At 39.5% G+C, this 54,215-nt stretch overlaps 4 protein-coding genes and 1 pseudogene across 8 annotated transcripts; 3 read left to right on the forward strand and 2 right to left on the reverse strand.

Annotated features, from left to right (window-relative positions):
* The first annotated feature begins 33,213 nt into the window (after positions 1-33,213).
* On the forward strand, positions 33,214-38,489 carry LOC104234370 (probable 6-phosphogluconolactonase 1). 5 transcript variants are annotated; one of them, XM_009787926.2, is made up of 5 exons: positions 33,265-33,324; positions 33,741-33,811; positions 34,240-34,447; positions 34,544-34,679; positions 37,721-38,489. In XM_009787926.2, the coding sequence occupies exons 3-5, from the start codon at positions 34,275-34,277 to the stop codon at positions 38,210-38,212; spliced, it is 801 nt and encodes a 266-aa protein (XP_009786228.1). In that variant the 5' UTR covers positions 33,265-33,324; positions 33,741-33,811; positions 34,240-34,274; the 3' UTR covers positions 38,213-38,489. The 5 variants fall into 5 exon arrangements, with proteins under 5 accessions (XP_009786226.1, XP_009786228.1, XP_009786229.1 ...); XM_009787924.2 differs by lacking the exon at positions 33,741-33,811 and having other exon boundaries at positions 33,214-33,324; XM_009787927.2 differs by lacking the exons at positions 33,265-33,324; positions 33,741-33,811 and adding an exon at positions 33,361-33,541.
* A 447-nt stretch (positions 38,490-38,936) lies between these two features.
* Positions 38,937-43,088, reverse strand: LOC104234369 (fructokinase-like 2, chloroplastic). The gene is made up of 5 exons (XM_009787922.2): positions 42,935-43,088; positions 41,240-41,817; positions 40,497-41,125; positions 39,921-40,392; positions 38,937-39,500 (listed from the first exon to the last, which is right to left on the reverse strand). Exons 1-5 carry the CDS (start codon positions 42,973-42,975, stop codon positions 39,274-39,276), a joined length of 1,947 nt encoding a protein of 648 aa, XP_009786224.1. The 5' UTR covers positions 42,976-43,088; the 3' UTR covers positions 38,937-39,273.
* Positions 43,089-43,880: 792 nt separating this feature from the next.
* Positions 43,881-46,504, forward strand: LOC104234368 (folate synthesis bifunctional protein, mitochondrial). The gene is made up of 2 exons (XM_009787921.2): positions 43,881-44,111; positions 44,737-46,504. The coding sequence occupies exons 1-2, from the start codon at positions 44,045-44,047 to the stop codon at positions 46,200-46,202; spliced, it is 1,533 nt and encodes a 510-aa protein (XP_009786223.1). The 5' UTR covers positions 43,881-44,044; the 3' UTR covers positions 46,203-46,504.
* Positions 46,505-46,821: 317 nt separating this feature from the next.
* Positions 46,822-50,230, reverse strand: LOC104234367 (cytochrome b5). Its single transcript, XM_009787920.2, has 3 exons — positions 50,098-50,230; positions 47,600-47,666; positions 46,822-47,465 (listed from the first exon to the last, which is right to left on the reverse strand). The coding sequence occupies exons 1-3, from the start codon at positions 50,182-50,184 to the stop codon at positions 47,218-47,220; spliced, it is 402 nt and encodes a 133-aa protein (XP_009786222.1). The 5' UTR covers positions 50,185-50,230; the 3' UTR covers positions 46,822-47,217.
* Positions 50,201-52,858, forward strand: LOC104234373 (linoleate 9S-lipoxygenase 6-like; annotated as a pseudogene).
* Positions 52,859-54,215: the final 1,357 nt, after the last annotated feature.

Raw genomic sequence — 54,215 nt, forward strand, 5'->3', positions numbered from 1 at the left:
GTTGCCGTCATCAATTCTTTGCTCTCCTGCAAAAGACAAAAGGTTTTAGTCAGTTTTAATCGTGGGGGTAGAGGGTGCCTTTCTGGCGAGCCATTTTTCTCTCTCCCCTTTTCTTGCTCTTTGTCCCCATAATGGGTTGGCAGGCAAAGTTGCCTGTTGGGGATCTCTAGCCTGCTGGGGATATGGTTTTCAATTTATCCCCTTTTCTGCTTTCTTTTAAAACACATGATGTGGGAGTCTGCTTCTAACTCCCGAAACCACTCCCTTTGGAGCTTACTTCTTCCAACATTTCCGAGCACAGTCCCTGCATCGCCTGGGGCCGGCCTTTTAAGACTGTTTGTATTACCCTGCATTGGGTGAATTTCCCTTCGGTTTCTGGTAGTAAGCTTTGAAAAATCCTTTAAAGAACACTTTTTTAGGAAAAGAAAATAAAGATATGGAAAAGAGAAAATCTTTCTGAACCAATCTTTTGTGGGAGGAGACAATCAAAAGAACTTATCTGGATGACACAACTGGTCCCCGTGATCATGACATGCACCATAGATTCCCGACCCAGTCTATTTGTATCAATTGATTTGTCCGACGGGCTGACTTGCTGGGGATGATAAATGGATGTTCATCTTGTTGCGAATGTGGTAGGTTTCGCTGCTCTATCTTGTCGCCTCATAGTGCCCTTCGAGGGGTTTTCACTAATGAGACTCTCTCTTTTCTCTCATCTCCCGGCGCCTTATGGTGCCTGTGAAGGTTTTCACCAATAAGACTCTCTCATTTCATTTCCCTCATCTTACATCGCCTCTCGGTGCCTGTGAAGGTTTTCACCGATGAGACTCTCTCATTTTATTTCTTTTCGAGGAATCGGGGTGTTGTAGATATGATCCTCTCTTCTGGAGATTCTTTTGACTATCAACTCATTCCCAGTCTTACGATCCTTTTCTTTGCTGGGGATCGGTGTATCATTCTCGGCCTTATTTGCCGGATTTGGCATCTCTCGAACATTGATCGGGAGGTCTTTTGGATGTCGATGTTGGTTTTGGTGTGGGATTGAAGGAAGGCTACAACTTTTGGAAACAAAAAAAAAAAAAAAATGAAAACAACTTGGAGGGTGATGTGCTACAACTTTTGGAATCAAACCTTTGTTGGAACTTAAAACATAACTTCTGCCCCAGTTTTCTTGCTTGGGGAATTTATTTATTTTTTACTTTTATGTTGTGCTACGTGCATTACGCACGCTGTGTCTATTATGCATACTATGTACATTATGCATCCTATATTTATTATGATGCATACTATGACCGAGCCGTGAGGCGCCTACGTATCCTCTTTGAGGAATCAGGTCAAACGTAGTTCCCACGGTTTTGTATTTCTTTATGATTTCATCTTCTTTTTCTTCTTCTTTTTCTTTTTTTTTTTTTTTTTTTTTTTTCATGTCCTTTCCATTAGTGATTCCAAAAGAGGGGTATGAAAGGATTACTTAAGGCTCAAAGGGGGAAGCAAGGGTTAAACAGTGTTTGGATAGAAGAAAGAATTGCCTCCGTCATCTCATTATCCATCAAATGCCAAATACAAACAAATAAACCAAAAATTGCCATAATTAAAGAAATTACGCATAATATCTCTTGACTGCATCTGAATTGATAGCCATGTCGACACATCTACCTTCGATATCTGTCAAACACAGAGCGCCGTTGGACAATACTCTGGTCACGATATAAGGCCCTTGCCAATTTGGGGCGAATTTGCCTTTTGCTTCGACCTGATGTGGGAGGATCTTCTTTAACACCTGCTGCCCTACCTCAAACTTCCTGGGGCGCACCTTCTTGTTATATGCTCTTGCCATTCTCTTCTGATACAGTTGACCATGGCACACTGCTGCCAATCTTTTCTCATCTATCAGGCTCAACTGTTCCAATCGAGCTTTTACCCATTCATCATCATCAATCCCGGCTTCAGCGACAATTCGGAGGGATGGAATTTCGACCTCCGTTGGTATCACGGCCTCAGTTCCATACACCAACAAATAAGGAGTTGTGCCTATGGAGGTCCGGACGGTAGTGCGGTACCCCAACAAAGCAAAGGGTAATTTCTCGTGCCATTGTCTGGACCCTTCCACCATTTTTCGTAGTATCTTCTTGATATTCTTATTGGCTGCTTCGACTGCTCCATTCGCCTTGGGACGATATGGGGTGGAATTGCGGTGTGTAATCTTGAATTGTTGGCACACCTCTCTCATCAGGCTGCTATTAAGATTCGCGCCGTTATCCGTAATGATCACTTTTGGGATCCCAAATCTGCAGATGATATGGGAGTGAACAAAGTCCACCACCGCCTTCTTGGTTACCGATTTGAAGGTTTTAGCCTCCACCCATTTGGTGAAGTAATCAATGGTCACTAGAATGAACCTATGACCGTTGGACGCTGCTGGCTCGATGGGCCCAATGACATCCATGCCCCATGCTACAAACGGCCAGGGTGCTGACATCGTATGTAACTCTGTTGGCGGAGAATGAATCAAATCTCCATGTATCTGGCACTTATGGCATTTCCTTACGAAAGTGATACAGTCGTGTTCCATGGTTAGCCAATAACACCCTGTTCGAAGGATCTTTCTTGCCAATACATATCCGCTCATGTGTGGCCCACAAACTCCGGCATGTACTTCCGCCATAACCGTCGTTGCCTGCCCGGCATCTATGCATCTCAACAACCCCAAATCCGGGGTTCTTTTGTACAATACTCCTCCACTGAGGAAGAAACCATTCGACAAACGCCGAAGGGCTCTTTTTTGGTCTCCAGAGGCATGTTCTGGATATATCCCCATTCTGAGATATTCCTTGATATCATGAAACCAGGGTTCGCCATCTGCTTCTTCTTCTATGGTATTGCAGTAGGCGTGCTGATCACGGACTTGGATATGCAGAGGATCAACATACATTTTGTCAGGGTGGTGCAGCATTGATGCTAAGGTGGCTAAAGCATCTGCAACCTCATTGTGAACTCTCGGGATGTGTTTGAACTTCACCGATCGAAATTGCTTGCTCAGATCATGCAAGCATTGTCGGTATGGTATGAGCTTCAGATCTCGTGTTTCCCATTCACCCTGAATTTGATGTACCAAGAGGTCCGAGTCTCCCAAGACCAAGACGTCTTGGACATCCATGTCAGCAGCCAAGCGCAGACCCAGAATGCAAGCCTCATATTCGGCCATATTGTTAGTGCAATAGAAGCGCAGTTGGGCCGTAACAGGATAATGCCGTCCTGTTTCAGAGATGAGTACTGCCCCTATTCCCACCCCTTTTGCATTTGCCGCTCCATCAAAGAAAAGCTTCCAACCCGGTTCCTCGGGTAATTCCAACTCATTTGTATGCATCACCTCTTCGTCAGGAAAATACGTTCTTAAAGGCTCGTATTTTTCGTCAACGGGATTCTCTGCCAAATGGTCTGCTAGTGCCTGGGCTTTCATGGCCGTCCTTGTTACGTAGATGATATCAAACTCTGTGAGCAGAATTTGCCACTTTGCCAACCTTCCCGTGGGCATAGGTTTCTGAAAGATATACTTCAATGGGTCCAAGCGGGATATGAGATAAGTAGTATATGAGGACAGGTAGTGCTTCAACTTCTGAGCTACCCAAGTCAGGGCGCAGCATGTTTTCTCGAGTTGAGTGTACTTGACCTCATGCACTGTGAATTTCTTGCTAAGATAGTAGATGGCCTGCTCCTTCCTTCCTGTGTCATCATGTTGCCCCAGTACACAACCAAATGAATTTTCCAAGACTGTCAGGTAAAGGATTAGGGGTTTCCCGGGCTTAGGCGGGACCAACACGGGTGGATTAGACAGATACCCTTTGATTTGGTCGAAAGCCTCTTGACACTCTGTCGTCCAACCTTCTGCAGCATCCTTTCTCAGTAGCCGAAATATGGGCTCACAAGTTGCTGTGAGTTGAGCGATGAACCTGCTGATGTAATTGAGTCTACCCAGCAAACTCATTACCTCTGTTTTGTTCCTTGGCGGTGGCAAATCTCGGATGGATTCAATTTTGGATGGGTCTAACTCAATCCCCCGTCGACTGACGATGAATCCTAGCAACTTTCCTGATGGAACCCCGAATGCGCATTTGGCCGGGTTAAGCTTGATATCATACCTCCGGAGTCTTTGGAAAAATCTCCTTAGGTCTGCCACATGGTCCTCCTGACGCCAAGATTTGATGATCACATCATCGACGTACACCTCTATTTCTTTGTGTATCATGTCATGAAACACAGCAGTCATTGCTCGCATGTACGTTGCCCCAGCGTTCTTTAAACCGAACGGCATTACCCGATAGCAGTAGGTTCCCCATGGCGTAATAAATGCTGTCTTCTCAGCATCCTCCTCATCCATTAGGATCTGATGATAACCCGCATAGCAATCCACAAAGGATCCGATCTCGCGCCCAGCGCAATTATCGATCAGGATATGAATGTTGGGTAACGGGAAATTGTCCTTGGGACTTGCTTTGTTGAGGTTGCGGTAGTCGACGCACACCCTGATTTTTCCATCCTTCTTTGGGACTGGTACCACATTGGCCAACCATTCGGGATACCGAGTGACCCGAATGACCTTCGATTGTAATTGCTTGATCACTTCTTCTTTGATCTTTACACTCATTTCTGTTTTAAATTTCCTTAGTTTTTGCTTGACCGGAGGGCATGCCGGGTCAGTGGGCAATTTGTGAACCACTAAATTGGTGCTCAATCCAGGCATATCATCATATGACCATGCAAAAACATCTTTGAATTCCCTGAGAGTTTCGATCAATTCTGCTTTGACATTTGGCTCAATGTGGATGCTAATTTTGGTCTCTTGGATGATATCAGCGTCTCCTAGGTTCACAGCCTCAGTGTCATTTAGGTTAGGCTTGGGTTTCTCTTCAAATTGGCACAGTTCTCGATTTATTTCTTCGAAGGCTTCTCCTTCGTCACATTCGGATTCATTATCACAAACGACCTCTTGCATTGTTGAGTCAGATTCAGATTGATTTATTAGACTAGGTCGAAGATCCGCTGTGCATGCCATGTCATTAGGACCAGTAAAAAGAGAACTGTTCAGAAAGAAAAAGAACAAAACCAGAAATTAAAATGGGACAAAAGAAAAGAACTTTATTAAATTTGCAGGATAAAAAGGGTTCACACTTTTACAAAACGAAAGTAAAATTGGGATTACACCCTTGAATAATCCGATCAAACAAACAAACAAACAAAACATTAATCAAAGCCTACTACCAAGACTCCCCTCGGACAGGAAGAGGAGTAACCGTCCAATTGTTGGTCTTGGCCTCAGGCCCCACAAATTGTATCTCTGCCCTGCTGGAACCCTCTCCAGCTTCCACCACACTGACATCCGCGAATAGTCTCTCAAAACTCTGATTCAGGTCTTCATTTATGCCGATCAAAGGTCCTTGAATCTTTGGGATCGCTGACCCCTTGGCACTAGCTTTAACAAAAGACCTCGAGAGTCGTGGTACTGGTTTAGGCAGAAACCAGACCCTCTTCTTCATTTTTCGCGCTTGCTTCCTGTCTGCTGGGGTTGGTTTGAACCCCAACCCGAAAGTTTCCAGATTTTTAGGAAGGGAGACAGGTTGGACTATCCCTTGAAGTTCAACTCCCAGGCCTTTTCCCGGCACAAACCCATTACCCAGCATCTCCGATACCATCATGACTGTCGCGGCAGCTACCCTAAGGTGCGGGATGATTTCTCCTTCAGAGATTTTGTTGGCCGACCCTGTATCGAGAATCTGGTAGACCCAAGGACCCTTGTCATCAGTGGTCTCTATGAAAGGCACAATGGTTCCGCCCATGGTGCATGTTGTATCCTCACCGTGCAACACGACCTCTTGTCTTTCCCACTCGAACTTCACTGCCTGATGTAGGGTGGAAGGCACCGCTTTAGCTGCATGAATCCAAGGTCGTCCTAACAGCAAATTGTAAGATACCGTGGCGTCCAATACCTGGAATTCCATGGTAAACAGGACCGGGCCAATGGTTAGTTCAAGTACAACATCCCCCACAGTGGCTGTTCCGTTTCCGTCAAACCCTCGGACACAGATGCTATTCTCCCGGATTCTTCCACGGTCAATCTTTAACTGGTCCAGGGTGGATAATGGACAAATATTGGCGCTTGAGCCGTTATCCACTAATACTCGGGTTACCACCGAGTCTTCACATTTGACAGCTAGGTATAGAGCTTTGTTGTGCTCTGTACCTTCCACCGGCAGGTCATCATCTGAGAATGTCACTCTGTTCACCTCGAAAATCTTGCTGGCAATGGTTTCCAGGTGGTTTACAGAAATCTCACTGGGTACATGGGCCTCGTTCAATATTTTTAACAGGGCTCGGCGATGTTCCTCGGAATGGAGGAGTAATGACAATAGTGAGATCTGGGCAGGTGTTTTTCTCAGCTGCTCAACCACAGAATAGTCTTGCACTTTCATCTTCCTCAGGAAGTCTTCGGCCTCTTCTTCTGACACTGGCTTCTTGGTTGCCACTGGGTTGGTTTTCCTTAACTCCATCGGAGCAAAACATCGACCTGATCGAGTCAGCCCTTGCGCTTCACAACTGACTTCTTCCACCTGTTTTCCTTGGTACGTTACCACTGCTTTTTCATATTTCCAGGGGACAGCCCTGCTGTCAAGCATTGGCAGTTGGACCACCGGCTTTATGGTTACCCGTTCTCTACATACCCCTATCAACACGACCGCCGGTGTGGGCAGGATCCCTGGTATTACCAACTTGCTTGGCTCGGGTTTGCTTGCTATGACGGACGGGTTCTTCCCCCATAATACTACCGGCTTGACACCTTCTCCCTGCGACTGTGCATTTGTTCCTCCCCTGGTTAAGACTTCTTTTGGGGCAGCTTGGATCATCATCACTGTTTGTGAGGGTTTTCTTAATTCACCTCCCTCACATACCAACTCAATCATGTGAGCTTCGTGGTGCGCTGGCAGTGGATTTTGGTTGATGTTAGGAGTCTCCGGTGTCTGGACCTCGATCTTATTGGTGTCAATAAGATCCTGTATGGCATGCCTTAACTTCCAACACTTCTCGGTATCGTGCCCGAGCATCCCTGAACAGTATTCACAACTGATTGAACGATCCAAATTCTGAGGCGGGGGATTTGGTTCCCGAGTATGGACGGGACTAACCAAACCCAATTGCCGCAGCTTGTGGAACACAGCGGTGTAGGTTTCTCCCAGTTCGGTGAAGGTTCTTTGCTTCCGCAACCTGTCATTTCTGGCATCTGGATTTCCCCGGAAACCTGCCCCTGAAGGATTTCTATATGCCCTTGGTGGAGGGTAAGTGTTTTGTGGTGGTGCACCTCCCGTGCCGCTTTGAATAGCCTGGGTCGTGGCCTTAAGTGCCGAATAGTTTAAGATCTTGTCCGACCTCAAACCTTCTTCTATCATGACCCCTATTTTGACTACCTCGTTGAAAGATTTTCCAACCGTTGTCACCAAGTGACCAAAGTAGGTTGGATCCAATGTCTGCAAAAAGTAGTCTACCATTTCTCCCTCTCTCATGGGAGGATCGACCCTAGCTGCTTGTTCTCTCCAACGGAACCCGAACTCGCGAAAACTTTCCCCGGGTTTCTTCCCAGTCCTCAATAACGTGAGACGGTCAGGGACTATCTCTAGATTGTACTGGAAATGACCTGCAAAAGCCTGTGCCAGATCATCCCACGTGTACCACCTGCTGAAATCCTGCCTGGTATACCATTCCAGCGCAGATCCGCTCAGACTTTGGCCGAAGTAAGCTATCAAAAGCTCATCCTTGCCTCCTGCCCCTCTCATTTTGCTACAGAACCCCCGCAAATGTGCCATGGGATCACCGTGCCCTTCATATAAATCAAACTTGGGCATCTTGAACCCAGCCGGGAGTTGGACATCTGGGAAAGGGCACAGATCTTTGTATGCCACGCTGACTTGATTGCCCAGCCCGTGCAAGTTTCTGAAGGATTGCTCCAGGCTTTTGAACTTTCTTAACACTTCATCCTGTTCTGGGGCCTTAACAGGCTTCTCAACCTCTGCCGGTACTTCCAAATGGGGATTGTAAACCTGTGGTTCCGGTGCGTGGAATGTAGGCTCAGGGGGATAGTACTGTGTATCGTGAGCCTGAAACAATGGCTCACTGGTCGTTCGCTGCAAAGGGGCTGATGCAGGTCCCACAAAAATGGGAATATTGGATGTTGGGAGAGGTTGGTGGGGTGGTGGAGCTTGGGAATCATGAGGGCTTCTCTCTTGATGATAGAGGGGGTTTGGGCGGCTTGTGGAAGGGCCAGAGTGAGGGTACTCCGGTACGTGTCCCAGTGTCTCAGGGCTCTTTTGCGTTTTGGCCAGGGCTAGCTGCATGGCATGCATCTCCAGTCCCATCCTCTCAATCTTTTCCATTGCCTCTTTTAGCAACTGGCTCATCGGCCTTTCTTCCTCATTACTATTCTCAGAAGTGGTCATGCTTGTTGCTACCGGTCCTTTGGATCTGGTTTGGTATGAATGTGTTGCCAGAATTCTTTAACAACTAACTGTCTGGTATCAGACAACAACAAACTTTGTTAGTGTTAGAGCTTAACAGATTTGATCATAACACATAGAGGATGCAATGCACCTAGGCAGTTGACCGTTTCTACATGCTTTGCTTCAAACCACATGCGTCATCCCGGTTTGTTCATTCGTCTCTTTTTTAGAGTATTATGCGAAACCCCGCGTTTTTATTTTATTTACATTTTCTTTTCTTTATTTAAAAAGCGGTCGAATCTTATGGGGATTGCCTACGTATCACGTCCCCGCGTGAATCAGACCAGGCGTAGTTCTGCCTTAAAGTAAAGACACATAGAAATTCTTCCGGAGTCACTTAATTTCATTATCAAAATTTGCTATTACACATTGCTTCAAACAACATAGCAACAGTACAGACTCCATGGTTCTTTGACCCTATTTGATTGAAGAAAAAATGGAAAACAACATATGGGAAAACATCAAAGCTTAACTAAAACAAGACTCGGCCAGAGGTTAATTTTCCAACTTAGGGACTCGCGAGGCATCGTTCGGCCTTTTCGCGGTTCTAGGTGCGAGATCCCTTTCGAGCTGCTCCAACTCGTGCATGGTCTGTTTGACATAACCCATCACTACTGGGAGAACGGTAACACAGGTCATGTTTTCACACCGTCGACACCTTCTGATGATGGCATGGGCAATGGCCCTGATCTTGTCTCTGGTTTTTTTCTTCTCTATGAGTAGGTGTCTTATCTGATCACTGCACGTCTTGAATACCTGTGAGTCCTGTATATGCTGATCCCTCAGCTGTCGCACTTCTTCCTTCATTTGGGCCAACAAGTCGTAACAGTATCTACTCTCCGATTGGAAATCCCCGGCCTGCTTAACTGCTTTAAACTCGAGTGTAGCCATCTCCCTCTTTATTTTGGCCACAGTCTTCTCGTGGTCACGTTTCAATTGGTTCAAACACCGGCGATGCTTATCTACTCTTGTTCCCCACCGTGCCTTGAACTCTGTCATGACCTTTTCGGATTCTTCTAACCTGTCTCGCCATTCCGCGATCTCCCTTTTCAAACCCTTTATCAACCGCTGGTCTGATCGACTTCTGGGCTGCTCGTCGAGAGACAATCTCAATTTTTGGATTTGGGCCTTAAGCTCTTCGTTCTCTTGGATCAATCTATTCTTTTCGCTTCGATCCGCCGCGACTTGTACGCTATTATCGAATTTCAGACTATCCATTTGTAGCTTCAAATCGCCAATCTCTGCCCGATAACCCTTCTCTTTTGCTAACCAGTTCCATTGCCCTTGGGATGATTCTACGAAATCTTTGAGATGCGGCCTCTTAGCCGGTCTTTCGTAGGACAGGCTACCTCTAAACCAAGCGTGATATTCTGGGGCGACTTCCCCTTGTGCCGTATTAATCACACAAGTGTTTGCTGTCAGATGTTGGCATTCACTCCATATTTGGCGGACTTCTTCTTCAGGGAAATGACCGTTCGGACTGATTTCAATCACTTGGGTACTCAAATCTTCATCTTTCGGTACCACTTGGTACCTCCCAAGTTGCCTCAAAACCCGATATGGTGCATAGGGTTGGATACTTTTCAGTCCCATTAACAGAAAGTGAGGCCGGGTTGCCGGCATGTATATGATTTCCTCGATAGGTGACCATCCGAGCGTCCACTGGACTTGGCTGGCAGTGAGAGTTCGGAGAAATGCGGTCCATGATGTGACTCCCTTAGGTAAATTGAGCCCTTTGATTCTCGTGTAGAATTCTCCAATACAAGTTTTTTCTGGCGAACCATAACCCAAAAGTGAGGAGCGATGGCATAAATGATCGGTCATCCACATTTGCAACAGTAGGTTACATCCTTCGAAAAAGTCGCCCCTGGCTCGACAAGCAGTGAGAGCCCGGAAAATGTCAGCCATAATCATAGGCGCCAGAGTACTTTTATCTTGGGTAAGCAAAGTATTGACAACCCCGGCTATCCTTAGATCAATGTTTCCATCTTTCCTAGGGAACACTATAAGTCCCAGAAAGGCTGTCATAAAAGCCACTAGCCTGTGTTCGTCCCACTTTTGTCGGTTGCCTCTACTGCATAGCTTGAAATCCGGCTTATTGAACCCGCCCATGTGACCGTATCTAGCATATATGAGGTGGAGACTGCAGAATCCTTTGGCAAGATCTGGATGGTGGAATGTCCGAGGTATTTTTAGGAAATCCAGAAACCTGTGTACCGTGACAGCTCTAGGTGCAATTAAGTATTTGAATCTAAAAGGGGCTTCATCAATCCCGATGTACCCTGCTATTTCTTCCAACGTCGGGGTGAGCTCGAAGTCCGAAAAATGGAACACGTTGTGTGCGGAATCCCAACAAGTGACCAATGATCTGATGATATCACCCCGAGGCTGAATGTTTAGTAGGTCCGGGAGACCTTTCAGATATTTCCTTACTTTGTCTTGCCCTTCTTTGCCTAAGTCGTTCCACCATAACCGCAACTCAAACGGGATCCTGGTCATTATTGAAAAGGGTTCGTTTTGTACCGTGCTCATCCTGCACATTTATTGGGGTGATTATGCCTAAGTGAATAATAAAAAATAATAAATAAAATAAAAAAAAAAAAAAAAAATAATAATAAAACTTTATTTAGACGTCTACTTTTATAAAACTTTATGAAAAACCCTGCACATTTATTACTTTCATGACTTTTGGCAAAACCAGTAATTTTGCCACAAATAAAGGCGTATTTTTATATTTGTATATATATATGTAGAGATATATATATATATCAAAAATAAGACTCTTTTCCATCTTCATTTTTGCGACAGGACAAACCATATATATATATATTTAAAAGTATATAAAAGTAGAACGACGACCCCTTTTTTCTTCTTTTCTATTTTTCCTTTGCAATTAATTAAAATAAAACTAATAAGACATTTTCCTTTCATTTTCTCAAAATTTCAGCAGAGTTTTGACTGTATTTTGGCATTGGCTTTTTTTTTTTTTTTTTCAAAAATAAACAATTAACTCCTTAACCGCTATTCCTTCCCCTTTTTTTCGATTTCCATTATTCAAACACTGGTCAGCATGCGGGCTTGAGACAAATAGATGCACGGAAAACAAATGGGATGCATTAGGATGGTCCTTTCATACCAGGTTGCTAGTCCTAGACGGACCCAACCCCTGTGTTGAGTCCCCTAAGTCATATGCAACATGATGCAAATAAGCGCTCCTACTAGGGATCCGGCATGAAGTCACGTTATTCTATGTTCAAAACCTGGGTCAGTGTTCTAGACAGTGTACCCGAGCAGACAACTCGGGCCGAGGAGGGGCAACTTACCGGGAACCAAAAGGCCGTCCGGCTTCGTAACTTATCCGTCCTCTTTCTTATTTCGGGTATTGACACTAACAGAATAGGGAGTCTCGACCAGCGAGCTTCTCCCCGGAGGTAAGAAGAGAAGGGTTTCGGCACAGTTTATATATACAGTCCAAATAATATCAAAGCAGTAAAAGCAGCATTTAGCACATTAGGCTCAAACACGTAAAAAACCAGATAATAAATAAAGCCAAATAATAACAATTATTTTAAGCTCGAATTCTTAACCCTGAACCAGTGGTTCTGGGTTACATATCCCCAGCAGAGTCGCCAGAGCTGTCACACCTCCTTTTTACGCGCCCGCGGGGGCGCAGGGGAGTTTTTTCCAATTAAAGGACAATCGAAACGGGATTGGTTTAATTATTCAGAGTCGCCACTTGGGAGATTTAGGGTGTCCCAAGTCACCAATTTTAATCCCGAATCGAGGAAAAGAATGACTCTATATTATGGTCTGCGTACCAGAAATCCGGATAAGGAATTCTGTTAACCCGGGAGAAGGTGTTAGGCATTCCCGAGTTCCGTGGTTCTAGCACGGTCGCTCAACTGTTATATTCGGCTTGATTATCTGATTTTATACAAGTGTGAACTTATGTGCAAAATTTAACTTTTAACCGCTTTTATCATTTACTGTTTTTATCAAGAATTGCAACGTTGTGAAAATGTATCTCGAACCGCGTTACAATCAATGTACCCGTGGTCGTCGACACACTTTGACTCCGTTGAGATTTGGATTTGGGTCACATCAATGTGCACCCGAGTTTAAGGAAATTAAATTATTAAAGGCGCGCCTAAAGCGACTAGCGTATTTATTTTGGGTAGGACCGTGGAATTTTACTAAACGGTCCATCCCGAAGCCTAAACAATTTTTAAAGCAATATTTATTGAGGGCCCCGCAATTTGTATTTTTATTTGGCGAGGCTCACCTCGTTCTTTATTTCTAATGAATTTGCAACGTCATGGACATGCATCTCGAACCACGTCACAGTCAATGTACCCGTGATTAGAGAGGCATTTCGAATCCGTCGAGATTTGGATTTGGGTCACATAAATGTGCACCCGAGTTTAAGAAGGTAAAGTTTATTAAAGCGTATCCTAAAGAGACTAACGTGTTGTCATTTTAGGAAGGTTGTGAGATTTGCTAAACAACCCGTCCGGGAAACTAAATGCTTCAATGATTTACATTTAACAAGGGCCCCGCATCTGCGTGTTTTGTTTATTTTCATCGAGGCTCATCTCGTTCTTATTTTAAAAGGATATCCTATAGCAACTACGTTTCTTGTCGTGTTCGTCTCTATCAATTGAAAACGGTAGACAGTCCTAATTAATTACATGATTGCGAGTTTACTTATAACAGGATTTAAAATGCTTTTACAGAATAATAAAATGTGACTGCGATTATGGATAACTAGCCGAAAATTATGGGCCCAAACCTAGCTCATGCGAGATGGCCAGACTTAGGCCCCCTTTTTCGATATGGGCCTAACTGATTTGTTTCGATTTGGGCTCGGCCTTCATGAGATTGAGGCCTAGGACTGATTCTTTGTTCTGTGAAATGAGTTTATCAATTTATATGGGACAATCTGGCAAAAGGAGAAAGAATTTTAACTAAAGTGGATAGTTTTCCTATTTGGCTTACATTAGAGAATATATTACACCCTCAGACTAAGTCTAAAGGTACAACTTATTACACTGGGAATGTTTTTTCACCTAACAGCACACATACATGACTAGCATGCATTAACCTGCATTGATACACTAAGCATGTAGGCTACTTCTATTATCCAAACAAAAATGTAACTACTATATACTACATGACATTTAACACAACAGTCCACGTGTATATAAACAATCTGCAGGTCCTCTCTTTTGCATTTATGTTCAAACTCTCAGTTACATTAGTGGTATCGATTGTGTACCTGGTAAGGAGGACAAAGAAGAAAGGAATGATCAGCTAAGCAATATGCAGTGAATACAGCAACAGCAGATAACACCAACAACACAGCAACAACAACCAGCCACAATGATGAAGCTCACAAGTGGTCGAGCAACAAACAAGCAGTCCCAGAAACAGAATGATGAACCAACAGAAAACCAGAGTATTCAATATAACAGCACCAGCAGTTCAACAATCACAAACAGCTCGGCAAATAACCAACAACAATTAGCAAAGACAGCTTGGCTAACTTGAACTCCTAAGCAGTTTTCAGACAGTGTTTTGTTACAATATTCTGAAATTTTCTTTTTGTTTTTTTTTTCTTTCTCTCCAGACTCAAAAATGTCCAGCCTAAGACCCTTAAAACTTCAGCCCCTGTTTTAGTTATCAAATGGCCTATTTATAGGCCAAATGCACCATTACAGCTGAGCTGCCCTGCCTGCCAATTGGCAGAATGCCCATACTCTTTTAAGCCCATGCTCAGCATGCTTGGTGTCAGCTCCCTTTATTCCCCACGCCTGGTTTTGTTTAATCCAGAATTATGGGCTCATTTGTTTATTCATTTTGAGCCCCCATACCCTTGTGTCTTGTTCCCCCATTGGTATTAGTTTAATCCTAAGTTAGTACCCTTTTTGTCAGCTCACTTAAACTAATTACTTCTGTTCTTTTTAAACACCCCAGAATACCCCCGTTAACCTTGATTATTACTGCCCCTGCCTATTGCAGCATTAGGGCATTTTTGCACTGATGAAAACTCGAACTCAGGACTGCCTAGACTGAACCCTTTTAGTCATTTTTATAATGCCAACAGACCATTTCAAACATTACTAGGTCATCCAGCCAGTGTCCGAGTTTAATTAGTTATGTGAAACTCCTAGCTCCTTCGATCCATTAGTTATAGAAAACTAATCGACGACATTTATCGAGTCGACTATACTAATTATAGCAGGTAATAATCAGTCGCTCATATAAACAACACGTTCGGGGACCTAAAGGGTATCAGACAACTTTTATTAAATTACTGGGCCTATATGAATTAGTTCCTTTGACGATTAATCTAACTGACGATCATGTTTATCACAGAGTGTATTCAGAACAAACAGAAGACAATCGACCAAATAAAGGGTCTTTAACAGAGATGAAAGAAATCTGGAAGAAGTAACAAAATAACAAACAACACAAAGAGATATGCTGACAACTTATTTGGAAATAAAACAAAAGAACGGAAAACTTACCAAAATGTTTAAACCAACAGACCCAAATCAAACTCGACTTCGAACCTTTGAGGCCGAACAAACCTTAATCAGGGTGTTCTCACATGAGAACACCTTGGTTAAGGTCTATTAGACCTCAAACCTATGTCAAAACTGGCCGGGTTCCCCAGGTGCATGTGCTTCAGAAGTCTGGATTTCCAGATCTGGATTTTTGGGAGTTGTGGGTGGATTCGGACCAAACCAAGCTTGGTTTGGTCACGAGGAAGGTCAGGAGAGTGTCTAGCATGAAGATGGGGTGGTTTGGCATAGGTCCAGGTTCGACTCAAATCTTCAAACGAAGATTCGAGACGAACGGAAGTGATTCGAGGCTTGTGGTTAGTGGATTCGTGTTCAGGATGGTCGGGTGCATCGGGGGTGTTATTTTGGTGGTCATCGGAACTGTGGTTGCCAGGCTTATGGTGGGAAACCTAGGCTGCTAGGGTTTGAGAGGAAAGGGAGCCTGGGGAAGATGGTGAATAGTGGCCGAGGGGGGGGTGTGGCTTGGGGCGTGGGGTAAGGGGGTTAGGTTTATATATGTATTGAGGGTTTAGATCCTGGCCATTGGATCAATTGAGATCAAGGGCCAGGATCTAACCATTGAGGAGGGACGACGTCGTTCGGGAGATGATAGTGGGTTATGACCGGGTAGGGGATTGGATCGGGTCATGTTGACGGGTTTAGAGGAAGGCCTGGATCCGTTGGATCAATGGGAATGAACGGCCCAGATTAACTTGCCTGAAACGACGTCGTTTCGACTTAGCAGGGGCTGTATTGGACCGTTTGATTGCCATGAATCAACGGCTCAGATTGAGGCGCTGATACGACGTCGTTTGGGACGTGTCCGGGCAGCCTGTGTTTGGACTGGATCTGTGTCCTGGTCTTGGGCCTATTTTGTTTCATTTCTTGGCCCAAACCGATTTTCCCTACTCTTTTGCTTTTGTTTTCTTTCTTATTATTTTTTCTTTTCTTTTAAACAAAATAAAAATAACAAATAATAAGGTAACGGAATTAAACAACAATGCAACATTTTAACACAATTATCACAAAAATATTTACGTAGGTTAGCTAAGAGCCTAGGGCGAACGGTGCACATATATATTTTTTGAATTTTCTTTTACTGACCGAATTATGGTTTAACCATCCTAATACATATATTTTGTATTTTGTTTGTTAATGATTAAATGCAAAAAAAAGAATGGACAGATCCACAAGTGACTAACAACACATGAAAACTCGAACAATTGTACAACGAAGCCATTTGTCACTATTTTTATTTTCTTTTGGAGCGAATGTCCGTAAAGCAAAAATCACGTGCTTACAGCTGCCCCTCTTTGCACGGAGACACGAAGGGTTTTCGCGCAATACTTTCTTCATTGTAAGCATTTCCTCAGGTACACATTTCGAATCTGTCAGATGTTGCAATAAAAGTTTGAATCGAAAGATCTGAAGGATGTTATAATCATCTGTTGCATTGCTTACAAATTTTTATATAAATGTTGTTAAGATATGTAAGTTTTCTAGTCCGTTAGCCTAATAGAGATACATTAGTAAGGTTGTAATTAATTAAAGTCTATGCCCATCTGAAACTGCGACATTTTATTTGTTTAGTAGCATACAAGATGTAAATACAATTCATGAAATGTGCATCTATTCAATACGGTTTTTAACTTAAACTCGCTCTTTCAGCATGCTTTGAATATGTAAGGGCAAATGGCTGTTTTAAGTCTAGCTAAAGATAATACAGTTTCAGATTCTTGAGTTTCAGTTTTTCATGAAGCAGTTTATAGGATGAGTTTCAAATATCATTAGTCGCATTTTTCTAATAAGTAGTTTTAATTAATCTTTCCTAAATAAGTTAGGGTTAGGGAGCTCTTGCAGCAGTCGTAGCATTTTATCAATCTTGTATATAATTCTTCTATCAAGTTAAAAGCATGTTTCATGAGGTACAACGTCTCTTCATTCTGTAAATAATTAATCAGACGATTAACTAAAATCTTAATTTGGCCAAAGCATATAATTGAATTAGCATGCATCTTTTCTTCTATTTTAGAGACAAACACATTAGAAATGTAGTCTCTTTAGGATATCCTTTTCTAAAATAGAGATAAGCCTCGCCAAATAAAAATGCAAAATTGCGGGGCCCTCAATAAATAACCATGATAATTATTTAGAATTCAGGATATGCCATTTAATAAATTTCATGGCCTTCTACAAAATAATAACGCGTTAGACTCCGTAGGCGCGGCTTAATTAAATCATATTCTTAAATTCGGGTGCACATTGACGTGACCCAAATCCGAATCTCAACGAAGTCCGAATGTGTCGACGATCACGGGTGCATTGATTGTGACGTGGTTCGACATGCATTTTCACGACGTTGCAATTCTATAAAAATAAATGATAATAATAAAAGCGGTATAAATCTAATAAGAAGCATATAAATCACAACATGTATTTAAATCAGTTATCTAGCCATTATAACAATTTAAGCGACCGTGCTAGAACCACGGGATTCGAGGGTGCCTAACACCTTCCCTCGGGTCAACAAAATTCCTTACTTAGAATTTCTGGTTCGCAGACTTCATTCGGAAAAGTCGAAAATTTCCTCGATTTGGGATTCAAGATAAACCGGTGACTTGGGACACCAAAAGCTAAACCTTTCCCAAGTGGCGACTCTGAATTAAATAAATAATCCCATTTTCGAATATTGTCACTTAAATTGGAAAAACTCCACCCGCGCATCTTACCCCTCGGGGCGGGGGCGCGCAAAAAGGAGGTGTGACAGCTCTGGCGACTCTGCTGGGGAATACCCAGAACCACTGGTTCAGGGTTCAAGAATTCGAGCTTAGAATAATTGTTATATTTGGCTTTATTATCTGATCTTTATTACATGTTTTTGCATAATGTGCTAAATGTTGTCTTTTACCGCTTTGATATTATCTGAACTGTATATAAACTGTGCTGAAACTCTTCTCTTCTTACCTCCGGGGAGAAGCTCGCTGGTCGAGACTCCCTATTCTGTTAGTGTCAATACCTGAAATAAGAAAGAGGTCGGACAAGTTACAAAGCCGGACGATCTCGCGGGTCCTCGGTACGTAGCCCCCTCCTCGGCTCGAGTTGTCCGCTCGGGTACACAGTCTAGAACGTATACCCAGGTTATAAACCCAGTATAACAAAACCGCTGCTGGAGAATTAGACCCAGAACCACTGGTTCAGGGTTCAAGAATTCGAGTTTAGAATAATTGTTGTATTTGGCCTCACTATCTGATATATATTACATGTTTTGACATAACATACTAAATGTTGTCTTTTACCGCTTTGATATTATCTGAACTGCATATAAACTGTGCCGAACCCTTCTCTCTTCACCTCCGGGGAGAAGCTCGCTGGTCGAGACTCCTTATTCTGTTAGTGTCGATACCTGGAATAAGAAAGAGGACGGATAAGTTACGAAGCCGGACGGCCTTTTGGTTCCCGGTAAGTTGCCCCTCCTCGACTCGAGTTGTCCGCTCGGGTACACAGTCTAGAACAAATACCAAGGTTTAAACCTAGTATAACTCGACTTCATGCCGGATCCCTAGTAGGAAAGCTTATTTGCATCATGTTGCATTTGACTTAGGGGGCTCAACACAGGGGTTGGGTCCGTCTAGGACTAGCAACCTGAAATGAAAAGACCATCTTGTTGCATCCTATTTGTTTCCGCGCATTTATTTGTCTCGGACATGCATGTTACCTGACTTTGGAGTATTTGGAAATAAAAATAAAAAAAAAATATCGGTGTATAGGACTAATTTTCTGCTTTGAAAAATAGCAATGCCCAATTACCGTCAAAACGCTGTTGAAATTTTGCAATAATAAAAGGTGAAAATGTTTTATTTACTAAGAAAAAAACAACAACAAAAGATAGAAAAATAGTCTTTTTGGAAAGTTGTTTGTTGAAAAGGAAAGAGTTTTGTTCTAAAATAATTCGGTTAATTGGACCGAACTACGCGGGTCTGATTCTCACCGGATGTGAGATACGTAGGCAAACCTCATCGGTTCCGGCCCCAATTTCCAAAGATAAAAAAAAAATAAAAAAAAAAAAAAATTCCCTTTAGTTCTTTCTTTAGAAAATATAAAAAAAAAAGAAAACAAATATAATATAAAGGTTTTCTTAAACTCAAATAAGAACAAAAAGTCTCTTTCTTTCTGAAGTCTTTCATATGAAATAATGTAATAAGAATTAAAAACCAGCAATAAAAATCTAAAAAAAAAATACTCTTTGCTTTAGTCTCGCTTTTGTAAAATGTTTTTTTTAAATAAATAAAAAAAATATAAAAAAAATATATATATATATTTGAAAATTTGAATTTCGAAATATTAGGATTTTTTCTTTAGAAGTGATTTTGTAAATAAATAAAACTCAGAATTTCGCATCATTTTCTTAAAAGTCCCCTTTTCAAAATTTAAGGGGCAACATCATATACATTCTTTCTTCCGTAGAATAGGTAAAACAAAACAAAACAAAAAAAACAAAAAAAAACCAACCAAACATATTTTCTTTTCTTAATAAATTTCCAGAATTCAAGCCAAAAGCAAATAAATTTTAGAAGTCTTTCTTTAAAAAATAAAACAAAAAATCAAAATAAACAAAATTTTCTTTCTTCTTTTAAAGTATTTCTTTCAAAAATTCCAAAAAAAAAAAGAAATTTAAACAAAGAATAGTCAAATCTTTTAAACCCTATGCTAAATGAGCACTTGCTTCTTTATTTTTGTTAGTTTCGAACTACGTAATGATCTGATTCACGTAGGCATCGTGATACGTAGGCAATCCTCATCGGATCCGGTCACATTTCTTTTATTGCAGAATAAAAAAAAACATAAAAAAAAAAAAAGAAAAAAAAACTAATAAAAATGCCGGAATGATGCATGCTCTCGCAGCAGACATATAGTGATCCACTTAACTGAATAGGTGCATCATGCCCAACATGAGATTAACTAGCTGTTATTTGCTGCAAATTAACCGTGCGTTTGTCATTGAGCAATCCAGGGTTTTTTGAAAAGACGGTTGGTTTGGTGAAAGTCTGGCCTCGCACTCATACTTCACGAGGTCAAAGAGAAGTGTTCAACTACCTGTGGTTCGGGCCAGAAGCGGCACTCACACTTACTTCACCAGGTCAAAAGGAAGTGTGGAAATGTCTTCAGAAATTCCATCACAAACAATCCCTGTTTCCGAGGAAAGCTCGATCTCAGCCGTCCTCACATCTGAGTCTGCAACTGCGGAAGAAAATAGAATCCTACGGCTCCGCATGCTGGAAATGCTGGACGATTGGAATAATGGGAAAGAGCCGCCAAGTGTCGTCCCCGGATTCCCTGAATTATTCTCCAGGTCAAGTGGGACTTCAAATGTTCCCATAAATTATCCTGCTACCCCATTCGGGTACCCAGCCACCTCAGCCTTCTCTGCTGGATCGCCTTCTGACCCTCATCCCCGAATGTCAGCCACCGATGCAAGCATGAACATCTTTACTGCATCGCCTTGCCCGATTACGGCACAGCCTGCCACGTACAAGCCAAGCTTTGACTCATCCTCTTTTACATTCCAAGCACCATCGTTCTCAATGGAACCAACTAGATTCGCTACCAGCACTAATCCTCTACCGCCTCAGTGCGAGCTTGCACCCAGGCAGGATCAGAGCCCCAGGATTGCAGAACAAAATGAGATTGCCAAGAGAATGAGAAGCCTTGAACAAAGTTTGAAAAATATGCAAGGATTGAGCGGACAGAAGAGCGTCTCTTACGCCGACCTATGCATGTTCCCTCACGTGCACCTGCCAGCGGGTTTCAAGACCCCAAAGTTCGAGAAATACGATGGGCACGGTGACCCCATTGCACATCTTAAAAAATACTGCAATCAATTGCGGGGAGCCGGCGGAAAAGAAGAGCTGCTAATGGCATATTTTGGAGAAAGTTTGGTGGGAATCGCTTCGGAATGGTATATGGACCAGGACATATCTCGCTGGCATATATGGGATGATCTTGCCAGAGACTTCGTAGGGCAGTTTCAATATAATATCGACATCGCGCCAGACAGAAATGCTTTGTCAAACTTAAAGAAGAAACCCTCGGAAAGTTTCAGAGAATACGCCATCAAATGGCGTGAGCAAGCGTCAAGGGTAAAACCTTCCATGGACGAGATAGAGATGGTCACTACTTTTCTCCAGGCTCAAGAGTCCGACTATTTCCAAAACATGATGTCGGCAATGGGAAAGCCTTTCGCAGAAGCGATTAAGATTGGAGAGATGGTGGAGAACGGTTTGAAAACGGGAAGAATTTTGAGTCAGGCAGCCATAAGGGCAACCTCCCAAGCCGTCCAAAGCGGGTCTGGAGGAATGGAAAGAGGGAAGAAAAAGAGGAAACGTCCATGACAGTGGCAGAGGTGGGAGAATATCATAATCCCGGGCTTTGTTCTTCGGAAAGAACCTCGCAACAGTATTTCCCCCACCAAAATGCGACCTACGCTCCTCAGCCCTACATGGTCATGAGCACCCAGCCTTATATCCAGCGGACACAACCAGTCAATCGGGGGCAGGCCCCACATCCTAGGAATCAGCCTCCTCACCGAAACCACTACAATCCTCGACCTCCTCAAAATAATTTCCGTCCTCGGGAACCACCCAGGAGACCCAACTACACACTAATCGGCGGGGTGTCAGATGTGCATACCATTCAGGGGTAGAAGGGCACGACACCAACGACTGTTGGACATTGAAACAAGCTGTGGAGAATTTGTTAGACCAAGGGAAGATTGTGTTGAGAGATGAGGATATCCCAAATGTGACCAATAATCCGTTGCCCTCCCACAACAACGGGCCTATAGTTGGGATGATTGGTGAAGACGAGGAAGTTGATCCGGCACTTAAAGCCATAATCGCTATTGCTGATACAGAAAAAGGACCCAGGGTAACTCCGGAGCCAGAAAAAGGAATAAGTGATGTATTCAAGCAGGCCTCCATGGTATGGGGGACGATCAAACAACCTCGGCCGAACGAGCCAGTGTTTGTCGGATGCATACCACAGGAACCAAAATGCAACAAAAAAGAAGATGATAAGGTGTCCCCGCTCGACGAGAGCAAGGGAATATGTGAGGCGACAAGGGAAAAGCTATGCGAAATACACATGGTCCAGCCAGGAGAGGGCACTAGCACCGTTGAAGTATCGTACATGGGACCAAGCACCTAGTTCAAAACTAGAAGGCTACGCCATTCTTGATCAAACGGAGGTCCTAATGAACCTGTCTTGCCACTTTCTCTGCATCACGAGTAACTCCAGAGGGTGACTCAGATGTTTTTCTTCAGTTTCATGTTTTTTAATTCCCTGAATGTCAACCTTTTCTTTATCTTCCCCAAAATGCCAAGAAATGAAATCATGCTTGATTACTCACTTTCTTCTTCTATGTTTTCTTTTGTGTTCTCTTCAATTCTGATGAATGCAACTTTAAATAACATGACATGTTTGCGGACTTCATGCCCGGATCACGAGAACTCCGATCAAACTTCAAATAATGAGTCAAAATTTGAGATATGAAGAATTTGAAAAGTAGGAACAACTAAAGAAAATTGGTTCATGGTTTGGAAAATGTCCGTCACTAAAGCAGAGTTTGAGAGCAGTAAAAAGGTTTTAGACCCGTACAGAATGATAACTTAATAACTGCGGTTTGTCACGAGCAATTGTACCAAAAAGAGAGGGATCCATACGTCATTGAAAAACATTACCAAGTGGAACATTTGTATCTGGGCGACGTCGGAAGAAACGACGTCAGCCTTGCTTGGAAAGCAGGTGCGATGATATGTCTAAAACACTCATGGCGATATCTTTGCACAGTTTGAGATGACGAAGGCTTTCATTCTCGCTACCCAAACACTATTAACCCTTTGCAAACCCATTTGAGCTGGTTACTTTTCTCGGATTACCCTCTTTGGAACCTGAAAATATTATTGAAAAAAAAAATGATTGGAAAAATAAGAAGAAAAAAAAATCCAAAAAAAAAGTGTGTATGAACTACGTTTGACTTGATTCCGAAAGGATACGTAGGCAACCTCTCCTTGGGGTTCAGTCACACCAACAATAAAATCCAGGAATTCCCCCGAAAGTAAAACTGGGGCAGAAGTTATAACGATTCAGCAATAATCCCACCCAAAAGGTTCCAAAGTTGTAGTTCAATCCAAATTCTTTTCACCCCAAACCTTTTTCAAGTCCTTCTGATCAATCAACGAAGTATTCCAAAATAGGAAGACGGAATTATTTGGGTTCGATACAACAAATGAGGAGAATAAAGATAAGAGAGTCTTGTCGGTGAAAACCTTTGGGCACCGTGAGGCGATGCGAGAAAAGAAATTGAAAATGAGAGAGCTTGTTTAGTAAAAACTCGCAAAGAGTACTAGCAGGCGACAGTAAGAAGAGAAATAAGAGAGGTCGACTAGCGAAAACCCGCAAAGGGCGTTGTCGGCCAAAAAGATGATTCCACCTCAGGAAGTCCTGGCAAGGTTCCCAGGCTTTGAAAAATATAGATCTGTTTTGATTCATGAGGAAATGCAAGTTCTCGGGGGTCGGACATCCAGTCCAAAAGGCATGTCATGTCAGTTTGAAACTGGCATACACTCCAGATAAGTCCTTCTTTTCTCCCCGAAAGGGGCGTTTCTCTTTAAACTCATATGTTTTCCTTTACATAGTTCTCTTTGAGTTCCTTTTTGATCTAACTTTTAATTCCGTAATAATCGCGAAGAAAGGTGGCAGGACCGGTTTTACAGGGCTCCGTTTGGCAAGAGTTAAATAAATGTACGACCTCAGTGACGCGTTAGTCCCATCCCGATTGGCCATGGTAGTTGATTTGCTTCCAAAACCGACAAATCCCCACAGGGTATCCCTTGTTACAAATCCCCCCATGGAGTCTTCCCTTGTATACAATTCCCCAAAGAAGTCCACCCCAGCACATCCCCAGCAAGTGTATACATATAAAAAAAAAAAAAAAATCCTCACAAGATTTCGCATTGGACAAATCCACACGGAGTTTCCCTTGTACAAATCCCCACAGAGTCTCCCTGATAAAGTCCCCACCAAAATCCCCAAGCAGAACGGGGCGGAAAAACCAAAGCCTTATAAGGCAAACCATCACAAAATCTGGAAACGCAAGTCTGAGTAGTCCAAAGGTTTTCGCATGTGAATCCAATCAATAGCAGAGTTTCTCAACAAGAATTAGGCCAAGACAAAGCAATTGGAACAGTCAAGGCCCCCAAACCAACCGCCGTTTTCAAACTAATAATTTTTCTTTGTTTAGGAAATTAAGACAGGTGCGACACAAAGCAGCTGTGCAAGAAGCAGGTGTAGCCCAAAAGAGATAAAGCGCGCAAGCATTGAAACAGCCTTGCAGCAGAAAACGGCCAAAGGTAAGTTTCCCATAATATTTTCATGCATTTTGATTGAAAACCATGAATCCCCCGGCATAACCCGATGAATCTTCCCGGCATAACCCGATGAATCTTTTCGGCATAATCCGATAAATCCCCCCGGCATAACCCGATGAATTTCCCGGCATAACCCGATGAATCCTCCCGGCATAACCCGATGAATCTTCCCGACATAATCCGATGAATCCTCCCGGCATAATCCGATGAATCCCCCCGGCATAACCCGATGAATCTTCCCGGCATAACCCGATGAATCTTCCCGGCATAACCCGATGAATCTTTTCGGCATAATCCGATGAATCCTCCCGGCATAACCCGATGAATCTTCCCGGCATAACCCGATAAATCTTCCCGGCATAACCCGATGAATCCCCTTGGCATAACCCGATAAATCCTCCCGGCATAACCCGACGAACCTTCCCGGCATAGCCCGATGAATTTCCCCGGCATAACCCGATGAATCTCCCGGCATAACCCGATGAATCTCTTCGGCATAACCCGATGAATCTTTTCGGCATAATCCGATAAATCTTCCCGGCATAACCCGATGAATCTTCTGGCATAACCCGATGAATCTCCCGGCATAACCCGATGAATCTTCCCGGCATAACCCGATGAATCTTTTCGGCATAATCCGATGAATCCTCCCGGATAACCCGATGAATCTTCCCGGCATAACCCGATGAATCTTCCCGGCATAACCCGATAAATCCTCCCGGCATAACCCGACGAACCTTCCCGGCATAGCCCGATGAATTTCCCCGGCATAACCCGATGAATCTCCCGGCATAACCCGATGAATCTCTTCGGCATAACCCGATGAATCTTTTCGGCATAATCCGATAAATCTTCCCGGCATAACCCGATGAAATTTTCGGCATAATCCGATAAATCTTCCCGGCATAACCCGATGAAATTTTCGGCATAATCCGATAAATCTTCCCGGCATAACCCGATGAATTTTCTGGCATAACCCGATGAATCCTCCCAGCATGACTCGATGAATCTTTTCGGCATAACCCGAGAACTCTTTTCCATGTAATCAGCATTAGGGTTTTAAACCCTAAACTGAATTCTTCCTTTGTTTGGCGTTAGGGTTTTAAACCCCAAACCGAACCTTTCCCCAGCTAGCCGGTGTTAGGGCTCCAACCCTGAACTGAGCATGCATATCCTCTTTCATCAATTTTATGAACATTCCTGGTGAATAATTAACGAAATTTTCCTAGTGAAACTGGGGCAAAAAATTTCGTTCGTTTGTTTGTTCTTTCCCGCAGGTCTGACCTCGAGCCACACGGATCGAAATGACCCACGAGATGAGTCTCGACTCAAAATCAAAGAAGAAAAAGAGGTGTCCCAAGATTCGGATTAAATGGAAGGCGGATTGACTCCAGCATTTAATTAAGGTCCTGAACCCTGCCGGTCGCGCCTCACTCAGTATCCCAGAGATTAAACAGGTCACCACAACTCGCAAGCATCAAGATTCAGATCAGCGTCTGCAAGCAGAATCAGCTAAGACCCAAGATCAAGTCGTAAAAGAATCATAGATAGGAATCTTGTAACTAGCAGTTGACATACACAATAAGTAGTTAGCTCGGTTTCCAATTTCCATTTGGTTGTAATAAAGCGGTCAGTAACGTAGCAGTAACAACAGTAGCAGCAAGCATTGCAATCCCATGGTAGTCCCAGCTACCAAAACTTCCCGAACTACATTGACCTGATTCCTGTTTAGCCCAAGATATGTAGGAAATCTTTGAAGCAAGATTCGGTCAGATCTTTCAAAAAAAAAATGCTTCATACGGAGTGGTCTATAGGCAAAAATCGCTCATACACGCTCACTTTGTCTTTGCACGAAAACCCTTCGTGTTTCCGAACAAAGAGGGGCAGCTGTGAGCACGTGATTTTTGTTTCGCACGACAATCGCTCCAAAAAGAAATAAAAAATAATAATTGGCCCTGCTGTACAATTTTGGATTTCTGTGCGGCACCTTGTTGATTTAGTTGTGACTTCGGCCCATTTTTATTTATTTACTTTATTAAAACAAAATTCAAAAATATATGTGTCCTGCATAATTCGAACCGTAATCCGGTCGTTAAATAGAAAATCACGAATAGGCATCTTCGTCCGTGATTTTATTTTGCTTAATTTTACTTGTTTTGAAATATTTTAGTGTGTGTGCAAATAATTGTATTAAATGTGTATTTAGTTTTAATTTGATTTTTGTTTAGTTTTAAAATAAATAAGAAAAAAAAAGAAATAAAAATAAAAAAAAAAGAAAAGAAAGAAATGACCCCTTCTTCTTCCGGATTGGGCCAATTTAATAAAATTGGACCAAACAAACAATGCCCAAAACCCAGGCCTGCCCGGTCCAGACCACTTAGTACCCAGGGTGTCCAAACGACGTCGTTTGGATCGTGCCTGATCTGGGCCGTTGATCTCAAATTGATCAACGGCCAAGATCAATTCCCCATAACCCACCAATAAACCCGACCCGTCTCACCCGGACTGACCCCAACCCTCAACCCTCAAAACGACACCGTTTCATTTAAGCCTTCAGATCCAGACCGTAGATCTAGATTGATCTAACGGTCGAGGTTCACCCACCCACTAACTATATAAACCATTCACCATACCCTGCCCCCTAGCCAACACCCCCGCCTTCGTCTTCACCAAACCCATCCCCTTCAAACCCTAGCCGCCCCTGCACACCTTCACCAGAAACCCGGCGGCCTGAACGCCGGTGACCTCCACCTGAACACCATAGAACCCCCATGCCATCCTGAACCTAAATCTACCAACCACACACTTCGAATCACCCCCCAGGTCCTCGAATCTTCATTCGAAGATTCGAGTCAAAACTCGATCTGACCCAACCAACCCCAGTTTTGTACCAGATACTCCCCAGACCCCCCTCGTGACCGAACCATACTTGGTTTGGTCCGAATCTAACCAGGGAAACATGAATCCCGGATCTGAGTTTTGGAACTTTGTAGTTCCTCGTCACTAGTTCATACCCGTTCGAGCCAAAGAAATTAAGGTCCAAGGGACCTTAATCGAAGTGTTTCTCATCTGAGAAACACTTCGATTAAAGTCCGTTCAGCCTTAAGAAAGTCTGTCCAAGTCCGAGTCAAGGTTTCCGATTTTTCAAGATTTGAGGTGAGTCTGCCTTCTTCCCTTATTTGTTTTGGTCCATGTGAGTGATTAAATGTCTGTTCATGTTTTGTTTCAATTTGTGTCTTTGAATTTTTACCAACTTCCGTTTGTCCACCTTGCCTGAACCACTATGTTTGTTTGAACCCCTCATATTCTGATAAGACATATGTATTGGTTGTATTCCAAATTTGTACTGATTAGTTGACTCCTCGAGGGTATTTCTGTTTAGTCAGTATAATTCAAACCATGTATCGACACTGTTTAAATGTCTGATTTTTGGCTATGATTGTGTATGTTAATGCTAATATAGTCGAGTTGACATGTGTCGTCAATTAGTTTCAACTGTCTGAACAAAGTAAACCGATTTGCTTCTGATGAACATTTGTCTTGAGCCAATTAAGAACCAGTTTTTGCTTACTTATAGCTTGTTTGAATTGATCAGTAATGTAAAAAGGATTGTTTTGTTTAAAGTTCTGAAATGGAGGGCATGTGCACTTGGCACAACATGTGCATTGGTGCACCTCATGTGCCTTGTGCACAGCCTGTTTTTCCTGCATAAAAGGGCTTTCAATTTTAAAAATGGTTTGACAGCATATGCTGTCAGATAGATTCTACTGCCCATACCTTGCTTTAAGTTTAAAAAGTATTAAACCTTTTAAAAGTTAAATCTACCAGGGAATGTTGATGGAGGTTAATACTTAAATAACTAATGGGAATCTGAAAATGTGAATGCACATGGGAGGGTACTGTGATATTCTGAAAACAGGATGTTAAAAGGGCTGAGGTTTAGGCTTATAAAAGGAGAGATAGACATACACACAGGGAGGGAGATAGAGGACATCTGATAGACTGGGAGAGAGAAGAGAAGAGAGGGGAAAGAAAATACACACTCTAGACCTTGAGAGCTGATAGAAAAATAGACACACACAGTGGAGAGATTAGAGAAGGAGAGTTGAAATACATACAGAGAGAGTCTACAGAGATAGAGAGAGACACTGAGAGGGAACACCTGAGAGTTCAAATTCCGAAAACAGAAACTGGAAAAGAATTCTTTTTGATAACCCAAATAGATTTCAAAACTGAGGATTGACATTCGAACTTGAAAAGAAAGGAGATAGGGAAAGGGATATCACAAAGATCAGAAATTGTCTTCTTCCTACTATTTGTTCGATTCTCAGTTTTGTTCAAACTGTCCAAATCAGTTCTGTCTTCTTTCAAGTTTGGCTAAGTCTATTGTTTGGATTTGTATTGTTTGTTTCTTCTGGAATTGGATTGCCTGGATCTCTTATTCCATACTACTGGGAATTTGTTTCATTCTACCCTTCCTCTATTGGCTTTACTGGTCTTTTGCACTGGGATTTTGTTCTATTGGTACCTACTGTTACTGCTGCTGTTTGGTATCACTTCTATTGCTCAACTGACTGCCCTACTTTCTTCATTGTAAGCATTTCCTCAGGTACACATTTCGAATCTGTCAGATGTTGCAATAAAAGTTTGAATCGAAAGATCTGAAGGATGTTATAATCATCTGTTGCATTGCTTACAAATTTTTATATAAATGTTGTTAAGATATGTAAGTTTTCTAGTCCGTTAGCCTAATAGAGATACATTAGTAAGGTTGTAATTAATTAAAGTCTATGCCCATCTGAAACTGCGACATTTTATTTGTTTAGTAGCATACAAGATGTAAATACAATTCATGAAATGTGCATCTATTCAATACGGTTTTTAACTTAAACTCGCTCTTTCAGCATGCTTTGAATATGTAAGGGCAAATGGCTGTTTTAAGTCTAGCTAAAGATAATACAGTTTCAGATTCTTGAGTTTCAGTTTTTCATGAAGCAGTTTATAGGATGAGTTTCAAATATCATTAGTCGCATTTTTCTAATAAGTAGTTTAATTAATCTTGCCTAAATAAGTTAGGGTTAGGGAGCTCTTGCAGCAGTCGTAGCATTTTATCAATCTTGTATATAATTCTTCTATCAAGTTAAAAGCATGTTTCATGAGGTACAACGTCTCTTCATTCTGTAAATAATTAATCAGACGATTAACTAAAATCTTAATTTGGCCAAAGCATATAATTGAATTAGCATGCATCTTTTCTTCTATTTTAGAGACAAACACATTAGAAATGTAGTCTCTTTAGGATATCCTTTTCTAAAATAGAGATAAGCCTCGCCAAATAAAAATGCAAAATTGCGGGGCCCTCAATAAATAACCATGATAATTATTTAGAATTCAGGATAGGCCATTTAATAAATTTCATGGCCTTCTACAAAATAATAACGCGTTAGACTCCGTAGGCGCGGCTTAATTAAATCATATTCTTAAATTCGGGTGCACATTGACGTGACCCAAATCCGAATCTCAACGAAGTCCGAATGTGTCGACGATCACGGGTGCATTGATTGTGACGTGGTTCGACATGCATTTTCACGACGTTGCAATTCTATAAAAATAAATGATAATAATAAAAGCGGTATAAATCTAATAAGAAGCATATAAATCACAACATGTATTTAAATCAGATATTTAGCCATTATAACAATTTAAGCGACCGTGCTAGAACCACGGGATTCGAGGGTGCCTAACACCTTCCCTCGGGTCAACAGAATTCCTTACTTAGAATTTCTGGTTCGCAGACTTCATTTGGAAAAGTCAAAAATTTCCTCGATTTGGGATTCAAGATAAACCGGTGACTTGGGACACCAAAAGCCAAACCTTTCCCAAGTGGCGACTCTGAATTAAATAAATAATCCCATTTTCGAATATTGTCACTTAAATTGGAAAAACTCCACCCGCGCATCTTACCCCTCGGGGCGGGGGCGCGCAAAAAGGAGGTGTGACAATCACAAGCATACACTGATAATACAAAAAGGTAGTCCATACCTAAAAATTTTTTGCGCAAAATGCAAAATTGACCCGTCGACCAAAATTAATTACATTCGTCAGTTCAAAAGTATATAAAATATATATACAATACACACACACATATATATTATCAATTATTATTTTTGGGAGCGATTAAAAATATATATTTCTCAACTACTTTTTAAGGATTTCTAGGGAAAAATAAAAGTGAATTATTGCATATATAATCCTAAAAAGTATCAAAAGATTCAAAACCCTATTATAGAAAATCACCTAGTTATCCAAAAAGGTACATGATTGGCTTAGTATACATTGTTTAATGATTCATTTAATAGTATTTACATTGATTATGACTAAACTAAAGAATGCCTATTACCCACAATGAGCTCATCTTTAAGGACGATTGACTAATAACAACTATTCTTATCAAGTAGTTATAATACCTAATATTATATTACTCGTTTACTCTCTTTTTTTAATTAGATAGCGAGGACAGAAAAAGATAGAATTGGATCCAGAATTTAAATTTAATGGGTTCAATTTTTTTAGGATTTTTAGCATTGCCTTTGTTGTATTGTTAAAATTATGGGTTCAAATCTAATATATGATGAAATTTTAATAGGGGTTTATATATAAACTCATACTTCGGTATCAAAAATTATATATTCAATTGAATCGCAATCGAAAAGCTACGTCCGCCCTGGAAAAAGGGGTAGGGCAGTGAGAATCGAACTCAAGAATACTATGTGAAATATTCCCACATTTTCATAAATAGGCTACAATAGTTGGTAGCTTTCTCACTTAATCTTGGTATGAATATTTACTTAATTTTTTTTCGTAAATTAATAATAATACATAATTAGGTGTTATTAAGTGGTTTGGATAAGATTGAGTGTGTTAAAAATGGTTAAATAAAGTACGAGTCATAACCTTTTTTGTTTAATCATTTGATATTCGGAAATTACTGACTTGAGTAATTCGAATTCGCGCAGCATAGCACATTAAAATAAAAGTGCTTCTAATTTGAATTTTTTTGATTCTTCACACTCGAACCCGAAATCTTTAGTTGTGGAGGGAGAAATCACATTCATCACGCCATATCTTTGGTGGTACGTGTCGTAACTCAGTTAGCCAACTGTTTTTTGGATTAACAATATGATAATCAGTGATTATCATCTAACGTTTTAAATAATCAAGCATTACATGTGAGGTTTACTTTATGAATTTGGGACCACAAATAGTTTATAAACACAATAAATACAGATGGCAAAAAAATAGTGAAAAGAGACAAGTAGCTGGTTTTAGGGAGACAGCCAGTGGAATTGATTTTTAAAAATAAAGATAAAGTTAAAGATGGAGATAAAATTAAAAGAATAAAAAAGGAAGATAAAGTTAAAGATGAGAAATTAAAATAAAATAAGGTAAGGAATCCTACCACCTAAGATTAAAAACTAAAATTTAAATCGTGAAAGTCACTTCTACACTTGTCAAATTACTAATTGAACAAGTGTTTCCTATCAATATCTACTACTAGTATTAAAGATAATCTTCAAAAAAAATTGAAAAGTAAATAGTTAAACAACATTTTTTTTTTTGCTTTCTTTATTAGTTTGAGTATTTTTTTTCCTTCCCTCTTTTCTTTGAAGATTACTCAAATCTCCTTTGTGATATTGATATACATTTTTTTATATTGATAGTGTTTGATTAGTTTACAAGCACTTCAATTATTCAACTTATTCATCTATAAGTACAAGTTATTAAGATAATCCTCATCACTAAAGTTTGAGCGAATAAACTCACATAAAATATTATAATTATAATCTGTTATACAAAGACATATATTAATTTAGTCAACATATATATGACCGTACTAATTACATTTTACTTAATAAATTATTACATATAGTTAAAAAATATTTATGCGTATATATATATATTCCAAATTCATTAACTTAAAAATCATAAATTTACGTCTGTACAAATAATTAAAAACTAAATAAAGATCATGTATAAAAAACAAGCCTCATAAGAATCAAATATTGCACCCAATACAAAACTCATGGCACTCAATTTTTAAATGTGTACTAATTTCAAAATCAAGGGTTCTTATTTTTCCCCATTAAATCCAAGATTAATTAATTAATCAATTAATTACACAAGGATTTATTTACCTACTAGAAAAAGCACAGCAGAAGATCTAGGAAAACAAAAGAAAGAACAAAGACTTTCTTTTGTTTTACATAAATATATTACTTTTTCTGACACAAAGTTTTACATAAATATTTTTTCATTTATCCTATCTGTATTTTTAAGAAGTAGATAAGGAACGTGATTCATCTTTTTCTCTCTCATTTTTATCCACTAAAACAAAAGGAGAGAATTTTCTGTTCACATTTTCTTGTCACCATCATCAGATGCACGTGTTACCTCATAAGGTAAAAATTCCTAATATTTATTATATTAAACTCATGTTCTAGTATTCAGTAAAAAAAATAAATGTTTTTTTTAAGATTAGTTTTTTTTTTTTGCCTGGGCTGTTTATTTATACATTTATTTATGTGTTTGTAAGTTTATACTATTCAGTAAAAAATCCATTTCAAGATTAATTTTTTTTTTGGCCATGGTGTTTATATATACATTTAATTTAAGTGTGTGTGTGCGTTTTGTCCTTATATATGTTATAGAAACTGCCGATACCCATCTTCTCAGCTCCTTCAATTTTTTTCCTTTTTCTTTTTTTGGCCTAACACATCACTTTCCTTCACCTTTGTAAGAACCCCATCTCTCTGTTTCTCTGTTTTTTTCATAGCTCCTATGGTTTATATTGCAGAAATATTATATTGTATTTTAATGATATTTCAAGAATTGATTTTTATTTTGTGTTTCTGTTTTTAGCAGTTGGTGTTTACTTTTGGTGGGGTTTTTTTGCAATTCAAGATTATTAATGGAAGAGGATGATAATTGTTTGTGATCTGGAGTTTTTTCTGTAATGCTGTTTGTTTCATTTTTTTTCTATTCACGTGCATATTCTTGATTCAATGATTTGTGGAGTCATGATCTTCTTGTTGATCAGTCTTTTTGATGTTTGTGAAGTGATCATTCATTGCTACTTATTTTGTTTGATTTCTGTGTTTCAAGAATTTCTGAACCTTGAATTATGAGTTTGAATAATTTCTGAATTTCAGAATTTGATTACTGGTTTTGTTGTGAGCCGAGGGTATACCGGAAACAGCCTCTCTACCTTCGTAAAGTAGGGGTAAGGTCTGGTCTCCATACACACTACCTCTCCAGACCCCATTTGTAGTATTTCATTGGGTTTATTATTGTTGTTGACTGCTGGTTTTGCTGATTCTTGGTTTTTGGTTTGGTGGTTTGTGGGGGGGGGGGGGAGTAGAGGGGGTTTGCAAATGTCAAAGATCAATTTTTTTTGATTATGTAATGTTCAGTGAGTACATGTAGTACAGTTGTTTACTGAATTCTTGTTTTGCTTTAGTGTTTAACCAAAGTCAGAGTTTTGCCCCTTAACTTTTCTTCAGATTGTGTAATTGGAGAATCTGTGTTTTGTTTCATGCTGAATGAGCATTATGGAATTGTTAAGACTTTTTTAAAAAGAAAAAAAATTTATAATTTCAGGTGTCCAAATTGTAGCTGACTTGTTGCTTGCTATGTTATGATTTTGTGCAGTAGTGGCAGTGTTATCTTACATTTTCTAAAGAAGGATGGCTCTTTCTTGGGCTAATAAAGATGGAAGAGAAGTGAGGATTTATGAGTATTTGGATGAACTCAGCACAGATTTGGCAGATTATATTGCAGAATTATCAGAGGCTTCTGTGAAGGAGAGGGGTGTATTTGCTGTTGCTTTATCTGGTGGTTCCCTCATCAGCTTAATGGGGTATGTAAGTGTGTTGTATTTTACTTTTTCAAAATATTTTTGTTTCCCTTTATATATAAGGTATTGAATTGGTTTCCGAAATTCTTGGGAAAGCAGAAAATTATGTGAAGCTCCTTATAGCAAAACTGTTGATTGGGCAAAGTGGTATATATTTTGGGTGGACGAGCGTGTGGTTGCGAAAAATCATGCTGACAGTAATTACAAGCTAGCCAAAGATGGACTTTTGTCGAAGGTAGAAAACTCAAATTTTACTTGATCATCTTTGATCTACTGATTGTGGGATTGTTCATACGAACCTTAGTTGTAACTAGTGGTGGTAAAGTGGATAAAAAAATAGTTATCCATCCATATTATCCACTAAAAAATGGGTTGGATAATGAACTTTTTAAAAATTGGTCAAATATGGAAGAACCATATTATCCACTTAGAAAATGGATAACCAATGTGTTTAATTTTTACATGACTCAAATTAGGGGTTTCTAAGTTTGAAAGTCTAGGTATTCTTCCAAAAGTGATCATATTCAAGAAGCCATGAATAATAATGGATATCCATATTATCCCGCAGCTAATCCGTATTCTATCCATTATTAAATATAGGTCGGGTAGGATAATTAATCCGTTTTTGCACTACCCGTTCTTGACCCGTCCATATCCGATCCAACCAGCTCGTTTACCACCCCTAGTTGTAACAATGGCTCTCTCTATTTTGCATTGCGATCCATGATTACATATACCCTTCTCAAGAAATCTTTAAGACAGACATCAAATGAAGTAGTTCTCTTTTGGGTTGATTCAGTTCATCATAAAGATACAATAATCTTTCAGCTTTAAAACACAGATACGGTGCATCTCAAATATGCAAGGGAAGCTCCAGGCTGTAGTAATTACTACTTTTTGGCTAACTGTCATGCTAAAGACCGGCTATAAACTTATATGTTATTGTTGATATTAGTTTTCATACCATGTCGCTTGTGTTCATCTTATATAGAAGTGAGGATGTTCTTTCTTCTTTCTTCCTTACTTTTTTTTTGGGGGTGGGTGGGGGGTGGGGGCGAGGGTGAGAGGGGGAGCAGCCATTTTTGAGGGTCTGTTCGGAACATTGACAAGCAATCATGCTACAGTCAAGCATGGCTATTGTTGGTATTGTAGCTGCAGCCAGAAATTAAGGTGTGCTGTAACATATTTCTTTGATCAGTGCTTTTCCTTGATCTCCAACAATGTTTTGAGCTTGCAATTTTGCATAGTATGGCATAGTGGGGGTGGGAACGTCAGAGTTTGGATGGCGAGGAGATCTGGCAGAAAGAAAATGGATCAGGATTCTCTAAGCTGCAGTATCTGATCGTTGGGGTTTGGATGTGGTAGATAGCCATGTATAGTAAATTCCCATGAATATGGTTCGTTTTTCATTTTATTCCTGAAGCAAGATGATGTTCAAATTTTTTTGAATCCAGATCTTTGATGTCTCTAGGTATTCCAAGGGCGTATACACCTTGTCCTATGCGGTGTCACGGGACACCGATTCGTTGTTATTTTTTACTAGTTATGTATAAGAGAAATAAAAATATTGAAGATCTCCGGTTACAACTACAATAAGTTATTTGTTTGTTCATTTCTTCAAATTTTGACACGCTTATGAAAAATCCTGCGTATGCCACTGAGGTATTCTACCTATCATCTGTTACTCTCTAGTTAATTTACTTTGAACTATCGTGGTGAACCAGGTATATATGGTATATTTAATGTGTCCATGCTTAGAGGTGGTGACATCTATGGATCTAAGTTTGAAACCTGTAGCTATTTCCTTTGAACTGAATGCACTGGGCCAACTGAGGATGCGTATAAAGCTGAATTGAGGTAGTGCTAATAGATGGATGAGTATTGTATGTGCACATAGTGATCTGTAAAGTCATACAAGAGAATCTTCTTGAAAATGTTCAATTGTAGTCGCTCACTATAAGCTCTTAGGGATCCTGAGGCAGTTGAAATACTAACTTGAGGTCATACTAAGACCATCCACCTGATTGCTGGCATGAAGAGATCGATTTACGGATTGGTGATGCCAAAACGAGTGATGTTCCTTGTTAACAGAGAAGGGAGGGTTTTTAGTTACTTTACTTTTTATTTTTAACTTTTTTCTTGATTGATAAGAAATTTCAAGAAAAACTTCTCTGCATTACAAGCAAACTCTCTCTGCAGATGCTGGGTTTAACCAATGCTGATTGTTTCCCGCGTAAAGATTGACATAATGATATTTGGTAACTTCTATAGTTTTCTTTGCTAGAGTCGCGAACGCAGACTTACACTGGAAACATGGTGGCCTTGGTGTCTCATGTGTCTTGACTCTTCGAGCTTACCGATGTCCAGTAGATCTGTCATGCTGTCGTGTCTAACAATTTTGAACTTTGATGTAACCTGCTCGTTGTGGAAAATTATTTCAGCTTGAAAGCTTACTGCTGTTTTATCACGTTTAACATATATCTTTTAAAGCTCTTGTATTTGTTGATATCTTACACGATAAGTATTTAAGATATCTAATGAGAAAGAAACGAACAGTCTTTGGTTTTTTCTATTTCCTTCAGGGTCAGTATTTTGAAATCATATTTATTCAACAGTATTCTGCAAATCTGCTAAATATCTTCTTTAATCTATGGGTTGACATTAGAACCACCACCTATGTTGCTCGGACTGTGTATATTTGGAGAATCCGATATGGGTGTGTCAGTATTTTGGAGAGTCCATGCAGCATAGACCAGACAAGGTCCATGTTTTAGCAATTGTATTCCATCTCTTCATTTTTTTGTTGTTTTGTTCCTGTGTTTCCCCTAGAATTTGTGAGGGAAATGGATGTTCCTATAGTATGAATTCAATAGGTATAACTTTGAGGTTTGCTTCTCAATGTGGGAGAAGAACTGGTACTTCAGTTCCCAAATTCTTCATCCTAGGAATTCTCTCAATTACCAGAAATACAACTGTACCATCTTAATAGATACAAATGCTAGTTAGCTCTTTTGAAGTTACAGCATCTTCCATATTTTTCATTTATCCTTTCGTCTTCCCCCGGCATTAAAAGGGAAGTGGAAAAAAATAAGGAAAAAGAAAACAGGACGGTTGAGCTGAATGCGTAGATTTGAAATGCTGTTTTGTACCATGTAGCTGAATTTCATTAGTGAAATTTTGTTCCAAGTCTGAAGGGCTTCCGGATTTGATTTTTGGTACTGATCTTACTTTCCAAAGTTTTGCATTTCTCAGCTGGATTGTGCTTTTATCTTTCAGGTGCCTATTGTTCCAAGCCATGTACATTCCATTAACGACACGGTCTCAGCAGAGAAAGCTGCCGAAGACTATGAGTTTGTTATTAGACAGCTCGTGAGGACTCGTGTAATCAGCGTTTCTGACATCAGCGACTGCCCCAAGTTTGACCTCATCCTTCTAGGAATGGGACCGGATGGACATGTCGCGTCTCTTTTCCCTAATCACTCCATACTTGATGAGAAAGAAGAGTGGGTAACTTTTCTCACCGACTCACCCAAGCCCCCTCCAGAGAGGATTACTTTCACTTTACCGGTTATCAACTCTGCATCCAATGTAGCTATAGTTGTAACTGGAAGCAGTAAAGCAGAGGCTGTGCATTCAGCGATTGATGGTGTTGGACCTGACTGCCCGACGTTGCCTGCAAAAATGGTCCAGCCAAGTAAAGGGAATTTGGTTTGGTTTCTAGACAAGGCAGCCGCCTCAAAACTTGACGGCGCAAAATTTTCAGAGTAGTAGGGCCAGGCTTTTAAATGTGTATGATTGTGTATTTAGAAAAGGCATATGCAACTTAGTTCATTCTCATCTTTCATCAAGTCTTATATTTTGATCTTCCCTTTTTTCCCAAAATTTTTGATAGCTTTTCCTGTTTGAGAAGAAATATAGGAACTTTTTCTTCTGTTGGATTAGGTATCTTCCACCTGCAGTCCTCTCTTCTGAGGTGGGTTTTGAGAAGTGTGGTTATCTTTTTGTTGGGGAAGATGGCAATAAAATTGGATCCTTATATAGAAAATCTAAATGTCCTTTTTAAACTTAGCTAGTTTGTTTTTAGCTCTTTCACATCAGTTACCTAGAAATAAAATTTTGATACATAAAGTTAGTGGCATTAAATTCATCATTAACAATTTTAATTAGTGGAGGTCCAATGTAAGTTAATATGACAACCTGGTGATTTCTCATCCGCCTAACCTTGGTAGACAGAATTAACCTATACTTGTGTAACTTGTAAAGTTGCTAATATGTGACCAGGAGGAGGTCACGGCTTCGAGCCGTATAAACAGTCTCTTGTAAAAATGTAGGGTAAGACTGCATACAACAAACCCTTATGGTCCAGCCTTCCCTCGGATTCCACGCATACCGGGAACTTAGAGCACCAGGCTGACCCTTTTGTGTGTGTGTGTGTGTGTGTTTCGATGAGAATCCTTTTTCTTCAGAGAAACTGAGTTTTAAGAGAACAAAATGGTTCATACTCTAACAAGTTCATTCAGAAATAACAAAAAGGAGATGAAATGATATTGGTCTATGATACACAGCAATGCAAAGCCTATTCTGCTAGTAAATAATCTAAATTTCTCCAATATGTCAAAAAAAAAATAGTCAAATGTTACATTAAAGGCATAGCAATCAAGAAAGCCTTGGAAAATGGACTTGGTGATGTTGTCTTTCCCTCTTGTATGATTTCTCTGATACCATGTTGTATCAAAACTCTAAAAATTCGTGTACAAGCAGTTACAAGCGTCGGAAAATGGAAACAGGGCATCTGACATAAGCATAATCGGCTACAAGCGTATACACCATCAACTTACAGGCACGAGTGTTCTGTATTCCCTCTCTGTTACTGACTTTATGCCATGGTCGTCTGGGACCACATCGTCTTCCATACCTTCTTTGGGAGGATACCCTAATCTCCTCGCCTGCAACCATTGATCTACTACCCCACAGCTAATAGCATACTTTAAAGTTCGTTCCAAGTACCCTTTATCGGTCATAAGATGAGGCTGAACTGTCAGCATTCTGATGATACCTGAACCAAAAGTTGCCACAGAAATTAAGTTGTGGAGCACCAAAAACACGAAAATTGGATATTTCAGTTGCAAATATTTTATAAAGGAACATTTCTTTTTGAAACAGGTAATGATACTTTTTTTAGGTAACAGTAGAGTACTAACAATGAGAATTTGATCGAACAGCTAAAGATATCTGTTGGCCTGCAAAACTTGGACGGATAACATCACTGTCCAGATGTGACATGACTCCACTCAATATTTATTGTTCCCTTACTGCTATCTCTTGACCCAAAATTAAGTAAATATCTCCAATTTGGATAGATATTGCAGGGATAAGTGAAAAGGCATAAATGCATCACATAGCAGACTATCGTCTCTAATGAGCAAACTTCTAAAGGAACGACTTATGAATATACAGAAGGTGGTCATTCTTTTACCTGCAATAATGCCATCTCCAGATGCAGACATATCAGAAGTATAAGGGGTCAGCGGCACATCTTCCAGCCCAAGAACAGCACCATGATGCTCCTTGGTGTAGTAATGAATCTTAGAAGTCCCGTTAGTCACGAACAAAACCTTTAGATTTTCATGCCAAAGTGGAGCAATTACTTCCGGTGGATAGTGAGTGAACTTAGACCTGTCATTATCCTTGGTGTCAAACCTCTCGGACGGTTTTATGCCACAGAGAAACTCTAACTCCTGTTTCGTAACTTCTATAATATCTGCAAGATCCCACGCTTGCTGTATGAATGTCTTCGCTTTATCACCCGATTCCCATAGCGGAAACGGGAGGTTGACATCATAAAAGACAACCCCTCCCAGCTTCTTCGAAATCTTTGTTGCTCGTAATGTGGTTAATCTCATATGTGGGTCAAGCAATGAGAATGTATTGAAATAAAACATTTTTGCCTGTGTAACACATTAGAATGAATGGAAACAACTTCAGCATTAACAGAACATACAAAATGAGTTCGAATAAATAAAGTAACATGTAATTTTTTTCAGATTCTTACCTCCTTAAGGACATCTATATTGATCTCAGACTTCAATAGAGAATCCTCAGCCGATGGTTTGGTGGTAGTCATCCTCAAGCCCCCTCTCTTACCTATTTTCATATGTGTAATGGCAGTTGCTTTTTTACTGTCAAGGCGAACTGACCGCGTTTGAACTTTGTTGATATTCATAAAATATACCAAGGACTGACCGAAATCGTCATCGCCAAGTTTCCCCATGAAGGCAACTTTACCGCCCAAGCTCGCAAGAGCCACGGCAACATTACTCGAACATCCCCCGGGAGCCCTGGTAAATTTTTCGGGATCCCAAATTGCATCTTTCATTCTTTCATGCCATTCATGGTCTACAAGCCGATTGGATGGCCTCCCTGAAGGAACAAACGCATGCTGTGCGGCACCAAAGCAACACACCAGAGGTGGCCATCCGTATGAGAAGCTAATATCCTCTCCATCATCGAAGTCCAGTTCTTCCTCACTATCAGCATCAACGTTTGCAACGTGTAGCTCTTCTTCGATATCACTAATTTCTGTCTGGCTACCTTCATCCTCTAAATCGTTAACCTTCTTTCTCCTCCGCCTTGTGACCTTCTGAGTTGGTTCTTTCTCGAGGCTACTAGAGCTAGAAGCAGCTGCAAAATTATGCATAACGAGATTTGCAATTAAACTTCTAAACTTACCAATTTAAACTTCTAAACTTACCAAATGATGAGGAAGTTTGTAAGTTTTTGATATAGAGATTTTACCTTTCTTTGAAGTTCGTTTTCGTACTTCCACAGAACCTTCACTTGATCTTGAAGTTGGTAAGACTTCCTCATCTGTGACATTGCCCTCCACATCTGACGTAGAATCCTCAAATGTGCTCTCCACTGTCTCTTTTTTCTTCCGAGTTCGTCGGGTTTTCTTCGGTTTCGCACTTGATTCTGGTTCTGTTACAGCTTCCGCATCAGTGACATTACCCTCCGTATCAGATATGGAATCACCAAATGAACTCTCCACTATCTCTTTTTTCTTTCGGGTTCGTCTCTGCGTTTTTTTGGGTTCCTCAATTGACTCTGAAGTATTTTCGGCTTCCTCAACATTCATTGGATCATCATTTGAAGTCTCGACTACTTTCTTTCTCCTAGCCATAACCGGAGCTCGTTTTGATATCCGGACGGTCTTTTTTCCAACACCAAACACCTCTGTCTTCGATAACTCCTTGGCTATAGCCTCTGGAGTTCCTTCTTTAGAGACTGCCATAAGAACCCATTTGTTTTTAAGTCCAAGATCTTGAAGGTGCATTACTTTCATATTTGGGTAAAAGTTCCAATGCAGATGCTGCCTGCATGTTAGAGAAACATAGAATCTTACTTTCTTTTTCCTGTTTGAAGCATATTTTAGTTTCAGCAGCAATTATCCTTCAAATTTTCCTCCATGTTTTAGATCAGCAAATCCAAGATGCATAAAGAAAAAGCAAAGAAATTGAATCTCTAATTGATGCTCATATTAGAATCAAGAAAAACACCCTCTCTGCACTTTGATTCGTTTTTTCAATTAAAAGTCCGCAATTGTAAAGACACTGAATTTGTTTTGGTTTTTGGTGAGTGAATGATTTCATTCCGAATGAACACCAACTATGCACTATTAAAAAGCACAAAGTGCACATGTTGTTGGTTGGAGGTAGTAACAAGTCTTGGTAGACAAGGCACAGAGCTACCTATTGCTGGTGAGAGGTAGCAGGTATCTCGTAGAATTATTATTCTAGGTGCACGCAAGCTAGCCCCGACACCATGGTTATCAAAGAAAAAAAAAGCACGAAGTGCACTCGGCTAGTTACCTACAAGTCACCAAAAGAGCATCTCTACGACTGAAGCCACCCTATGTGCACTAATCAAAATCCTATAGAACAACTACTACTACGCCTCAATCCCAAACAAGTTGGAGTCGGCTATATGAATCCTCACTAACCATGTTTTCAGCGGAGCTAGTCTTGAAGATATGGGGTCAGCCGACCCCAATAACTTTTGTCCAAATCTGTTTTTGTCTTCAGAAATTTATTTAATATTTATAAATTATATAATTTAGAACCTAGCAGCTTAAAATGGGCTAGAATACCGAATCCATAAGCTTCAAATTTTGGCTCCGCCTCTACATGTTTTTTATTATATGATGGATCCTCACAATACAGAATCATATAGAAAATGGAAGAAATTCAACTTGCTCTCAAACTAATAGCATACTACAGCAGGGACACAGAAATTCAGCTTTAATTCTAATTTTCACCACAACATAACGTTATCCACATAGAAGACAGTTGCAAAGGTGACAACTTTATAAGTTACATGATAATTGTATGCTTCTGGTATCATTTTCTTCACAGGGTAAAGCAGATGACACAATACAGAAAAATAAAAAAAGGAACATAAATGAGAAAAAGACTAAAGAATTAGGGAAAAAACCTGGGGAGAGTAGAAAACAAGTTGAAGGAGAGAGCAGCCATAGCAAGAAGAACATAAAGTTACAATCTTTACAACCCAACAATGGGGTTTTAGACCTTCAAGTTCAAGGTAGCTGTGAAGCAGTAAAGAGAACTGGATGAGGAGGGGTTTTTGGGATTTGGGTTTTTGAGGGAATTACAGAATTGATTTTTCTTTTCTTTTAATATTATAATTATTTACTTATTTTCTGAAAAAATTATTCATAGTGATTAGTACTCCTTCTATCTAGTTTTTTATGTGGAAGGCAAAAAACACTTTTAAAATTATGATTAAAATAAATCATAAATAGTGGAACACTCATATTCAAGAGGTGTTCATCCAAAAATTATATTGTATAGATAAGTAAAAAAAAATTATTATATACATTATATATTGAATTGCTTCGATTTATTTGTCTGTTTATTTTTTCATATTTGATTCTCCCTAATGAAAAATCTAGTTTTGTCAAAAGAGCAATTTGATGCATAAATCATCTTGTATTCATGCATGTTACATTAAGGGTCGCAACCCAAGGGATATAATATAAACAGTCTACGCTAATGCAATCATAATGGTTTTGTCACTTATTTTAAATTATTTTATTAAAAAAAAGTTTTTTAAAATATAAAAAGTTGACATGGTCAATTAATTTTTTGGCTCTTAACAAACTTACTCTTAGTTTTATGACCTATCTTTTTTTTTCATACATGGAAGATTTATTTTTATACGTAAAAAATTTGCCTTTTATAGATCTAAATATCATTTTCCGCATAAATTGAAACAAAAGAGTACTACGTTAAAATCTCGTCTTTAAACCCATGTTCTAAAGACAAACTTTCTCATGACTAAAATGACCCTAGTGTACTCCACAATTTACCAAATTGCCACTAGGTATGTTTTCTGCGCTGCCTTTGTACTATATTCTGGCAAAGCAGGGAATCTAATCTAATTTCCAAGATCCAATTCCGCTGTATATTTCATGTTCATTCATAGGATGATAGTCCTGGAGATTTCTTGCAATTCTATGAATCTTGAAATATTATTGAGACATCAACATCACTATCTTCAGTGAGTTTTTGTATCGTTATTGAGATGAATATCTTCAGACGCTTACTCCCAACAAAGTTTGGGTTCAAAATATCCAAGAATTCGTGTAATGGTAAGCTCTTTTTACCCCTCTTTATGTGGTTTCCCTATCTTTTTGTGCTCTATTAATCATAAAGTTACAATCTTTGTAAGGTTCTGATGTAATTGGTATGTGTTGTATTTACCCTTGAAGAGGGGTTGTGGATTGAAATGTTTAATTAGATTAGTATTAGTGCAATTAATGACATTAATGGAACCTCTACTATAGTTTTTCCAAATAAATTATAAAGTCATATCTATCTTTTTAAATAGTAATAAGCCTTGGTGGGCAGAGTTATACGGTTACTGTGGTAGTGGAAGATAGCAAGTAACCAATAAGATAGTCGAGGTGCATGTAAGCTGGCCCGGAGATCACTGTCATAAAAAATGGTTTATTTTGAGCTTTCTTGGGCTGTTTTGATGGGTTTAAGCTTCTTTTCAGCATTTTAATGGGGGGTTTTATTGAATGATGATGGAGATAGAGGCTGTTTTTTTCTAAAATGTTCGTTTTGAATCTTTAAAGATTGAGATTAAATGGACCATAATAGCGCAGAATGGATACAAAGGATTCATATAACCGACCCTCAACTAGTTTTAGGATTAAGGCGTAGACTCATAGTGATTGATTGATTGATGTTCTTTTACAATCTTGTTTGCAGCATGGGGCATTTATAGTATCCATTCGTCCCCGGATTGTGTGGTGGAAGTACATTCCCCGGAGCAGGAAGTAATAATTGCTTTGGGAAGTAATGTGGGAAACAGACTTCAGAATTTTGATGAAGCATTGCACCTAATGAAGAAATCAGGTATACAAATTACCAGGCATGCTTGCTTATACGAGACGGCGCCTGCTTATGTAACTGATCAGCCTCGGTTTCTGAATTCTGCTGTTAGAGGTGTCACGAAACTAGGGCCTCACGAGTTGTTGGGAGTGCTCAAGAAGATCGAGAAGGACATGGGTCGTACAACTGGAATAAGATATGGTCCTAGACCTATCGACTTGGATATTCTGTTTTATGGGAAATTCAAGATTCATTCTGAGATACTTGACGTTCCGCATGAAAGAATCTGGGAGAGACCATTTGTGGTGGCACCTTTGATTGATTTACTCGGTTCAGACATAGATAGCGATACAGTTGCACGGTGGCATTTATTTTCAAAACATTCAAGCGATCTTTTTGAATTGTGGGAGAAACTAGGAGGTGAATCTCTTGTAGGAAAAAATGGGATGAAAAGGGTATTGCCAGTTGGAAACAACCTATGGGACTGGTCTTCGAAAACCTCCGTTATGGGTATTCTGAATTTGACTCCGGACAGTTTTAGTGACGGTGGGAAGTATCTATCTGTAGAAGCAGCAGTTTCCCAAGTTCGTTTAATGCTCTCAGAGGGTGCAGATATAATTGATTTTGGTGCACAATCTACACGTCCAAACGCTTCAAAGATATCCGTTGAAGAAGAATTAGATAGACTAATTCCTGTTATAGAGGCCGTTAACAAGATGCCCGAGGTTGAGGGGAAGCTTTTATCTGTGGATACCTTCTATTCAGACGTTGCTTCAGAAGCAGTCAAGAATGGAGTTCATCTTGTAAACGATGTATCTGGTGGACGGTTGGATTCCAATATGCACAATGTCGTTGCAGCACTTCGAGTACCCTTTATAGCAATGCATATGAGAGGCGATCCGTCTTCCATGCAAAATCCCGAGAACTTGCAGTACAACGATGTTTGTAAGGACGTGGCATTTGAACTTCATGAGAGGCTCAAGGAAGCAGAGTTAGCCGGTATTCCTGCTTGGAGGCTAATAATTGATCCAGGAATCGGATTCTCCAAAAATACTGAACATAATTTGGATATTCTAACGGGTTTGACAACCATCCGAAGTGAGATTGCAAGGAGGAGCTTGGCGTTGTCTCGTGCACCCTTATTGATTGGACCTTCCAGAAAGAGATTCCTAGGCGAAGTCTGTGCTCGCCCTGCTGCAGATGAACGAGATCCAGCAACTGTTGCTGCTGTAACGACAGGGGTTCTGAATGGTGCCAATATTGTAAGAGTACATAATGTTCGATATAATGCAGACGCGCTTGGGCTGTGTGATGCGTTATTGGAAAGGAAACAGTATGCTTAGATATAACAGTTAACACGAGCTATGTTTTGTTTTCTCATTGTAAAACATCTATCAGTCTGAGATTTGTGTTTTTTGCCAAGAACTCAAAGCTGAAATGATATAACCAGAAAGAGCAAAGTTTTGTGAGTGAAACATTTTACTTGAAAGTTGACTAGTTCCTTGATTCATTTGCTTCCTTTCGGTTCCCAAGTTTGTAAAACGTATATGAGATTCGTTTTTTACTTTTATGTATTTTTGGTTCTCCCTTTACCAGTTTCAATCAAGCAATAAATTATGATGCTAAACAAAGAAATTTTCCTCAATCTCAACTTGCTATCTCCTCTCTATATTATCTGTTAAGATTTTTGCACACCTCTTTGGAACAATAACTGAAGTTCTCTAAAAATAAAAATAAAAAGAGGCAACCCGATGCACAAGCTCCGGTTGTGCGCAGGTCGGGGAAGGGCCAGACCACAAGCGTCCATTGTATGCAAACTTACCCTGCATTTATGCAAGAAGCTGTTTCTAAGTTCTCTAAAAAAAAAAGTAATAAATGACTTGTTTTTTCTAACAACAAATATGAAAAAACAAATTCAAGTTTGAGGTGTCACGACGCTTCTCTCAGATTGACATATACTTATTTGCATCTAAAAGGCTTTCTTGATGTCATAAAATTCGAGAGCACAAGCTGATTGGGACAAAACCAAAAAGAAATTAAAATAAAAGAAACTCGCGAAAGAAAAAAGATAAAATGCCCTTGCTGGATGCACTTTATTCTGTATCCTCAGACAGGTTATATGGATAGTAAATGTCAACTCTTATCAATATGATGACAGCCACTGTGTATTAAAATGGCTATTTGACATCACTTGCTCTGGGACAGAATATCAATTTCCCCGCATCTCATTCAGCAACAAAAATGTGCATTCAGCAATCATGTCCCAAAATTCTTGGACCTCTAAAGATATGATGAATACTTTTTTCAGTCTATGTTTCACAACAGTACTAACATCCGAGAGGGAATATCAAACTGATTTTACTTCTTGCGTGTGTACAAGAAGCCCACCACCACAGAGATGCCGACAACTGCTACAGGAATGAACCAGTATTGCTTAGTAATTTCCTTAACCTTCTGAGGAATATTTTTGGCGGCCTTCTTTACAATCTCAAGTTCTGGGATGGGAGGGGATGTCGAATCAAGCTCCCCAATGAAGAATTTCTCCATCAGTTCCCTCGCATCTTTGCTATGTCCAGCATCTTCAAATTCATCAGTGGCGTCTTTTCCTACAAGAAATTGCATAACAAGTCAAATCATTCCATCTTACTTATGATCCTTGCATTGACATACTCAAAGGTAGATCCAATTACTTCACTATTTTGAGTGTACAGTAATTTCAAAGCAAAGAATACAGTGATACCTGTAGCAGCAAGTACAACATCATCTCCGCCTGGATGTTCGTCCAGATAAGATGAAACATCATATACCTGCTCATGCACCAGGGCAGGCAGAGAAATTAAGAATTTGAAGTAGCAAACGGAGAATCAGGTATACTAAGAATCTTTAATAAAACATTCTAGAAATATAAGATCAGATCAGCCCAAACGTTACGACATTTTGCTGATGAAGCAATACGACAATCAAAACATTGCAGACAAATTTTTGCAAAGACTACTGGAACCATCAGTCTCACTTAGCGTTGCTGTAAACTATTCTTTCTAGCAAACCGTGGTGCTCTAAGGCATAAAGCGTGTTAAGTCATATTACCATCTGATTTAAAGCCATCCTCCTGGCTCATGTCTAGACTAGATATCAAACCAAAACCAGTTTCATTCTCAGAGGTTCAAGACTGGCAAGTTGCATATTAAGTAGTACTGTGTGCAGGTTTATTTTTACCACGACAAGTTAAATATGGGTTTTGACTTCTAGTGAAAATTATTTTGATGACTAACACAGGAATGTAGGTGTACTAAAGAATATGAATAGCAAAGGTGCAATAGGTAAATCCTCTAAATTCCACAATAATTAGAGCTTGGATAAAAATAAAACAGCTCAACTAACCACAAGACGTAATATCAGGAAGTTGACGCTGCATGAAGTGCATCAGTTGAACTCGATTGTCATATTGTACAGGTTGCAATGTAAAAATATATGAAGAAAACAAATCTGGGGCCTTAAATTGTAGTAGTAAATGTAGTATGTCCAAATCATAGGACAGAAACAAGATAAAATTAATCAGCATAATATGGAAAATAATGAGGAAAAGCATGGATGAATAACCATGATTAAAATTCCTCTGAACACTGTCCAAGGTAAGCTTGCATAAATTTTGCACAGCATTATAGATTTAGCATGAGCACAAATTCAATGCACCACCTTATCCACAAAGAAAGAATTTTATATAGTTTTCAGGAAGAAGCGAATTGTCAAATCATAGATATAACTCCGTGCGAACATTTACAGCCCGCCCCAACCCTCCCACCTTCCCAAATACCACGAAGGAGAAAGGTAGCGGATGAATTTTTATTGGTCCTGAACCACAGCCACTTACAGCTGCAAATTATTAATCTAAGGATAAACTTATAAGGCCCTGCGGCATTACTCACAAGGTTAAGGAGCATTTGAATCAGGACGTGTGATGGTTATCAATCTTCTTGGTCTTATCTACAATTTGTATGTGTTTCACATTTTTGAGTTGCCTCATCCTGGTGGCATATTTTGAAGCTGAGGAATCTTCATTACTTCGTTAATCACAACCAATCCTCATTACTTTGTTAATCACCGTGATAACAATGCACCCAGTGATTATCTTCTAAATCCAGCAAAATTAGCTTTTTACCTTTCTTTTCCTCATTAAGAACTCGCGCCAATTCCAACAGAGAACCAGATACCTATAACTTTCTCTCAGTTCACTAGGGCCACTACCTCAAACAGCTTGACACTCTACTACGGTCATTATACTTTTTTTTTTTTAAAACCATCGTGCCAGGGCAGCTTATTCGGACCTCGACTAATTACACGGGGTACTTGCTACCTCCCATTATAGTCATATACTTTGTACAAACGTAGCAAGATTGCTACGTTAATATATCCTCCATTTGCTTAATGCACCCGTATTAAAGGTTGCGATATGCACGTGGCCACTTTTCATATGAATCCTTCAACACAAAAAATTAGCGAGAAAATGGGCACAGCCATATGGATACGTCCACTATATTTCTTTCTCTTAATTCCATTATTACATAGTCAATAAAGGGAATTTAAGACTATTCCAATCATATACACACTACATATTCAATGGTTAAGGGTCGGTCTAACCCGACACAAGATACATATCATCACATTCATAAGCCTAAGAAAATTTCCACATGGCAATTGAGTCAGATAATTATTATGAACATAAAACTGAAAGCTAGCATCAATGGAATTAAAAAAAGAACCATTAATCCTAGTAATCAATGTGTGTGAAGAAAAACTAAAAAAAGTTGTAAATAGACAAATACCCCCATTGGGTCCGTCTAAAAACTGCATAATCACAACGCAGAGGCGGACCTAAGTTGCAAGTTATAGATTCATGTGAAACCAATAGCTTTTGCCCAGACCCTATATATGTATTAAGAAATCTACTAAATATCTAAATGTGAACTCAGTTATTATTGTATATATTAGCTTGAGCTCGATGTTGAAACTCATAAACTATAAATCCTGGATCCGCATCTACCTAGGAGAATACATAACCAATCACATTCACAACAAGAATATATTCCAAAACAAAAACAATAAAAGGGCAACACTGACAATTTTCAATATTGGTTAGTCTATCTACCAATTGAGGACCACAAGCACAGTTACTCCCCATAAAAAGAAGAAAAAAACAGATAAAACCCAGGAAAAAAATGTAAGAAAAAAGAAAAACACCTTGCCGTCAATGACAACCCAGCAGTCATCCTTAGTGTTGTGCTGAGAGGCTTCTTCCATTGTGAATAGCTTCGTTAGTGTTGGCATTTTCTCTCAATTAACTTCTAATGGCTTTTTACTTGCAAATTTCTCTTCTCTCAAACAAGTTATACTAAACCCTATATGGCTGAAATACAGAATAATATGGTCTTGCGGCAGTGGTTTTCGTGTGAAAGAGGTAATGTTTTGGTGTGGGTAGCTTTCGGGTCGGGTAGAACTAATCCAAATCCCTAATTATACGATTTGATGTACTACTGTGGTTCGAATATTTGCATTCGGTGAGTTGAATTAAGTCGAATCGTGTGGACTAAGTCAACATGAGTTTATTATATTAGCATTAAATTATAGTTAATTATATAGTACGAATTTTTATCTTAATTGATGATTTAGCCATAATAATTTATTCTTTGTAATCCGCGTCTCATCCCAACTATTCAATATTATTCATTATCTCGACCCTTAAACTAATTTATTGGTGAAACTACAATTATAACTGTAAACAAGTTTCTTTTATGTTGAGGCACAAATACTCCACTCTCTTTAAGAAGGTTGAAAGCAATTAGAGTGAACTTTTTTACTAATATCATAATTATTTTGTCTTATTCCCCGTAAAATTAATTCAATTTAGCAATATTGTTTTATTCCGTCAATCCAAAGCTTCACAAGAACATGCTTTACCATGAGTAAAACACTCTGTTCTTTTAGGTGAAAGATTTATCGGTAAAATTACACCAATAAATCTCATAATGGCAATTAAAAAAAAAAAGGAAAATCTACACAAAAAATTTACCCTCTTTTTCCTCACATTCTCTTTCCCTCATTAATTATTTTCTGTCTTTTTGTGTTTTCTCTCTTATGTTTTTTCCTACATTGCATATTATTCATCTCTTCACTATATGTGTTTTTCATTGAAGGCTTCAAGAGCTTATTTGTACTCTTTTTCCTGCATTCAATCCAGAACATCTTGTTAATAAACTCCATGGATAAGTTAACTCTTCAATCACATACTATGTTTGACTAACTCTGAGGATTATTATTACTAAGAGTTATTATATGATACACAATCTAATGAGAGAAAAGAATAGTGAAACAAAAAAAGATTTAAAAAAAATATTGCTAACAAATGGTATACTATAATAATATGCAATATTTCAGCTGAAATATGAATAAAAATACAGTATCCAACAGTATACCGCTATGGTATCACAATATACTGTAAGAGCATGCAACTATATTGCAACAATATACTATAAACGTATATATATATATATATATATATATACCGAAATAATATATAAGGAGGGTCGGATAATTATTTTGTACGGATAGAATCAAGGTAATTATTTTGATTTCTATGAGTAATCATGTACATATTATTTTGTTTAAAGGGTAACAAATTAAATTACACAAAGTATATAACATGTAAATTATAAGATATCAAGCTAAACATTCTAACAAGAAATATGCATTGCATTATACAATTCTTGCATTACTAATCCTCACATTACAGTCTTCTTGCAAGATAACGGATCATTGAAGCCGCTAGCAATTGAACTAAGTTTGCCACATCCAGATGGAGACCAATTTGGTGCTATTAGCAAAGTGTATACCCCAGCTGATGAAGGTGTCGAGGGCTCCATCTGGGAACTGGCTAAAGCTTATGTTGCAGTGAATGACTCAGGTGTTCATCAGCTAATTAGTCATTGGTTGAATACACATGCTGTGATTGAGCCATTTGTGATTGCAACAAATAGGCAATTAAGTGTGCTTCACCCGATTCATAAGCTTTTGCATCCTCACTTCCGTGACACAATGAACATAAATGCTATGGCAAGACAAATCCTAATCAATGCTGGTGGAGTTCTTGAGAGTAAATATGCCATGGAAATGTCAGCTGTGGTTTACAAAAACTGGATTTTCCCTGATCAAGCACTTCCCACTGATCTTGTTAAAAGAGGAATGGCAGTTGAGGACTCGAGTTCCCCCCATGGCATTCGTTTGTTGATACAGGACTACCCATACGCTGTGGATGGTTTAGAAATATGGTCAGCGATCAAAAGTTGGGTAACAGAATATTGCAGCTTCTATTATAAATCTGATGACTCGATTCTAAAAGACAATGAACTCCAAGCTTGGTGGAAGGAACTCCGCGAAGAGGGACATGGTGACCTAAAAGATGAACCATGGTGGCCTAAAATGGAAAATTGCCAAGAGCTAATAGATTCTTGCACCATCATTATATGGACATCTTCTGCACTTCATGCAGCAGTCAATTTTGGTCAGTATCCTTATGCAGGTTATCTCCCAAATCGTCCTACAGTAAGTCGAAGATTTATGCCAGAGCCAGGAATTTCTGAGTATGAATGGCTAAAGACAAATCCTGATAAGGCATTCCTAAGAACAATCACTGCTCAATTGCAGACACTGCTTGGTGTTTCCCTTATAGAGATATTATCAAGGCATACTTCAGATGAAATTTACCTCGGACAGAGGGACTCCCCTAAATGGACAAACGACGAAGTACCCCTTGCTGCTTTTGAGTGACATTGAAAATCGGAGGTGACCAGATATGGAGGAACAGGTCAGGGCCTATTAAGGCTCCGTACACACTACTCTTCCCAACAAGCGAAGGGGGACTAACAGGCAAAGGAATTCCTAACAGTGTCTCTATATAAACCTTATTATTAAGTAATGAGCCATATGAACAAGTCTGCAAATGGAGAATGGAGAATGAAGAAAGCTGGTGTTTCAATAAATCTTGTAATGATGTTTCATTACTTTTAAGTTTATTTGCCTTATTTCTATATGTTTGATTTATTTCCCTTTTAGCACAACCTGTCATTTGGTTCCAGTTTGTTGGGAGAATAATGCAGATAATAAATCCTGATATTCTGCAACTTGTAATTATTCTGAGTATTAATGATATGCATCTCAGAATCATGTATTAAAAAAATATATATATATATATCAAATTACAAAAATATTTCTTTAGACTCCAACTTCTTAGTTGACTGAAGGATAGATGCAAACATGAAACGTAAGATAACTAGAGAAGACAAACAAGATTGAAATGAAAATAAAGGTGGCCAATGAAGACTAATAACCTGTGAGAGGTTGTAGAACATATCTAATTTAATGGGTTTTGCTTATTTCTTTGATATCTTGATAGATACAGAAAATAATTATTTGGCGGATTGGAGTTTCCAATAGATTAGAGGCAAAATTTAAAATTTTGCTAATCAGGGGTATTTTTGTTTGGATAACATAACAAAAGTTAAATATAAATAATTTTTTAGAGTAAAAGAGTAAATTTGACCAGTTTTCCAAGAAACGCTAAGGAAGACATGAATGACTAATTTTATAAAGTTCAAAGTAATATGAACTTCTCACCCTCTTTGTATAGATGGAATACACATGCTGAAATTCCATTAAAAGTGAAGAGTAGATGTGATGCATTTGATAACAAGAGGTCACTTTTTTTGAAATTTTTTTCTATATATATTTGTAACTATTAGACCGTGTAATTACTAATATAGTAATTTTAAAAATTGAGTAAATATATGGTGGTTTTAAAACTCACGCCTAACAAAGAACATGAATGACTAGTTTTACAAAGGTTAGCACAAATTTGTATCATTTCATTTTAATTTTACTGTTAGGAGTTTCAAGGCGTGTTTGGTATGAAAACATTTCCTGTTGTTTTTTTTTTAATTTTCATGTATGGTTGGCTTAAATATTCTGGAAAATATTTTTCTTATGAACTCATTTTCCTCTAATTGAAAGAAAATGACTTTCTTACGAGAAGGAAGAAAAACATTTTAACTCTTTTGTCAAACTTCCCTATCTCACTTCCCCCTCACCCCACCCCTAATCCCTATACCCTTACTGCCTATCACCCATCATCCCTAACCCTCCCACCCTATCCCCCACCTCTCACCCTCACTCCCTCCACCGCCCACACCCAAAACCCCACCCCACTCCCTCCACCATCCACACCCATAATATTTGTCTAAATATATATATATATATATATATATTTCTTTTGTCACCTAACGGAACACTAAAAAATAAGTAAGAAA

The sequence above is a fragment of the Nicotiana sylvestris genome, chromosome 10, assembly GCF_000393655.2.
Source record: "Nicotiana sylvestris chromosome 10, ASM39365v2, whole genome shotgun sequence".
Taxonomy (NCBI): domain Eukaryota; kingdom Viridiplantae; phylum Streptophyta; class Magnoliopsida; order Solanales; family Solanaceae; genus Nicotiana; species Nicotiana sylvestris.

Bases quoted from the DNA above. Each gene is read 5' to 3' on its own strand.
- LOC104234370 (XM_009787924.2), top strand. From the start codon at position 34,275: ATGGCTCTTTCTTGGGCTAATAAAGATGGAAGAGAAGTGAGGATTTAT. The intron at 34,448-34,543 runs GTATGTAAGTGT...TTGGGAAAGCAG, and splicing joins TCCCTCATCAGCTTAATGGG to AAAATTATGTGAAGCTCCTT. The intron at 34,680-37,720 runs GTAGAAAACTCA...TTTATCTTTCAG, and splicing joins AAGATGGACTTTTGTCGAAG to GTGCCTATTGTTCCAAGCCA.
- LOC104234369 (XM_009787922.2), bottom strand. From the start codon at position 42,975: ATGGCTGCTCTCTCCTTCAACTTGTTTTCTACTCTCCCCAG. The intron at 40,393-40,496 runs GTAAGAATCTGA...TGTGTTACACAG, and splicing joins ATATAGATGTCCTTAAGGAG to GCAAAAATGTTTTATTTCAA. The intron at 39,501-39,920 runs GTAAAAGAATGA...CTTTTGGTTCAG, and splicing joins TGGAGATGGCATTATTGCAG to GTATCATCAGAATGCTGACA.
- LOC104234368 (XM_009787921.2), top strand. From the start codon at position 44,045: ATGAATATCTTCAGACGCTTACTCCCAACAAAGTTTGGGTTCAAAATA. The intron at 44,112-44,736 runs GTAAGCTCTTTT...TCTTGTTTGCAG, and splicing joins ATCCAAGAATTCGTGTAATG to CATGGGGCATTTATAGTATC.
- LOC104234367 (XM_009787920.2), bottom strand. From the start codon at position 50,184: ATGCCAACACTAACGAAGCTATTCACAATGGAAGAAGCCTCTCAGCAC. The intron at 47,667-50,097 runs GTGTTTTTCTTT...GTGCATGAGCAG, and splicing joins GGGTTGTCATTGACGGCAAG to GTATATGATGTTTCATCTTA. The intron at 47,466-47,599 runs GTATCACTGTAT...AATTTCTTGTAG, and splicing joins TGTTGTACTTGCTGCTACAG to GAAAAGACGCCACTGATGAA.